Source organism: Micromys minutus (genome assembly GCF_963924665.1).
Source record: "Micromys minutus genome assembly, chromosome: 25".
In the NCBI taxonomy this organism is placed as follows: Eukaryota; Metazoa; Chordata; class Mammalia; order Rodentia; family Muridae; genus Micromys; species Micromys minutus.
Genome location: NC_137960.1, coordinates 10,670,251 through 10,742,339, shown reverse-complemented (window position 1 = coordinate 10,742,339; position 72,089 = coordinate 10,670,251). Strand labels below are relative to the sequence as shown.

Genomic DNA, 72,089 nt, shown 5'->3' with positions numbered 1-72,089 from the left:
GATTTCCCACTGGAGCTGATAAAGACATTTTGGAAACGTTGGCCTTGTTGTACAATACAGTGGCTGAAGCCAGTGCTAGTTGGTCATGTACCTCATTACCGTAGAGAATGAGGCAGGTACAGGGCACACTTGGGAGGCTGGGGTAAGAGAATCACTGTGAGTTTGACACCAACCTGTGCACATACGTAGTTCTGGAACAGCTTGAAGTACAAGAGGGGGAAAAAGTGTGTAAAAATCTGTAACTTTGTTTTATGTGTCTATATTTTTAACCACAATGTAAGCATTGATTAAACACTTTAGGTGCATATTGGATATGCAATTATATGTGTGTTCTGTGTTCTTCACGAAGGACTTGCTCTGTGTCTTAGGCTGGCCTAGAACGTGTATTTCTCCCACCTCTGCCTTGCAAGAGCTGCAGGTATAGGTTTGTGCCACCTGACCAAGCTTTGAATTTTACCTCGGTCTAAAGACTTTCTTCATAAACCTAGGACTTCTGGTCCCTTTCTCAAAAGCAATTACCTTTTCCATGCCTTGTAGAAATGGATGCATACCAAGTGCCTCTTAGGATTTTTAATACCAGCTGTACAGAGGTGGCACAGGCCTTGACACTCAGCACTCGGGCGTAAGATGAGGGTTAAGAGGCAGAGGCAAGTGGATCTCTGAATTCAAGGCAAGCCTGGTCTACAGAATGAATTTCAGGATGGTCAAATCTACACAGAGAATTCCTGTCTCAAAAAACAAAAACAACAACAACAAAAAAAAACCAAATAAAACAATATACCATATCTTTTAATTTTAATACAAAGAGAAGTGATCCCCTATTCTTTCCTCTTTTTCTAAACAGCATGCCTCCTAGATGATGTGTGAAGGCACGTGTACAATTATTACATCTTTCCTTTCACCTTATCTAGAATCCACACACAAACCTCGGGGTTTCTTTAATGAGTCCCTGTATTAGTGAACAAGTTGATTGTTTCTAGTCTTTAACCAGAAAACCGTGCTTCAGTAAACACCCATCCACGTATGAACTTGAACCCTTGTGTGAGCCTTTCATGTATGGGATGAACTCACAGTTCCATGGTACAAGGTCCAGAGTTGGGGTGTCTCAAATGTTAGTGTTGTTGAACTCCCTTCCTTAGAATCTAGACCAATTTTTACTCCTACCAAGAATTTATTCAGTCACTTAAAGGTTTGTTAAATTACATTTCTGTGTATTTACTTTGGGGGTGGGATGTGGATTTGACTGTGCCAGGCCCATGTGTGGAAATCAGAGAGCAATTTTTTTGGGAGTTGTTTCTGTCACATGGACCTCTGAAATTGAACTCAGGTGGTCACATTTAGCAACAGGCGCCTCTACCTGCCAAAGCATCATGCAGTCCCTTAACTTTTTTTAAAATTTAATCAAGCTACAATTTGAGTAATAGGCTTAATTGACCCTGGGATTATAATAATTCAGAAGGGATGACAACTACAAAGACAAAATCCATCTTCTAATGAAACTTACATCATTGTGGAGATGAGAAAATAAAAAAATGGGACATTTATAAAGCAGAGAGAGGAATACCAGGCAGGGATCGATTGATTAGAAATGATTTTTAAGACATGAATTGGCTGCTGTGTTTGTCCACATTGGTCTTGAACTCTGGGCTCAGGTATTTTTCTGCAATCTGCCTCCTGCATAGCTGGGTTTACACATTACATCACCCCGTGCCTGGACTGGGTCAACGTTAAACGAAATGGCAGGGTTTTCCTCTCAGATAAATATCTCGAATAATAGACATGGACTATGCAACTGAATGCAGCTCTTAAAAGCAGAAACACAAATGGCTAGCCAGGGGCTGGAGAGATGGCTCAGCGGCTAAGAGCACTGACTGTTCTTCCAGAGGACGTGGGTTCAGTTCCCAGCAACCACTCTAGAGTATCGGAGGCAGTCTTTTGGCCTCCAAAGGTGCCTGCATACATATTGGTGCACATAAGCTCAGGCAGGCACACACCCACATACTCACAAATGTTTAAAACAATCTTTAAAAAACACAATGTTAAACTGTAAAGCGTTCACCATCACAAGCCACTGGTGAAACATAAATCAAAACAACTTTGGGATTCTGTTTCATCCCAGTCAGAATGACTGTCATCAAGGAAAGAAAGGGAGGCCAGACGGGGCGGTGCACACCTTTAATCTCAGCAGAGAAGGCAGGGGCAGGTGCATCTCTTATGCTTGAGGACTTCCTGGGCTATAGAGTTCTAAGACTATATAGAAAAACCCTGTCTCAAAAAAAAAAAAAAAAAAAAAAAAAAAAAAAAAAAAAAAAGAAAGAAAAGAAAAAAAAGAAAGGAAGAAAGGAAGAAAGGAAGAAAGGAAAGAAAAAAAGAAATGCCAGTAAGGGTATAGGGAGCCCCTAACCATTGTTGTTGGTGTGCTGTTGTTGGTGTGCTGTTGTTGGTGTGCTGTTGTTGGTGTGCATCTCACTGTATCCAGTGTATGGTGGTTTCTCAAGAAATACACACACACACACACACACACACACACACACGCACACACATGGGCTAGAGAGATGGGTCTGCCTTAGGAACACCTAGAGCTCTTACAGAAGACCTTCTGTCACGGTGACTGACAGCCTCCTGTAGCTACAGTTTCTGGGCATCCAGCATCATCATCTGGCCTCCATGGGTCCCTGCCTGTACATGCACACATGCTCATTCAGGCTAATACTCAGAGAAGCACATGAAAATAAACAAACGCATCGTTTCAAAGGCTAACGACAAAACTAGTATATGATCCAGAAACAGCATTCCTGGGCACATCACCAAAGGACTTTATATTCTCCTACAGAGGTAACTGTATGAAGTATCCATGTAGGCTGCTGCTTTATTCACAATAGTCAGGAAATGGAATTAACCTAGATATCCATCGACTGATGAATGTATATTGAAACTGTGGTCTGTGTACCAATGGAATTTTATAACTCCGTTAGGAAAACTGAAATTGTGTAATTGCTAACGTGGGTAGAACTGGAAATGATAATGCTGGGTGAGGCAATCCAGGCCCTGAGAGACAATTGATGTGTATTCTCTCTGGTGTGTAGATCGATCCTAGCGTTGGGGTTTTTGGTTTGTGTGTTTAACTTAGGGTATCTACAGGCCTCAGGAAGCTAGGAAGGGCCTGTGAGAGGAGGGAAGGGAAGACGTCTTAAAGGAGAAGGAGATAGTAGAATACTTGTGATATGCAAATAGGGAGTGATATTGGGATATAGAGGTTAAGCAGAGATGGGGAAGGTGCATGAGGAAGAATAGGGGTATGGTAAATTAACCAAAACTGAAAGCATATGAAAATCCCAGAATAGAGTGAAAACCTTACTAGTTTGTAAGCTAACTACAAATTACAAATTATAATTATTATTACTTATTTTATCTATTGAATACATATTTGTTTTGGGCTATATTTTTCATTATATATTTTATTAATTATTTTATTAGTGTATACAGTATATAATAATTGCATAGCATATAGCATATTAAAACATTAATGTTATATATTTTATTATATATTCTATATATCTTTATCTTTTAATTACTTTATTAATAGCACATATTATATAATATGAGATTACATATTAATCTTATATGTTTTAATACATTACATGTTTTATTATATACCATGTAATTATTTGTTGATTCATATGTATTTATATTTAATAATAATAGTTGATAATATTATACTACTTAAGGGGTCTGAATGGATCTACCCTGCATAAACATACAGTGTTTCTTCCAGATGACATAGGGTGTTAAGTGGAAATTAGTGATAGGCATGGCATGTGTTGGATATCACACTACCAGTTTTTGGTCGAGGATGCTCCAGAGAGACACAGAAAACCGCCCTTGGTTGCCCATTAGAATCAAATAATGAGACTCTGTTGCCAAAGACACCATGCACTCTGGTTGCAAGATTAAGAGAAATCAAGCTGGAGCAGGACTGGAAGTTCTCTGCTAACTGGTTTTTACAGGGCCAGAAGATGCTGTATGTTACATTGCTAGGAGAAGAAGCCATTAATAGTCTTACCCAGCTGTGAGGTTTGCATGCTGAAATACCAACCTGTGGGCAAGGTGGACCAATTAATGCCCAAGTGGTAGGAAGGATTGTTACGGAGATAACTAACCACTCTCTGCTTCGATCTGAGGCTTTCTCCACACACTGGGCCAGAAGCTTATGGCTGGGAAGGTCTTAGGCCCTATGGATAACTGACTACACTCGTTCTGCTAAGGAACAGTTGGCAAACACTCTTAAATATTTATATTTGTGCCCATCAAGGCTGCTGTCAATCTTGGCCAGGCTTCCCCCTCAACCCCACAGAGTTCTGTTGTTAACACATGGAGACACAACTGGTCAAAGACCTGAAAAGAAATGACTGCTGAGGGCTCAGCCCTAAATGTGACATCTATGTCAAGGCCCTCGAGGTTCAGGAAACACTGTGCTAAGAATGTCAGAGCCAAAGAATGTGGAAGGAAGGGCTGTGAGACTGTCCTTGGGACACAGCACAGTTGTTGCTTCACAGACTCCCTGCAGCCATGGTCCTTTACATAAAGCCTACAAAGTCAATGGTCGTGGTGCATGCTGGGTGGATATGTTGACGAGGGAGAGGAGGCAGGAAGATCAGGAGTTTGAAGTTAGCCTGAGCTCAGGCTGGGCTGGCAAAACGGCTCAGTGGGTAAAGATGTGTGCTTCCTGTCAATTCTGATGACCTGAGTTTTATTCACCCTACCCCAACCGACATGGCAGAGGAGAGAACTGACTCCAGCCAGTTGTCTTCAGACTTCCATATTTGTTTCATGGCAGGTGCATACCAAACATTATAAACCAAATTAGACTAGTACAAGATCAAGCCAACCAATGTTCCGACATGAATGGGAGGGGAACTCTTGAGGTCCCCACCCTTAGCCGAGGATTTACAGCTAATGTCTGCTGGGGGAGTATGATATCTTCTTGGGGATGTTGTGTTCTGTGGTAGGTTATCTGTGCTCTACTAAATGGTCCTACACCAACCATTGCACACACAAACATATAAACAACACTTCATTGGGTTCACTGGGCATGAAGGTCAGAATGAGAAAGAGAAGCTTGAGGTGGGTATCATCAAGATATATTGAATACATATATGAAATTATCAAAGAATTTTTTAAAACCCACAAAATTCTAGGTTTCCATTTCCTTACATGTAAAATCAGACAGTAACGGTGCACACATCAGAGGAGACTGTGGAAAGAATCCAGCGAGATTACGTAATTTGTTATAAACAGCCTTATACGGGGCAACACTGTGGCCCAGGGAAGAACACTTTAGCCAGAAGGGAGAAGGATCCAGGGGAAATAACTATAGAGCAACCAGAACCTGGACCCCCTGAACCTGTGTGTCATGCCTTCATGAATACTCCAAGGGACCAAAAGCGCCAAGTTCTCAACAAGCCCACAAAACGCAGAGAAGAGGAGGAAACTTCTAGAAGCAGGCTGCCTGACTCAGGCTGAGCCTGCTGGGGCTCACAAGACATCCACTTCCAGGATGGTGCTCTCAGCCAAAGGCAACAAGCTTGCTGGCTGCTGCTGGCCCATCTGCTTCGTTGAGACTCTCCCAGAGCCTGGACTCCCATTGACTTCGTGCCAAGGAAACACTTGGAGCGAAGATAAGCAGCTCTTGAGTCGCAGCTGTAGAAATACACAGACCCGGAGGAGCACGCGCATCTGGTTGCCTGGGTGAGACTCTCGAGTGGGCCGAGGGTATGGCAGAGTTTGCCTCTCGACTCTCCTTATGTCCTTGTCTCACCCGGCGGCACCTCCTGGTCTGTCCACAGTGAGATCCCTACCTCTTCTCTCTTTCTGCTCCCCAGAGCTTCGTCCTTGCCTAGGTTCGAACCCTTCCTCAATAAGATACCCCGTCTTTCCAGTCCTCATAACTCCATCTTGGGAATTAGGTGTGTCATGGGTTAAAGGTGTGAGTGTGGAATGGCGTTCAGAAGTGCATATTCTGGGTTTGCCCTCTGTTAATAAATGCTTATATCGATTACAAAAAGATTATATATTATTTAGGATTAGATTGGGCACATTCAGAGTGGTATAGCTATACACAATTATGTGTGCACACGGACACACACACACAAACACACAAACCCCAGCCACGGGATCAAAGGCAGACATTGAAAGTGTACAATGTACAACAGCCAACCAAATTCTCCAAAGTAGAAAACAACTGAATAGCAAAACAAAAACAAAAACAAACAAACAAAAACAAACAAAAAAAAACAAAACTGTCCCAGATCAAAATAGAAACAACTCAGTGGAAAGTGGAAAAGATTTCTTTAAAAAAAGGTACAAATGACAAACAGGTATGTAAAACATTCTGAGCATCAATAATCAGCAGGATGCCAATCAAAGAATGTGTATCACTTTAACCCATTCAGAATGCCTCTTACCAAAAACGATTAAGATTGAAATAAACAATACTTTTAAAAAGATGGTTCAGGATTAGAAGTGCTAGTGGAGACGTGGAGGGAAAAAAAAAAAAGAACTTTTACACATCAGTAATGGGACTGGTGATTTATGCAGCCATTCATTAGAACACAATTAGTGTGTGACCTAGCAAGCATATATCCCAAGGAAATGAAATCATTATCAAGACACTTTATTCACAACTTTATTCTTATGCTTAGTGTAAAATTTAAAAAAAAGAAAAGAAAACTTGATCATTGAGCAACTTGTGGATGGATAGGATAAAGAAAACACTTTTTTTACATACCGAATGGAATACTATGAAGTCATAAAAGGACAGAACCCTCCCATCTGTGACACATAATAGAATGGTAGGTCAGTATGTTAGTGAAATACACCAACCACAGAGAGACAAATGGTTTGTGGTTTCAACCATATGAAATGTTAAAAAGAAAAATGGTTGCCTGTCTTTGGTAGAACAGCAAAGACAAATAGTATGTGGTTTCAACCATATGAAATGTTTAAAAAAAGAAAAGAAAAGAAAAATGGCTACCTATCCTTGGTAGAATAGGGTGGGCTGCCTAGAACAGCAGGCAGAGACAGGAGCCTAGCATGGCAGCCCTCTGAGAGGTTCAGCTGACAGACAGATACCCACAGACCAACTGAGTGCAGGTTGGGGACCCCTGTGGAAGAGTTAGGGGAAGGATCGAAGGTCCTCGAGGTGATGGCAACCCCACAGGAAGGCTAACGGTGTCATCTAACCTAGACCCCTGGGAGCTTCCAGACACTGAGCCCCTAACCAAAGAACATAAATGGACTGATCCAAGCCTTTCCCCGACACATGTGTGGCAGAGGGCTGCCACATCTGGTCTCAGTGTGAGAGACTGTGCCTAATCCTGTAGAGACTCAATGCACCAGGGCAAGGGGATAAGGGGAGCACCCTCTCAGAGACAAAGGGAGGCAGGATGGGGTGGGGAGAGGAACTCTTCGAGCGGGAACAGGAAGTGGGGGACAACATTTGGGATGAAATTAATTAGTTAATTTTTAGAAAGTGTGGAATGGCAAAATGGTAATCAGGGCTACTACATCACAGCCAGATAAGAGAAATAAGTGAGGGGCTGGAGAGATGGCTCAGTGGTTAAGAGCACTGACTGTTGTTCCAGAGGTCTTTAGTTCAATTCCCAGCAATCACATGGTCGCTCACAACCATCTGAAATGGAGTCTGACAACCCTCATCTGGTGTGTCTGAAGACACTGACAGTGTACAGTGTACTTACATAAAACAATACGTCTTTAAGAAAAATGATCAGCTTTTGTAGAGTCAGGAGCATAGGTAATAGATTGATAATGTGATAATAGGTGTTTTAGTAAATAATAAAGATGTGGTAACCTTTTAACCCAAGCTAGTGCCAGCACCATTAGGGCCACGTGGCACGTACGGACCCGGCTGCTACTCTGCCACAGTTTGCACACCCTCTCCACAAGGTCCTCTAGGCAGGTTCTTACCACCCCTGGCACACACACATCTTGTTCTGTTGGCCCTGAGAAGGTAACAGAGCCAGATCTGCACGCTCCAGCTGCCTCTCAGCCATTGCTTTCACACATGGTCTTCCACAGCCCAGTAAAATCATGACTCAACAATCAATAATTTATCAATCAGATTTATATGTTAAATTCTCAATCCACAATAGATTCACTGCCAGTTACCAAAGATATAAACCACCCACCTAGGCAAGATAAACTCGATCTAGTTTACCTTGGTCTGAACCACCCTCCACCCTCTCCATCTTGGTTCCCCTTCCTCCTCTCTCCTGCCTTATAAAAACTTTGTCCCTGCCCTACTCTCTACCATTCAATCATGTATCACCTTAACCTAACTAGTGCCAGCCCTCACCTGCATATAAACATCAACCTAAAAATAGGTACTAATATACTTTAAAATTCTATTAAAAAGGATTTCAAATATTTTCATAATGAGGAAATAATGTTAGTGTTGCCCTGATTTGAACAGTATGTGTGTGTGTGTGTTAAGCTATCACATTTTACTTCATAAGTGTCATATGTACATGTTTTATATGCCCATCAATAAAATAAAAATATATACATGTCTTTATTTACACGTACAAAATTTTTCTTTAGAGAAAAACTGCTATAATGAGGAATGACTAGGGTAAGTGGTATCTGGTGTCTAGCAAGGGCATATGTTTTGAAGCTTATTGTTACATTGAATAACTGTGCAGGGAGAAATCCAGACCACCACTGCTCTTTAAGAAGGATCATAAGAAGTAAAATATTCTTTGGTCTAGATTAATACTTCAGTCATTGGTATATCACAGTACAGGGTGAGTTACAAGAATCCTTTGTGTCTTAGTCAGGGTTTCCCTTGTAGTAATGGAACTCCATGGCCAAAGCAAGTTGTGGAGGAGAGGGTTTATTGGGCTTACACTTCCACATTGTAGTCCCTCCCTGAAGGTAGCCAGGATAGGAACCCAAATAGGGAAGGAACCTGAAGGCTGGAGTTGATGCAGAGGCCATGCAGGAGCCCTGTTTACTGGCTTGTTTCCCATGGCTTGCTCAGCCTGCTTTCTTATAAAACACAAGACCACATGACCATGGTGGCCCCACCCACAATGGGATGGGCCCTCCCCAATCAATCACTAAGAAAACGTTCTACACACATTATTAGGAGTCTGATCTTATGGAGGCATTTTCCCAATTGAGACTCCTTTCTCCTCAATAACTGTAGCTTATGTCAATTTGACATTAAACTAGTCAGCACACTTTGTAAGTCTTGATAGAAATAACATAAGAACTATTCATATTGTGCAATGGTTGGTTTTATTTGTCAACTTGACACAGTCTAGAATCTCAAGAGAGTCTCAGTGAGGAACAGTCTAGATGAGGTTAGCCTGTGGAATTGTCTGTAGAAGAGGGTCTTGACTAGGCTAATCAAAATGGGAAGACTTAGCCATTGTGGGCAGTACTATTCCCCATGCAAGGGATTTGAAACTATGAGAGTGGAGAAAACCAGCTGAACCTTAGCATTCAAATTTTAGCTCTCTACTTCTTCACTATAGATGTGATGTGGCCAGATGTCTTGAGCTCCTGAGATTGCCTGCAAGGATGGAGGGTAACCTGGGACTATAACCCAGAATAAATTTTCCCTCCCTGTAGTGGCTGGTTTCATGTGTCAGCTTGACACAAGTTGGAATTATCACAGAGAAAGGAACCTTCCTTGAGAAAATGCCTCCATGAGAACCAGCTGTAAGGCATTTTCTCAATTAGTGATCAAGGGTGGGAGGGTCCATTGTGGGCGGTGCCATCCCTGGGCTGGTGGTTCTGAGTTCTATAAGAAAGTAAGCTGAGCAAGCCAGGGGAAGCAAGTACGCAACATCCTCCCATGGCCTCTGCATCAGCGCCTGCCTCCAAGTTCCTGCCCTGTGTGAGTCCCAGTCAGGACTTCTTTGGTGATGAACAGCAGTGTGGAAGTGTAAGCAGAATAAACCCTTTCCTTCCCATCTTGCTTGTTGGTTATGATGTTTGTGCAGGAATAGAAACCCTGACTATGACACTCCCCTAAGTTTCTTAGGTTATATTATTACAGCAGCAAGAAAAGAGACTAGGATTGACTTTTAAAAGGATATCTATTCTCTTAAAGACAGGGTCCATCTGAGATGCTCAGGTTACCTGGAATGCGCTGAATCCCGGGTAGATCTTGAAATTATGATCATCCTGGTACAGTTTCCTGACTACCCCAGAAATAGATATTTTAAGCTCAAATTTGTAAAAAGTGATCTAAGAGGATTCAAATGATGCTAGAATTATAGACAAATAACATAGGTTTTTTTTTTTTTTTTTTTTTTTTGTTTTTATTTTTTCCACTTTAGCTTTGGTAGTGGAAGTTACCTTAGCAGATGAAACTTAGGGTATGGTAAAAATTGAGAAAACATTAACATTTTTAGGGATGTCATTACATATATGCTGTCTTTTGAGGCTGGTGTGTGCATATTTGCATGTGTGAGCGTGCTTATTCCTGGAAATTGAACCCACAGCTTGGAGCATGCCAGACAAGCCCTCTGACACTAATGTACACTTCTAGGTTGGTATTCATTCCTCCCCATTCCCCAAAAACAGAGTCTCCCCATACAGCCCAGGCTGTACTAGTCCTGCCTCAGCCAACCAAACTCTGGGCTGCCACACCTGTAGCCATCCATATTCCTTTCCTACACCCACCAAAAGGAAGGCAGAGAGCAGTCTAAGGACAGACACATGAGATTCATAATTCTGAAATAATCATTGCTACATCCCTGTCAATCACTCAAATAGATGTCCCCATGGTCCTTGCAATTGACAACAGGCTCCCACAGGCTTGAGTCTTGCTGTCATCGGTTTAACAGAAGCCCACTGTAGACACTTAGCATTTGAGCTGGAAAAATCTCCCGAGCCTGTTTAAAGTCCTGTCTCTGCCCGGATAACAATATGTCAGGCCTCTGGGGTCAGCAGCGTATCCTAGTAGATAAACACCAACGACAGGATGGCACTGTCTTCACGGAGTTCTCAGTGACTTTCCACTGAACTATGGGAATGTTTTTCCGTTGACTCTGACCTGATTGTAACCCAGAGGTCCTGACCACACCATCTCTTAAGATTCCGTTCGTTCCTGTCCCAAAAGGAGAACCCAGCAAACCCTTCTCCGCTAATCTCATTTACCTTCGGTGTCTTAGAGTGACACGAAGGCACCGGGTTTTTTGCCGTACCTAGTGCCAAGTGGCCATTAGAGAAATGTATTTATAATGGTTTCTCTTTCTCTGGTGTTCACTGCATTGAGCATTTAGAAAAATAGGTCCTTTTTATCGATTCCTTAACCACCCCTGCCCCCAAGCAGGGCATATTCTCCATCTTCATCCCTAGGATCCAGATGAGGAAACCAAGTTCCAGAGCAACTGGAACAGCTTGTTGGTGGCCAGGTATGCGGTGAGGAAACAGAACCCAAGCATTTTGAGCCTGTGCTTCCAAGTGCCAGGTTATGTACTGTATGCAAACACAGAGACGAATATTCCAAACTCAAAGGCACCATAGGTATCACAGATTGCCCTCAGATTTTGCAGCTGAGCAAACAGAGCCAATGAAAAGACAAGAATTGTCCCTATTGACAGAACCAGGATCCCAAGGGGTTCTTCACACAGGGCTCAATGTCCTCTCTCCAGTGTTAGAATGCCTTTGCTTTCTAGAGAATATTCTAGAAAATATTGAGTTTTAGTGTCTGTGGTTTTTTGGTTGGTTCGTTGGTTGGTTGGTTGGATGATTGGTTTTGAGTCTTGTTTTGTTTTTGTGTGCCTTCTACTCTTTAAAGATGTTCTATCTGAGTAAACATAAAATTGTTTCTATTGATTTCCTACAATCTATTGGCTTTCCAATTCTCTTCCCATTTAAAATATAGAATTTATTTTAGGAGTCTGTTTGTGGCTGGCGATACTTAAGGGCTCAGTTTGCAGGGTGTTTGCCCACCATACACAGCACAAACAGGGCCTAGTGGAGCCTGCGATTCTAACATTTAAGCAATGGAGGCAGAGGGGTCAGAAGTTCAAAGTTGTCCTTTGCTACATAATGAGTTTGAGGCTAGCCTGAGATTTCATGAAACCCTATGTTGAATATTTAATTTTTTTTTTGAGGCAGGGTTTTTCCTGTGTAGCCCTGGCTGTCCTAAAACTAGCTCTGTAGACCAGGTTAGCCTCAAACTCAGTAATTTGCCTGCCTCTGCCTCCCAGTGCTAGGATCATAGTCATAAGCCACCACAGCCAACAATGCTTGTTATGTAAGTGATGAACTTGCAGGGACATCTTTCCAAATCCAGAGTTTACATTAGGGTTCCCTCTTCGTTTTATATAGTTGATGTGTACAGGAATGCAGGCCTGAACTTGTGTGTGTGTCGTTCTTATATCATGGGGGATAGTTTTACCTCTCTAAGAATCCTATCTCTACTTCCTGTTTATCCTTTCCTCTCCCCTAAAATCCCTGCTTCCCACAGATCTGTCTGCCTATAGTGGGGTTCACAGCAGTGTCACCTTTTTTGATTGGCTTCCTCACAACTTACTGCGCATTTAAGGTTCCCCCTTGTCTATTCATGGATGGATAGCTCATTTCTCGCCAGGATGGGATAGTCTACACAATGCACTCATTTACTCATTTGCCTCGGTAAGGGCATCCTGATTGCTCTTAGGCTTTGGCATTTGTAAACAATGTTGCCATAAACCCGCTCCTCTGGGTCAACACTAAGGATCACAATGACTGCACCACATCTCAAGAGCAGATTAGTTTCACAAAAGAATTGCCAAATGGTCTTCCAAGGTCTGGGGGGGGGGGTGTCCTATGATTCACCTCCTACTCAGCATCTCACGTTTGGGTTTTAGTGGTCTGCAAGGCATGCAAGTGGTACATAGTTACTGTTTGGTTTCCGGTTCCCGGCTGACACACAACACCTACCTCCCATCCACCTGCACTGGGGAGGTATTCTTCAATGACTGCTTCTGGATTTACTTGTGGGCTCACTTATTTGTTCTTGGGATTCTCAATATTACTCTGACTGGAGTGAAACTTCTAGGTTAAAATGTTTCTTCTGCTTTGGCCTCTTGAGAAACTGGAACTACAGGTGTATGCCACCACGCTGCTTTACTTTGTCAACTCTTTCTGATATAATATTCTTTCTTTACTAATCTTTAAGAAATTAAGGTATTTTGATTATATCCACCAGACTCTCCCGGAGACACACTCTACCCCCCCTTCTCCCTCCCTCCCAACTTTATGTCCTCTTTTATAAAAAAAAAAAAATAGGAAGGTTTTCTGCTCCTTTTTAGGGGCTTTAAAATATGACGCAGGGATGAAGAGATGGCTTAGCAGTTAACAGTCCATACAGGGATAAGTTCAGTTCCCAGAGTCTGCCTCAAGTGGCCCACAATCACTGGGAACTCCATCTCTAGAGGATCTGATACCCTCTTCTAGAGACTGGGTGCACACTTCTGTGTGAGTGTGCAAATGCACACACTGGTTGATCTTCTGAGAACCCGGGTTTGACTCTTAGTACTCACGTGGCAGCTCACAACTGTGTGTAACTGTAGGTCCAGGGGATTCCTCTTCTGACCTCCTTTGGGCACTAGGTAAATGCATGGCACACAGACATACATGCAGGCTAAACACACATGAAATAAAAGTAAATCTTTGGGCTGGAGAGATGGCTCAGTGGTTAAGAGCATTGACTGCTCTTCCAGAGGTCCTGAGTTCAATTCCCAGCAACCACATGGTGGCTCACAACCTTCTGTAATAGGGTCTGATGCCCTCTTCTGGTGTGTCTAAGACAGCAACAGTGTACTCATAAATAAAATAAATAAAAGCAAATCTCTTAAAAACTGTTTAAAGGCCCACTCTGATGACAAACTTGTTTTCTTTTTTCCTTTTTTTTTTTTTTTTTTTGTCTTGCTGTTTATTAATTCTCTGGAAGCTTAAGAAGTTTGAAAAATAGCATAAATATTTTTTTACCAACTCCCCCACCTCGAAGCCCATTTATCAAACACCAACTCCCAGCTGTGTTTCTAATCATTAACCAGCAAGTAAGTATTTCCTGATGTCTTCATGACGCCCACTCGTACTTTCCCTGGGAGGAGATGACCAGGCTTGGGATACCCACTCAGTGCCGCCGCTGCTTCCATTTCCTAGCCTTGCTGTGTGCAGCTTCCCTTTTACATTCCACCTGTTGTCAAGGACCAGGTCCCCATTCTTCCCAGGACTTTCCCCACAGTGACACAATCTTACTGGCATTTCTTCTCCCTCCCATACCTAGATCAACAAATTATTCTTTCTCTGCCTTCCTTCCTCCCCTCCTCCTCTCTTTTTCCTCCCCTCCCCCTCCCTCTCTATCCCCCTCTTCCCCTCTCCCTCCTCCCCTCCCTCATTTCTCCCCTTCCTCCCTCTCTCCCTTTGATTATTTTTCAGACTCAGTCTCACACCATAACCCTGGCTTGGTACTTACAGTACAGCCCAGACTGGCCTCCTCCTACCTCACCCTCCTGAGTTCTGGGTTCCAGATGTGAGCCACGATCCAGGCTTTCCCCGTCTTATGTGCTGCGTTAGGTGTGGGCAATAGGCTGGGAACAGGTACGTGGGATGGAAAGTGTTTGGCCACAACAGTCAAATAAATCTTAGTTATCCATTCTGAGCCTCAGGTGAAGTCCCGTTGGTGATTATAAGAAAGAGCTAACTATAGCCTAGAAAGCAGTACATGCCTCGTTGCCCCTTCTCCATTTTCTTGCAGTGCTGATCACAAATATGGCCCAGAGACCTTCATTTTAAAAAATTATTTATTTTATATATGTGAGTACACTGTGGCTGTCTTTAGACACAGTAGAAGAGGGCATCAGATCTCATTGCAGATGGTTGTGAGCCACCATGTGGTTGCTGGGAGTTGAACTCAGGCCCTCTGGAAGAGCAGGCAGTGCTCTTCACCGCTGAGCCATCTCTTCAGCCCAAGAGACCTTCATTTTAAAAAGCTAATTCTCATCTTCCATAACGACCCAGACTTTGTCCCTCCGGCAATGACCAGCTTAGTGAGAAACCATTCCCACTGCAGATCCTTTCAAAGGGTACAGCCCACCAGTTACCGCATTCCAGCTCCAGAATATGTTGGCCAGTTCCAACACGCCCTCAGGTGCTAAATATAGCATGTAACGGGAAAGCACCCTCACCTCAGTGCTAACCAGCAGCTGGCACACAGACCGCGGCGCCGGATTGGTCCTGTGTCTAACCTTTCTCACTGTTTGTCCTCGACTGTGGAGCCATCAAACAACTGGCTCTGAGTCATCCAGCTACTTACAAGGTCCTGCATTAAGCATCACTGGCACAGGTTAAATTCTTCCTGCTTTCCGAATGCTAAAATTTTAATCAAAGAAACAGGCCAACAAGCCTTTGTGGGCAGGGTAGGATGGTATAGGAATCTAATTGGAGGACCTTTCACGAGGCAACATATTCTACCACGGAACTTTATCTCAAGCCCTTTGTTCTTATTTTTATTTTCCAGGTTTCTCAAGTTGGGTTTGAATTTACTTCGTAGCCCAGGCTGGCCTTGATCAGCCTCTATAGCAGTTGGAATTATAAGCATATGCCATCAAGCCAGACTTCACATGATCATCTCACTGATAGTCATTTAAAAAACGAATCAATATGTCAAATATCATGACAAGGTAGGGGTGTTGTCATAGGAAAATCAGTTTGAAAAGGCTTTGCTAGTCTGTGGCCACACCTCTCTGAACACACCTGATCTTGTCTGAAAAGACTGCTGGAAGGTAAATAAGCAGAAATAGGAGGAAGCTTCTAGCTAACGTAGACAGGATACAGTGCAGTAGGTCAGCCATGATGGAGGAGGGGACTGAAGAAGGGGCAGAACTCAAGATGTTTCATAAACCAGAAGATGTCTGAAGAAAGAAAAAAATAGTTCAGATTTAAATCTGGAAACTCAAAGAAGTATTGATGGAAAAAAACACAAATTTATCATAAGATACTCTTGTATAACAATTTCCTCTGAGCTGGCATTTGACACCCTGAAGGGAAGCTGATTAAAAATCAAGAAGTAAACAACTCAGAAGCTTTAGGAAATCCCTGAAACTTACCAGATGTACTAGACCCCCCTCTCCCCTATTTTATATAAGAAAGATGGATTACTGAAACTCCCAGACCCATACAGCTCCCTAGAAACCAGACATGCCCTGAGCTGCCTGGAGGAGACACTTTCCAACCTGTTGAGCTGCCTGCAAGTTGGGCAGTGTGCTCCAGGTTTTAAGTTTTTGTGAGCTGTGAACCCATGCCAGGGTAAGCACTCAATAACACAGTTGTCTTTAAGACTTTTCTTCTCCTGTAAGTAACCCCTCACCCATACTTGTACATAGAGTTCCAATAAACTTATGGGTTCACCGAATTGGATTTAGGTGACATGCTTATTACGTATGGTCTTTGGTTCCCTCTCTGAGATGAGCTGATATTTCTTCCCCAAAATACTGCCACACAGCAGGTATGTTGATATCAAAACTCTGTTCCAGGAGAATATAATAGGCCTCTATATATTAAAATCCAAAATAAAACTTTAAAAATTCTTCTCAGCTAAGATTGAGTTGTATATAAAGAAAGTGCATGGGCTCTGAAGATGGTTGGATCTATAAGATATCCGCTACACAACTGACGAGAGCCTCAGTTTGGGTTCTAAACATCCATGTGAAGGCCAGGCAAGGGTCTTGTTCATGTGTAACCTCAGCATTGTGGGAGGGTTCCAGGCAGATGCCTGGAACTCACCACCTAGCCAGCTAAGACAAATTGATGAACTCTAGGTTCAGTGAAAGACCTTGTCTGAAGACATGTGGAGAATAATAAAGCAAGACAGTTGATGTCTGCATTTAACATCCACGTGTACATATACATATACACTTACACATACAGCACACACACACTTACACATACATATATACATACATACGCACATGCATACACACATACATATACATACACATAAATGACACATATACATACATACACACATACATATACATACACTTGTATTACACCCCCTATGGACATGGACATAAACCATACACAAAGAAGGAACTTAAAAATGATCATACAAAATCAATAGCTTTCCTGTATTCCAGTACTAAACACACCAAGAAAGAAATCAGGAGAACATTTTGTTTACAATAGCAAAACAAAAAGCCCTTGAGATAAGTCTAGCCAAGGAAGTAAAGGGCTTTAGATCTTTTATATGGGAAGTCTAATATACTGCCTTAGTTGGGGTTTCATTGCTGTAAAGAGGCACTATGACCAAGGCAACCCTTATAAGGATGACATTTTACTGGGGTTGGCTTACAGGTTTAGAGGTTCAGTTCATTATCATCAAGGCAGGAAACATGGCAGCATCCAGGCAGACATAGTGTTGGAGGAGCTCAGGGTTTTACACCTTGATCCAAAGGCAGGCATAAGAGAAAGGAGGCTCTCTCTTCTGCACTGGGTACAGCTTGAACACCAGGTACCCTCAGAGCCTGCTCACACAGAGACACCCTTCCTCCAACAAGGCCACGCCTGCTGATAGTACCACCCACCGTGGACCAAGCATATTCAAACCACCACAAAAACCAACGAAAGATACTGAAGACCCTTGATGGTAACAAACTCTCCCATGCCCATGGATTAGAAAAGTTAATATTTTCTAAGTGGCTACATCACCAAGCAATCTAAGTATTCAGTGCAATCCCCATCAAAATTCCAATGACTTTCTTAACAGAGATAGAAGGGGAGAAAAACCTTAAAGTATACATACGTAGGAGCATAAAACACCCAAATAGCTAAAGCAGGTCCTGAGCAAAAAGAATAGTGTTAGAAGATCTGTCAGAACCATAGTAACAAAACCAGCATGGTGCTGACAGAGAAACAGCCAGAGTGGCCAGTAACCCCAAGATACCATGTTTCATAGAGATGTATGCAAGGGGTTAACATAAAAGTACTGCCAACATGACTGCTCTATTATTGGGGGAGGTTTTTACTAGACACACAGACCAGTAGAGTGTAATTAGAGGCAACTAGAAGAATCCAGAGTTCTAGACTAGTTCTAGAAGGAGAAAGGAGAATAGTGGCATTGGGTCCAAAGAGAGGGTAGGATCTGAGAAGGGCCAGGGTCTTTGGAATGTGCAACCACTACTTGGGAATAGGAGACTGAAGAAACCCGGAGGCTACATGGGCTTTGATATGCAACCTCAAATATATATCAACAGAGCCATGTGTCCCTTCTGCCAGATGGAATCTGGTCTCACAAATTCTGGAGGAATGCTGGCTTTTATCTGCCAGAAATCATTCTATAAGCCATGTTGATTGAGCTGAGCCTAGACTCAAGTTTGGACAGAGTCAATAGACCTGCCCTCGTGTGTGTGTGTGTGTGTGTGTGTGTGTGTGTGTGTGTGTAGCAGGGGCATGGAGTACCCTTTGGGCCTTATAAGAGATACTTGCCCATAAATATTTCCTGCAGCACTATTCATGATAGGTGAGTTATAGAACCAATCTAGGTGTCCACTAACTAAAGGATGATTTTTTTTTTAAATGTGTTGTAATGATGCAATGGAAAATTTTCATCCAAAATAAGACTGATAGGTATTATGTCATTTGCAGGAAAATAGATATGACTGGAGATAATCACATTAAGCAAATTGAGTCAGTCTCAGAAAGACAAACATTGCACATTTTCTCTCCTTTGTAGGGCCTGGATTTTTTTTTTTTTTTTTTTACTCTACACTTCGACCAATTATGAGCCCTGATATTCATAGTCATCTATTGCAAAAAGAAGCCACTCTATACTTTTTGCTCATTGTAACTAGTAAGACCTTAATGCAGAGTATCAAACCTTAAAAAAAAAAAAAAGCCAAGCACTGACAAAAATGTATTTGTATACATTTATGCAAAAATGTTTAAAATTTCTTTTCTTTTATCTTTGTTTTTTAAAATAAAGTTAAAAAAAAAAAAGAAGCCACTCTAATGAGGGCTGAGAACTACACCAATCTATGGGCAGAAAGGTAAGTGTTTAGGGGACAGTTTAATGCTATGCCCCCTTAGGGAAATAGTAGAAGAAGGGCTTATAACCTATCCAGCCTTGGGTTCTTGGTCCAGTTAACAATACTAGGCATTGGTTCCATCTTGTAGAATAGGTCATAAATACTAACAGAAAGAGATTGATAACTCCCAGAACGCTTATGACATTATTATGCTCCATTGGGCATAGCTTGCTGGGGCTGTTGTTGTTGTAGCTCGCAGGGTTTCCAGCTCAGTGGTCTTGAGTGTTAATTATCCCTCCATGTGCCTCCTTCTTTACCCTGCACCCTCATTCTCCCCATCCCACTTAACCCTTTCTGCTCCACTCTTCCTATCCCTGCTTCGTGCTACCTGTGTTTTGCTAGCTAACTTCTTTTGAGCTCCAAAGTTTTTAAGCAGATATATAAAATCACATAGGACATGAAAGAAGAATTAGCTACAGGAACAAATGAGACTAGCAGGAATTGGGGAGAGGTGAAAGGGGGAAAAGATGGGAGTAGAACGAAGAGGGAAATATACTCTAAGTACACTATTTAGGGTATGAAAATGTGTTTATGTAGCCCGGTACCATGTACAATGAACATACAACAATCACCACACTCAAACAAACTCAAGAGGCTGGATATGATGGAACATCTTAGTACTCAGGAACCTGAGACAGGAGAGTTGCTAATTTTAGGCAAGTCTGGGCTGAAGAACAAGACCCTGTAACCCTTGAAGTAAGCATGCAAGTAGGCACTATCATCTTATACTAAAGAAATAGCAAGTAGTCACGCTGAGCCAGCCTGCAGTCCTGGCTACTAAGGGGCACACTGAACAAAGAGAAGAGGAGGTGAGGAGAGAGGAAGGAGGGACTGGGAGGAGGGGAGGGAGGGCATGATGGTTGGAATAAGCTTGTACAAGGAAGTGTGTAGCCCTGTTGGAGGAAGTGTGTCACTGTAGAGGTGGGCTTTGAGACCCTCCTCCTAGCTGTCTAAAAGTCAGTCTTCTCCTGTTTGCCTTTGGAACAAGATGTAGAACTCTCAGCAACTCTAGCACCATGTCTGCCTGGATGCTGCCATGCTTCCTCTTTTGATGTAATGGACTGAACCTCTGAACCTGTAAGCCAGCTCCAACTAAATGTTGTCCTTTATAAGAGTTGTCTTGGTCATGGTATCTCTTCACAGCAATAGAAACCCAAATTAAGATGGAAGGGAAGCTCCAACTGAGATGTAAAGTAAATATTAATAAAACAAAGCAACAACAAAACTCAAAACCAAGAGGACAAACACATCTAGAGAGGATTCCACAAGTTCCATAATTTGCTTAATAATAAAACTAACACATAAGTAAGTTGGAACTTACATACTTATGACTTTAAGCCAGGTGTAGTGGGACAGACTTTTTCAGCTCTGGTGGTGGAAGAAGGAGGATCAAGAGTTCAAGGTCAGCCTTAGTTGAGGTTCAACTTGCACTACATGAGACCCATATTCCTTCTGATGGAATAAAAATCTATTTTTAATATCTTGTAAAGTGATTAGTTAAATATTCTTTATACATATAACTTTAAAAATCCTATTTTATGTGTATAGGTGTTTTGCTTATATGTATATAGCTGCATCATGTGTGTGCCTAGTGATACTGAAGGGAAGACAAGATCACTGGAGCCCCATCTGGTTGTAAAGCACCATGTGGGTGCTGGGAACCAAACCCAGGTCCTCTGGAAGAATAGCAAGTACTCTTAATGACTGAACCATTTCTTGAGCATCCCATATAACTTCAATATTTAGTTTCATTTATTCTCCATAATTTTTCCTTCATTAATACAAAGAAATGAATCCAGGCATGAAATTTTGTCATAGATTTTGAGAAATCAAGCCTGCTTCATAGAAATAGAAAATCAGAAATAAAAGTGTTTGTAGATCATCAGGTTTGACTCCCTCTGATAATATTATAATACTGTGCTGATTAAATTTTATCAACTTGACCCAAAATAGAGTCACCTGGGAAGAAGAAGCCTCAGTTGAGAAATTTCCCACATCATATTGGCCTGTAGGCATATATAGAGAGCATTTTTTGAAATTAATGACTAGCATGGGTAGGTGTAAGCCACATTGGGCAGGTGGCACCCCTGGGATGGTGGTACTGGATACTGGGTGGTATGAGAAAGCAGGCTAAGCAAGCCATGAGGAGCAATCTAGTAAGCAGTACCCATCCATAGCCTGTGTTTCATTCAGTTCATACTTCAAAATTTCTGTCTTAAGTTTCTGCCTTGGCTTCCTTCCATCATGGACTGTGACCTGTAAGCCAAATAAACTCTTTCCTTTCCAAGTTCATCAATGTTTTCACACTGTCAATGTTTAAGTATTATGGTGGTTTGAATATGCTTGGAGAGCAGACTATTAGGAGGTTTGGCCTTGTTGGAGGAAGTGTGTCACTGTGGGAGTGGGCTTTGAGATCTTCCTCCTAGCCATGTGGGAGACAGTCTTCTCCTGTCTGCCTTTGGATCAAGATGTAGAACTTTCAGCTCCTCCAGCCCCATGTCTTCCTGGATACTGCCATGCTCCCTCCTTGGCAATAATAGACTGAACCTCTGAACTGTAAGCCAGCCCCAATTAAATATTGTTCTCTATACGAGTTGCCTTGGTCATAGTGTCTATTCACAGCAATGGAAACCCTCACTGAGACAAGTATGTCATAATGTAGGTCAAAAGTCAATAGTATTTCCTTCCCCTCATACAAAGTGTGGGGAATAAAGGCTTGTATTTGCCACCAGGGACTTTGTTCACTCACTGATACTTGGAACACGGTAGGCTTTACTTTTTCTCCTCTTGAATTCTACTCATCCACCACCTGAGCACTCCACACATTTACATATAACTGACTCGTACACTGTATTGGCAGAGTTGGAAGCCTGCAGACTCAAGTTACCAAAGAGAGTTCTGCTAATCCTGCCAAATACTTCAATCAATGCACACTTACACGAAAGAATCATCTTTCATTTTGTAAGCTCTTTTCCCTCTCTCCCCTCCTTCCCTCTCCACCTCCCTCCCTCCATCCCTACCTGGTCTAAACACCTCAATATTCCTTCCTTTGTTTGCATAATTTAGATGTGGGCCTTACTTATTCTTTTGGTGTTTATGAATTGATGCAGTCATCTTCTCTGAGGAATATAGTAGCAAAGTCTCTAGAACAGCGTGGGTCTCCTTTTGTGCATTATTCCCCAGCACCCTCTGTCTGCCTGTGATCTAGGTGGAGTGGGCGCTTTACAGTGGTTGCCTTCTGCGTCAGCCTGGCCTTCCCTTCTTGGACCAGCCTTCCCATGTTTACTAAACATCCTTCTGGCTCACAATTGTTCTCCTACATCTGGACCTTTATGACACTTTGGGTAATGCTATTTCATAACACCAAGAACACTGATATCATTAATAAGCACTAACCATGTCAACATGTCTATAATTCTTATCCCCTATGAGAGCTGTCAGTTATAGACCTAGGCGACACTCTCTAGTCCTCTCTAAGCCTGACACTCTGGGTCTTTCACTGCTCCCGGCACATAGGAGGAGCTCAAGAAGTACAAAGTATTATTATCACAATTAAGGGAACAAGCATCATATGTGGTATTGATATTTGGCCTGGGTGCCTGATTCACAAGGCATGTATTTATAGACATAACCAAGAAATCAAACAAATTCTAAATGGCTGTGAGACAAACAGGACAGCCTGCTACAGGCCGACGAAACTAATGCCATTGGGTCTATGCAGCCGCAGTACATAATGAACAGAAACTGGTACCATCGACAGACCGATGAGTTCTTTTTGGCTGTGGAGGCCGATTTCGGAGGAGAGCACGGCTTTAGATGCAGGCCAAAAATTTACAACCCCCTTAAATCAGAGGAACTGGGAATCATGAAGGGACTCCTGGGCCCGGGGCTGTAGCTTTTTCTAGAACACGTAAAGCCCTGGGATGAATCCTGAATATTGCACTGCTACCACAATCACTAGACGAGGCTCTGGTGCTGATGAGTTTGTAGGGAGAATTGAGGCTTGGAGTTGTAGTACTCACACAGACCTGAAGGTGAGGCTCGAGGGCCCTGAGATTAAACAGTGGCTCCTAGGAAGTAGTCTGAGCTATAAACTCTAGCAAGAGATAACAGGGCCAATGACCAGAGTGACACCAAACATCTGGACTCCAGTCTTTGCCAATTGTCAGTCTCAAAGGAGGCTGTTCACTAGCAGAAGGAGACTCGTGTATACAGAAATGAGACAAATTACAGTGAGTGAGCGTAGAGAGAGGTTGGGTGTTTCAAACATAGACAATGCCTATTTGAGGCAGGGATGGCCACAACATTAGGATCTGAAGTAAGACTAGGAGCTAAGGGGGCAAGATGGGCCTCTTGCTGAAGGTTGGGCTGAATTTGTCAGTGGTGGAGCTGGTATTAGGAGTCTGGTTAGTCATTACAATAATCTGGCATACAGTCTTACAGTCTTTCAGCATATGGTGTGACAGGCTTCGGGGTGGTGGCTTCTGCGGACGGTGAAGCACAGAGTGTAAGTTTGGCTCCTAATACCTTCTCACCACTTGGTCATCCACATTTCTTGACTCCTGTGCCTCAGAGAGCAGCTGCCTATCTTCTGTTGTTTTGTGAACTGTTTGTAGTTATTTGAAGTAGATTCTCCATCAGGGATTTGTGTTTGTTTGTTTTGTGGTTTGGGTCACAGTACCATTCGTAACATCATGGCTTTTCTAGGCCAAGGAAGTGTCTCATCATCGGATTTCTTCTACAATACTCCCACCAAGTGGCCATCGGGACTGTGTCTTCACCTAATGACTGAGAAAGAAGCCATTTCCTGTTAGTATCCTATCTAAAACTCATCTCCTCCCCAACCATCCCCCCACCCTCACTCCCAAAGACAGAGTTTCCCCATAGCCTTGGCTGCCCTGGTACTCACTACGTAAACACAACTGGCCTCAAGCTCACATAGATCTACCTGCCTCTGCCTCCCAAGTGCTGGGGCGTACGCTACCACTGCCCAGCCCTAACTCTTCTTTTGACACAGTCTTCTGGAGATAATTGTGCTAGTTTCTATCCATTGACTTAACTCCTCTCCTTGGGGCTAGAACCTTTTATGTATTACTCCTTTTTTTTTAAATTTACCTATTTTATAAAATTACTATCATCAATTAATTAGTATACGTGTTGCCAAAGCACAATCAACCATCATCTACTGCAGCAACAAAATTAGTTAAAAGTATGTTGGTTTTTTTTTTCAAAGTCAGATCTTGTCACCAAACCAAAGAATGTTACCATATTTATTCAGTCCGTACCTTCACCATAGGCACCCAACCAACTCTGCTCTCTAAAATGTCTCATCCACCCATTTGGGTACAGCCCGGATTTAAATTCAATTCAAGTAACTCACAGTTCATTCTCGGTTTTAAAGGAAACATTATGTCAGTAGAGAGAACTCTCCGGCCATCCGCTTTCAAATAACAGTGTGTCTAACTCTCCTCTCTCGTTTCTGCTTTACTTTCTGTCATGGCTCTTGTTGCTGCTGGGCATGGCAGTGTAGATGTTACCACTCGTATACTCTGATTCCCTGCTCTTACCTGTAACCCAGTGACACTTCTCACAGGTGACTTGTCCCTGTTCCCTACCATGCTCCAGCCGGAAGACAATCTTATTACTCCTTCTTTAGAAATCAAGGTCAAGTGGTACATCCTTTCCCATTTCATTTACTTTGTCTTGCTATATAAATGTCCCCCTAGTTTTCAACCCTTGTTGAAATTCCCATCAACAACTTTTTGCTTTTTGCTTTCCTTTTTATCTATGTAAGACTGTGTGTGTGTGTGTGTGTGTGTGTATCTTACCTAGGGATAGACATGTTTTCTGTCAGCATAGCCCAGAATAAGACAATCACCTCTTTCTGTGTTCTAGAGACTATAATACAATCTCAGACTAAATTAACTTTCTTAAGAGTCATAGCCTTCACTTCTGTTAAGCTTATATCTAAATGGATTTCTCTAACTGTCATATAGTAGTATATTTTTTAAAGATTTATTTTATGAGTACACTGGAGCTATCTTCAGACACACCAGAAGAGGGAATGTGATTCCATTATAGATGTTTGTGAGCCACCATGTGGTTGCTGGGAATTGAACTCAGGACCTCTGGAAGAGCAGTCAGTGCTCTTAACCACTGAGCCATCCCTCCAGCCCATATATAGCAGCATTAAACCAGTTACATACTTATGCAGCAGTTTGGTGAAGGGGGTGGATGGATTAGCTTACTTACTATATTAATACTCTTGAATTTGAGATCTGAGTGTTCAGCATAAGGGTTTGGGTCCCGGATGAGGCACATGTATCAGTCTTCTAAGCCACATTGTAGACAACTGAATGGTGAATCAACCACAGGCTGGCTTTCAGTTTGGGCTGCTCAAGCCGTGTGTTATTTCATGGTCTCAAGCTGTAGCCTTCTTCAAATCGATCCATCTTTCAAGTGTCTTGTTTTGTTACTTGGAAGACTTGGCATAAAGATTATAAATGATTGGGTTTTAAAGCCATTATCACCCCTGTCATGTTCAAGACAGTATGTTTATTAGCACCTGTGGACAGATTCCATCCAGATACCGCTTTATTGGTTAAAAATGGCAGATTATTACACTGTGTGGGTTATGGAATGCCATTAAACACAATGTGCTTGGTTCTTTCAAATCTAAGAAAGTACTCTTATTTTTTTCCAGGAAGAAACAAAGATAAAGAAACACAGTGACTTGTCTACAGTTACAGAACAAGAAGGGGTTTTAGGGGGCCAACCCCTCAGATACTGTATGGCCCTTCTACCCATTTCTTTTCCCAATAAAATAAGAATCAGTTTTTGATGTGAGACACTAGTATCCAAAGGTCTCCTCTAAGCTGTTGATAAAATATTGCTGTTGCTAATCACATACCCCCCTAAACTCAGAATCGTAGACTTTATGATTATACTAACGCTTTAAACTTAGAAATTCATGAGATACCAAATAGCACCCCCAGCCATATAGAAGTTAGACCTAATAGCAAGTCCTGGTTAAAACCTGTTCGTGGACCCAGTCCAGTGCTCTTTCTCTTCAACTGCTTCTCAAAATGCAAACATATTTTAGATCGTCATTTCTCAGACCACAAGCAGACAGCTGTGTTACCTAGAGCAAGACGATGGGGGGAGGGACGGGGACAGGTCAGAGGCAAATTCCCTATAACTGAGAAGCACTGTGGTTAAAGAGCCTTCCAAACTCATAATCTAAGTAAATTTGACCCAGGAGGCCAGTCAGAGAGAGATGATCCGTGTGTGCTTCTAAGTAAAGAGTCATATGAAACAGCGCAAGGGTGTAGGCACCCCAATATTGGTCATTGAAGCTACTCAAGGACCCAGACCTGTTCAGTACTCGGTATCCAGGTACACATATGGCAAAGAACTTGCTGAAGGGAAACGATTCCAAGCCTTCCAGAGCTGAGGGTGGTGTGTTGCTAGAGCAGAACAAATAAAGCCATTGAGTTAATATATGTACTAAGGAACCAGCCGGTGATGAGCATTTCCACGTCCTGATACGGTGTCAACCTGACTCCACAGTAATCCCCAGAGCATCAGCTACATGCAAAGCTCTGTAGATCCAAAGCCATGTTACATCTCTAGCCATAAGAAACACGGAAAACACAGCTATCCACTGTGCATAGTGCTGAGGTAGCACAGAACTTGAAAGAAAAACAAAACAAAACAAAACAAAAAACCCTGAAGGATTCAGGGAGATTTTACTGTAGAGAAGACTCTGGACTCTAGGTTTGAATATGGGTTGTTTGGGTGAATAAAGGCAGATATCTGGAAAGCTCATGCCACTGGACATAATTTGACAATAATGGGGTCCCCAGAAAGCCCACATAGGACAACAGTAATGACAGTAATAAGTCCTATCAAGGAAATGACTTTCATCCTAATGCAAGAAATATGGGTTTGAGACAAGCCAAGCCAGGAACAGGGACATGCATAGTTGTGTAGAAACTGGATGACCCTAAATTTTTTTCTCAGCATGACTACAACATGAAATAGTGACTCCTATAATTTCAGCTCCAGTTGATGTCTGTGTTAGACTTGGGAATCTGATAAATACCACGGCATAAGATGAGCCAAATGGGAGAGCCTGACGCCATCTCCTGTCTAACGGATTGGTCTGGAACAGAGGTCAAGAGCAAATTAAAGCAAGGGGGAAAACTGTGTGAGCTGGTCCAAACACTACAGGAGACAGTCTGGGCAAAGCCAGGAGCCACTGGCATATGTAAAGTGCACACGATCATTAGTTGGTTAACTTGACACACTCTAGAGCCATCAAGGAAAAGAGTCTTAGTGAAGAATTTTCTCCATTGGGTTGGTCTGTCTGTTGGCATCACCTGCGAGGGGTCTTTTTAAATTCGGTTGCAGTGCAAAGGCCTATACTGAATGTGAGTGGCAGCATTTCCGGGCGGGGACCCAGACTGGATAAAAGAGTACGAGAGAGGTTCTCAAGAGCATCCATTGTTTCAGTAATCTGATTGCCAAACGTAGGGAAATGGGGTAGGCTCCATACTGTCATGTAGGATCGTGAGGCAGAGCTGACCACCTTGCTCCTACAGAAAGAGAGGGGTGTCCATGCCTTCCTCCCTTTTATACAGCCTACACCCCAGGCCTGGAAATCATACTGTCTTCCTTTGAGGGTGAGCCTCCTTCCACCCCAAAGTAACCTAATCTAGATAATCCCTTATAGGTGTGCCTAGAGGCTTGTCTCCGAGGTAACCCTAGAGCCTGTTGAATTCACCATCATTATGACAATCTGTGGTGGTTTGAATGAAACCAGTCCCTACAGGTCCATGGGGAATGGAGGCGTGGTCTTGTTGGAGTGGGTGTGGCCTTGTTGGCATGGGAGTGGCCTAGTTGGGTGGGCGTGGCCTTGTTGGAGGAAGAGCATCCCTAGGGATAGGCTTTGAGGTTTCAGATGCTTAAGTCAGGCCCAGCGTCCTGAATTAAATGTCAACCTCTCAGCTACCCCTGCAGTACCATGTCTGCCTGCATACCACCATGCTTCTTACCTTGACGATGATGGACTGAACCTCGGAACTGTAAGTCCGCCCCAATTAAATGTTTTCCTTTGTTAGAGTGGTTATGGTGTCTCTTCACAGGAGTAGAAACCCAAACTAAGAAGACACCATCATAGCAGGCCAGAGAAAAATTCAAGTTCATCTGAGACATTCTAGTTTCGCCATGAAGCCTCTCCTAGCAGACTTTCAGAGATATTCTTTTCCTTTCCAAGCTGAAAATGACTGACCCCCTTTTGCCAATCAATCCAGGGTTATTTTCTGTGGTTCGGGGAAATGCCATTCAAATGAGGTTTTCATGGGGTTTATGCTCACGTATGAAGGAAATAGAACACCGGATAGAATTCTTGGTTCAGTTAATCCCCTAAAGAGAAGAGCTTCAGTTGAGGTATCCATAATTGTTGCTACAGAAATGGTCAGAGGACATGTTCTGTGATACATGTTTCAGAAGGAACCGCTATCATAAATCGGGGATATCCTAGGATGCGTATCCTAAAAATCCTGTTTCTACTCAAAGACAGAGAAACCAAGCCTTTCCTATTCTGTCTCGTTACCCTTCCGAGAATTTGTTTTTTTCTTCTTCCCCTCCTTAATCTTTAAAGGTGATGGGCCAAAGTTAGACTGTTCTGTAGTTGCTTGATGCAGTCAGGAGACTGTCCAGATGGCTCCTAGTGAGACATAAAAATCTCACTAAGTGCTACATATGGGCCCAATTCTCCCTCAGTGTACCAGAGAAAAGCAGGAACGATTTAGATAGGGGAAACCTGAGCAGTTCCCCTATGAAAGTGGTCATGGGGGTGGTTTGTCTGAAATTGTGAATGGCTTGGCTTGGTTGCTGAGACCAAGCCCTGCCTTACTCTAACTTGCACCATATTGTACAAAACAGTGATGTTCGTTATAAGGTGGTTGATTCATTGTGTTAGATGGTGGCTCTCAACCTGTGGGTCGCAACCCCTTTGGGGGTCGCATATCGGATGTCCTGCATATCAGATACTTACATTAGAATCCCTAACAGTAGCAAAATTACAGTTATGAAGTAACAAAAAAATACTTTTATGGCCAGCCGGTCACCACAACATGAGGAACTGTATTAAAAGGTCAAAGCATTAGAAAGGTTGGGAAACATTGATATAGGAAATTTTGTTTGACAGGCAGTTTTTTTTTTTTTTTTTTTTTTTTTTTTTTTACTCCATTTTGAGGAAGAAGGCTGGGTGGGGCCCTTGTCTGCACCAAGGAACTGTACCATCTGTTAGGAAGCCCCATACCAGCAGATGACCTGTTGTTGGGGACTAGAAAGGAAGCCACCCTGTAAGTTTACTGGGACATTAAAACTAAATAAACTAAAATTAAGATAAAAGGTTTATTAGGGAATTAAATACTGGAGGGGAGGGCACATGAAATTCTTACCAGGGAAACCACACTCGAAGAATTTATTGCATACACCAGATCTAGGAGAAGATACAAGTTTATTATCTGGCCCCCTTAAAGAGTCGGACGGTTAACCAACTTATCACTGATACCTGCATGTCTGAGGCAGGGGCCCACGACTCCTCACAGACTCCATTAGCCTCCCCTGCTATTAATACAGCTTACTTGACAGCCTGCCCATCCACCTGTTGGACCATCTGGACCTGGACCCACCCCACTGTTTCCTGCTTTTGACTCATTTCCTGCTCTGGACCCAGCTTGACCTTTCACCCTGCAGCTGAATTGGGCAGCTTTGTTCTCTCACTTTGACTCCCCCCCCCCCCCCCAGCAGCTCAGGCTGGGTCATTTATCTTATCAGTACAGACTGGTTCTCAGCCCACTTCTGAAGCCACTGAGCGTGCGTGAGGGGACGGGGAGGGATGTGGTTATTGTGTGGTACCACTATGGGAGTCAGTACTTGTAATAAAAGTCGGAACAAAGAGCTGGCATTTGCTTCTGCCCAGGTATGGAAAAAGTAGACCGATCACTGTGGCAAATTGCTGTCATGGAAACTGCTACACTCTGTGAACTGATTGTTGCTCACTAAACCCCGACACTGTGGAAACAGACGAATGTGTTTGTCTGTCTCTGGCAGACACTGGTCTTACGCAGCCTTCAGTGGCTATCCATCCTGATGCTGTGAAATCTTGCCGAGTTCCCTTTTCCTCAGAACTTTCCAGTGTCTCTGAGTGATACCTGCCTAAATGAGGCTGAGACAGGGAAGGACGAGGTAATGGAATAGCTGTCGTGAAAGCGGAGGGACTAGTCTTTGGAGAAGATGGAGCAGCAGCAAGAATGGGGAAGGTCGGCACAGACTGGCTCACCTGTCTCTGTCTGACACCTACTCTAGTGGCTGTCCTGGAGGCTTATGGGTAGATGAGTCCGATCCTCTCCCCTTTATCCACCCTCCCTCACGGATTAGCTCTTCCTTGCAAGATCCTCTAGTTCACACCCTCTGACTGTCAGTTGTTTATGGCCCCTTTCCTTTCCCCTCATCTGCAGCCTGATACCCCCACTGCCACCCCCACTCACCCCCGGGTCTCCGTGCTGCTGCCTGGACTAGCTCTTACACACTGCTCTCTAAATGTACATAATGACCCACGGTCTGTCTGTAGCTGCTTTTCATCCCATTCAAGTTAGCTTCCTGTTCTTCTGTGGGGGAGGAACCACCAAACCAAACAACAACAACAAAAACAACTCAAGGGGGGGGGAGAGGTTTATTACATCTCAGTTTTAGAGGTTTCCAATCGTCAAGTCTGAACTGGTTGCTTTAGGTCTCAGACAAGCCTGAGTGTCTCGTTCCCTCTGGGCTAAATGTAGGTTCTACCCACGTGATGGCTATTCTTGGTTGTCAAGAATACATCTTGACTACATCTGGAATTAACCAAGACCGAATGGCTAGACACACCTGTGAGTATTGGCTTTAATTCTTCTTTGAAGGTCTGGTAGAATTTGGGAATGACGCTACCTGGCCCTTGGTTTTCTTGTTTGGTTGTTTGGTTGCTGGTTGTTTGGTTGGTTTGGAGACTTAATTACTGTTTCCATTTCACGAGGTGTTATGAGTTTGTTTAAATAGATGATTTGATCTCCATTTAAATGCGGTAGGTCATACGTACCAAGAAATTCATCCATTTCTTTGATGCTTTTCCACTTAGGTGGAGCAGGGATTTTTAAAGAATGTCCTTACTGTTAGATGGGAGCGGCATACTCTTGGACTGATCACGCCAAGCTAGCACAGTTCTCACGGAAGAGGCCTTTATTGACAGAGGTCCTCCTAAAGGGGGAGAAGCTAGGAAGAGAGAGCTAGGGGTCTGGTCTGTGTTTTTTATCCAGGCGGATGTGGGTAATGCAGGTGACAGGCAGGTGACACCAGCAACGCAGCAGGGGGTGTGCACGGCTGGATACCAAGGCAACAGGTGCAGGGGGTCATGACCTAGTGATGACATCGTCATCGCTGGGTTCAGAAGCTGGCTGTAAACAACTTCTGGTTGTCCATGAAAGGCTCTGATGCTAACGTTTACAATTCTCTGAACGTTCTCTCGTAACGACCCCCTTTTGATTTCTAATCTTCCTTATTTCAGTCCTTTCTCCTTCCAGTGACTACGACGAAGGATTTGCCACTCTTTCTGATTTTCTTCGGGGAAACACCTCTTTGCTTCCTTGATTCTTCTATCTGTTGTTTCTACTTTGTTGATTTCAGCCTCTGTCTTGATTATTTCTTGGTGTCTGCTGGTTTGGGGTGTCCCTTCTTCTACTAGAGCTTCCCGGTGTATCAGTACGCTGTTAGTATGAGATCACGCGGGCACACATTTTTCAGTGTGTCAGTCTGTTCTGCTTCTGTAAGTTTGTGTCTTTTCTGCTGTTGTTGATTCTCCAACTTTAACCCGCGGTGGTTGCAGAGGGTGCACGTTGCTATTTCAAATCTTTTATGTATGTTGAGAGTTGCTTTGTGCCTTAGGATGTGGTCACCTTTGGAGACAGTTCTATGAGCTGCTGAGAAGAAAGTTTGGTGTTTGGGTGAAGTGATCTTTAGATGTCTACAGGGTCCATTTGATTTATGATGTCTTTTAACTCCAGCATTTCTCCGTTTAGTTTTTTTTTTTTTTTTTTTTGGTCTGGATGACCTGCCTGTTGGAGAAGGTCCCACAGTCAGTGTGTGAGGGTCAACATGTAAATATTGCTGTAACGGTGGTTATGAACTTGGGTGCCTTTGAGTTTGGTACATTGTTGTTAAATTTTGGAGTGTCCTCTTGATGGATTTTTTTCCCCTTTCATGAGTATGTAGTTTCCGTCTCTGTCTCTTTTGATTAGTTTTGGTTTATACTCCATCTTGTCAGATGTTAAAATGGCTACATCTGCTTGTTTATTGGGTCCAATTGCTGGAATACCTTTTTCTATCCTTTTTAACCCTAAACTGATTGATGTCTATCCTTAATGGTAAGCTGTGTGTTTTGGATGCAGCAGAAAGATGGGTCCTGTTTTCTAATCCAGCCTGTTAAGTCTGTGTCTTTTTACAGAATAGAGACCATTAATATTGAGAGTCACAAATGAGCAGCATTTACTGATTCCTGCTATAGTCTTGTTATGGTGTGTTGGGGGGAAGGGGGTTGTACCCCTTTTGAATAACTACTCTGGGATTGTTAATTACTTGTGTCTTTTTGGGGGTGATTAACCTCCTCAGACTAGAGTTTTCCTTTGAATGCCTTCTGTAGAGCCAGGTTGGCAGACAGCTCTTGCTTACATTTGGTTTTATCATGGGATGTCTTTCTTTCTCCATCAATCAGGATGGATAGTTTCACTGGTTATAGTAGCCTAGGCTGGCATCTGTGGTCTCTTAGAATTTGTGGAACAGGAGCGAAACCTTTCTAGTTTTAGAGTCTCCGTTGAAGGGTCAGGTTTGCGTTGTTTTTGTGTTGTTTTTCCATTGGGGCATTTAATATTCTTTTTTTTTTTTTTTGTGCACTCAGTATTTTCATTATTATGTGTCATGGGGGATTTCTTTTCTAACCCTACTTGGTGTTTTCTGTATTCCATGTGCATCAATAGAGCATCTCCTCCTATACACTGATGTATTTATTTATTTTAACTACACTATCACTGTCTTCGGACACACCAGAAGACAGCATCAGATCCCATTACAGATGGTTGTGAGCCACCATGTGGTTCTGGGATTTGAACTCAGGACCTCTGGAAGAGCAGTCAGTGCTTTTAACCATTGAACCATCCCTCCAGCCCCACTATAGTTTTGTTAAAAATCTTTTCTGTGCCTGCAGCCTGGATTTCTTCTTCTTCTGTCCCCACTATTCACATGTTTGGGCCCAGGATTCCTGGATGGTTTTGTGCCTGGGTTTTTTTTCCTTTAGGTTTGACATTTTCGTTGGCTGAGGTATCTGTTTCTTCTACTCTCCGATTCTCTCTTCCAAGCCCTGTGCTCTCCAGCGAAGCTTACCTCTGAGGTTTTGTTAGACATCTTACATTTTTCCTTTTCCCGTTCTATTTCAGTTTGTGTTCTCTTTGGTGACTTCCCCTTGTTAAATTCTGCTTTCAAGTTATGAATTGTTTTCGCTACTTCACACAACTGTGTCTTCACCGACTTCACTAGAGGATTTATTCCTCTCCTCTTCCAGGTTCTGGGACACATCCCTAATTGCTATTGTGAAGTCCTTGTCTTGTGTTTCTACTGTGTTGCATTTCTCAGGGCCTTCTGCAATCAGCTTACTGTCATCTGGTGGAGGCATATGTAATGGTTTGGCCTGTCTGTTTGTGTTGCTGCTTTGGGATCTGTAGTTATAATGTTAGAGGTATTTCTCGGTGTCATTGGGTCTCATCTTTGTTGGGTGAGAGTTCTGCTCTTTGGTTGCTGCTGCCTTCTCTGGATCATAGGCGAACTTGGTGGAGAGTCCTTTTGTGGGAAGGTAGGTGGCAGTAGAAATGGAGATAACCAAGGAGAAATGCCCTAGAGGGTCTGTGGGAAAAAGGTAGCGGGACTGAGTTCATACCTAGAGGGAGACCCAGAAAGTGGAGGTGTGTGGGGAGGAGAGACTCCTGAAGGCAGTAGGAGAAGGAAGTCTGAAGAGACAGAGATGCTAAGGAGGACCCTGTGTCACACCAAGAGGTGAAGTTCTCAGTGAGTAGAGTTGGAGTAGAGTAGCAGCTACAAGCCAGAGCTTGTTTTCTTGGTGATGGACATTCTGCCTGGGGTGAGATGAAAGCTCAAAGCAGTTTTAATCCCTTTCCCCCACCACTACTGAGGATATGGAATGCTTTTTCAGTGTTTTCTCTCCATTCGTGTCCATTCATTTTCTTTGCCCATCTATTGAATTTAGTTTTCTTTGCCCATTTTGTTTTGATGTTTAATCTCTGCACTTCTTTTTTTTTTTTTAAGATTTACTATATATAGGTACTCAGTAGCTGTCTTCAGACACACCAGAAGTGAGCATCAGATCTCACGACAGATGGTTGTGAGCCACCATGTGGTTGCTGGGATTTGAACTCGAGACCTCTGGAAGGGCAGTCAGTGCTCTAAACCGCTGAGCCACCTCTCCAGCCCAGTCTCTGCACTTCTTATGTATGCTGGATAGCAGGTCCCTGTGTAATATATATCCAATGAAAATCGTCTTCCATTCTGCAGTTTGTCTCCACCCTCCAGTGGTTATTTTCTCTGCTGTGCACAAGCTTTTAAGTTTCATCTGATTTCACTTGCCGGTTCTGGGGCTCTGCTTCCTGAAGTAGTGAGATGTCTTTTCTCTTTATTTGTTTGTTTGTGTTTTCATTAAGTTCTTGGCTATACTTGCAGGCTTTACATGGTTTTTCTTCTAGAACTTTCAAGATTTCAGGCATTTCAATAAAGCTTGGTACTTTTGAAATTGACGTTTGTGTAGGGTGAGAGATCGAGTTTGGTTTTTTTTTTTTTTTTTTTGCTCCTATACATACAGACATTCAGTTTTCTTTGTACTGTTTAAAGAGGATGCCTACCACTAATGTATATTTTCAACATCTTTATAAAACTTTAAATATCTGTAACGGTGTGGATTTCTTTTAGTACCACTCAGCTTTTGGTCACTATGGCTCTGTAGTATAATTTGAGGTCAGGTACTGCTAGCAGCAGTAATGCTTTCTCTGTTTGGGATTGCTTTGTGCTTTTACATAAATTTTTTAGCTAGGTTTTTTTTTCCTAATCCTGTGAAAAATGGCACTGAAATGTGTCTGACAGTATTGTATATGTGTGCACGTGTGTGACACCTATGAAGATACAGAGGCCAGAGAAGGATATCAGGTGCTTGACACTATTGTTCTCCACCTGACGTCCACACGTATGATGTGGCATGCACGTATGTCCTCAAACATACAAGCACACACAAATAAGAACAAATAATAGGCATATTAATAGACTGTCGGGAGACAATTTGTGGGAGTTGGTTCTCACCTTCCACAGCATAGGTGCTGGGGATAGAACCCCCAGTTGTCAGCTGGATTGTCAGGCTTGGTGACAAATGCCTTTACCACTAAACCATCTCACCGGCTCGGTCATGAGAACTTTGATAGAGACATTAATGAATCTTTAAATTACTTTCAGCAACATAGCCATTTCAAAATATTAATTCTGCCAATCTCTATACGAAAGATACTTTTCTATCTTTCAGAACCTTCTTTGATTTCTTTCTTCAATGCTTTGAGGTTTTAATGAAGTATTTCACCTTCTTGGTGAAGTTTATTTGTAGGTATTTCCTTTGTTTATTTGGTGGGATAGCTTTTTGGTTTTACTAGCATGTGGATGTTGAGCAACGTTGAAGCAAGTAGTATATAAAGGGCATGAGTAGTTTGTTGATCAAGAAACACAACTGTGTTTTGTGGAGTGTGTGTTTGACTGCCTGGACCCTCAGATAACAGAAACTCCATGTCAGATAAGCAGGTTCTATAGATTGAGTACATGTGACATCTTCCATAAAGATAGGTTCTATAAACTGAGAACAACAACGCTCATGCTAGGGATTAGGATGGATCCGGTGTGATCTCGATCATACAGGTAACACAAAGGTCACCAGGATATTAACCACCTTCACTCCCAGGCTTCCGGGTAGAAACAAGTTATACAATTCTCTACTGAAGAGACAATCCCAGATGTTTAACATTCCTGATGTTCCTGATGCTTCTCTGTGAACACAAGGACCTCTGTGCCTCCTATAGCTTTTTATTAAACTAATATAATTCCGGGCATCCTGAAGTTGACTTAACAATAACAGCCCTAGTAAAGCTGAGGCAGGAGGATTGCCAGTTTGAAGCCAACCTGTCCTACATAGCAAGTTCTAATCCAATTCCAGTGAGATTGCCTCTAAAATCCATCAAACAGAACAATGTAAACAAGTCATTTCTACTTAGTATTTTTACTGAGTCATTTAACCTTGTAAAGTTTTTAGGTTCATGTCTTTTAAAATTCAAGATCTCACTCATTTCTCAGACATCTTTGATAGCTACATTGACTTACACACACACACATACACACACACACACACACACACACACACACACACACATATAATCATTTTCAGATTTTAGTCATTTACTAGTTTTCCTAAAATCTTTTTCTGTCTTTCAATTTGTCAACCTAATCATTTCCTCCATAACCTAAGCAATCTTTAGTCCTACATTTGTACTTCTGAATCCTGGTTAAAACAAGGAAACTAAATCTAAACCAAGACTATTGAGAAGGGTATAAAGGCGAAGGTCGGGTGAAGGTGAACCATCTTATTAGAAGCTTAAGTTCCTGTTTTTTAAGACGTAATCAACAGGGACAGGAGAGATGTTCTTACAGAGGACCAGAATTCAATTCTCAGCATCCACATGGCAGCTGACAACTGCCTGTAATTCTTTCTCTTCTGGCTACTAAAAGTACTGAGTGCATGTGTTACGTTGTTGCAAGATATTTGATCACATTTTGAACCCCAAGACTGTAATATTTACTAAAAAAATATTTACTTAAAAAAAAAAAAAAAACCTGTTTTTGTGGTGTGGCTTCATGTCAAGGCGATACGTGACTGAATAGTAGAGAGTGGGCGGGAACAAAAGTTTTGGTAAAGTGGAAGAGGAGGAGAGAGCAGAAGATTCAGGATGGAGGTATCAAAGGAGGATGGTTCAGATCAAAGTGAATTAGGTCAGTTTTATCTTGTTTAGGAGGGCAGTTTATATCATTATTAATTGGCAGTGAATTTATTGTTTAGATGTATTGTGGGTTGAGAATTTAACATATAAATCTGTTTGATAAGTTATTGATTGTTGAGTCATGTTTTAACCTGGCTGTGGAGGATTTGTGTGAAATCAATGACTGATAGGCAGCTGGAACCAGCAGTTCCAGCTCTGTTGCCCACAAGAGGTGAGAGCACGCAGGGTCTGTGGAACGAGATGTGTGGGTACCAGGCTTGGTAACTAACCATACTGGGGAATTGCACTTGGCTCTGCACTGGAGCAGCTCCCCAGAGAGCTCCTTCGGAGTAAGACTCTGTAGACAGCAACAGAACCTATTTTTATTTTTACAGAAATAACTTAGTCCTGAGCATTTACCTTTAATCCCTCTGGCTGGAAAATAGACGTGCTCTTTAACACCAGACAGTGAAGATAAAGTTAGTTGGTAGAAGGAAGCATCCATGTTTGAAAGTTTTGTCTAATTGAGTGGCAGACAATGTAATGAATCAGAGAAAGATTTGACAAAATAGGGTATGCCAAACTCTGATGAGAAGAGAGAGGTAAGGAAAGAACTTGAAGAAACACTGTGGAGAGGAAGGAGGAAGTTTTACTGGGACAGTTGTACAGAAACGGGTTAGAGAGAGAGAGATGGGGGGGGGAACAAGCTAGTCACAGGTAAAGAGAGAAGGAGCTGGAGAAGGAGCCAGAAGATTAGAATAAATTGCCAAAGTTAGTTTGAGGCCAAGCAAAACAATTCAGGAGAAGCAGAGAGAAGGCAGAATAAATCAATCAGCTTGGAGAGGAGTTTGAGCCAGAACAGCTGAGTTGAACCAGCCAGCCAGAGTTCAGAAAGAATAAGAAAGGGTGAGCTTATTCAGCAGTAAGTCTCAAAGGCTGAAAACCTTCTAGGCCTAGATAAGATTGGACAGAGACTAGAAGCTTCCAGGACTAGGCCTAGGTTAGTCTAGGTTAGCCTAGGTTAGCCTAGGTTGGCAGACTAAGGCAGTAAGCATCGGAGATGACAATTAGAACAGAAGAATAAAATCTATAACACATGCCATGCATCCAGGCAAAGTATCCATATGCATAAAATAAAAACCAACAAAAGAAATAATGAGACAGAACAGGGAAGAGCTACCTGCTGGATTACTCTTACTAACCTGCGTTTTGTTTGTTTGTTGAGAATGTATCTCTATGTAACCCAGGCTAGCCTCCAAATGTCAAGCATCTCACCTCTGCCTGCTATTTGTAAGGGTTACAAGGCTGGACAACTACCGCTCCATCAGGCTTGAACTTGTTTTCTAATCAGATGTAACCCTTCACTCAGTAGGGTAAGGAATATTTTCCGTACATATCCAACCTGGGAAAGCCTCCTTTGACCTTTCTAAAGTTTTCCTTTCATATTTTAATTAATTGCAGGTTTCATTCGTTTTACAAAGAGTATGTGCTTAAGCCCCTCCCAGTTAGCAATCAGGTTCCCTAAGGGTGAGCCCTGTGGAGTACCAGGAGGTTTCTCATGACTCTAAGCAGTGGTTCTCAACCTATGTGTTCTGACCCCACTTGGGGGTCGAATGACCCTTTCACAGGGTATCAAATATTTACAGTACAATTCATAGCAATAGCAAAGTTACAGTTATGAAGTAGCAACGGAAATAATTCTACAGCTGGGGATCACCACAACATAAGGAACTGTATCAAAGGGTTCAGAAGCATCAGGAAGGTCGTCATCTATGGGACTAAATGCAGTTTCTACATTATCCAGAACACAAAGATTTCTAACCATTCACTACAAAGTCACACTCTTGGGTGAGTAGGGAAATGACAGGCAACTCCAACACACTCAGATGGAGTCCACGGGTGTTTAGTCATCGTCTGTCATTGTTTTTCAGACATCTTTTTCTCCAACTTCAAACCATATTTTGTTTCACTAAGTAGTTGTCAAGGACAGATATGTAAATCTGTTTCTCTGTAAGCAGTCTTAGTCATCTGCGGGGGGCAAGGCATTGGCTGTGACAGACCGTGGGGAACTTACTGGAGACCTCTACCAAGATAAAGCAGGAATCTCCACTTCACGGCAGAAGTCTCGCAATGAGGCAAAGTCGGAGTTTAAGACAGATGAGGCTTTAACATTTGCCGCTCTTCCAGAGGACCTGAGTCTGGGTCTCAGCATCCATGTTTGGTAGCTCAGAAAGGCCTGTGACTCCAGATCCATGGGTTCTAGACTCTGAGGGTGCATACATGTGATATTCATGAACACATAAACACACCTACACATACATTTTTTAGAAAATGAATTTTTTTTCCAAAAAATAAAAGGTGATTTTTAAGCCCCATGGTGGGGCAGGCAGAGATTCACATGGCACATGTGCACAATACACACATACACACACACACACATACATACACACACACAAATATACACACACATACACACATACACATACATACACATACACATACACAAACATACACACACATACACACACATACATACACACACATACACACACATATACACACATACACACACATACACACACACACACACACACATACACACACATACTGGCCCAGGACACCCAAAACATTTCGTCTCAAGAAAGAGTATGTTTTCCAAGTGTGGTAGGGAACATCTTTAATCCCAACACTTAGAGAGAAAAGCAGGTGAATCTGTGCATTTAGGGTCAGTCTGGTATTTACTGGGAGTTCCAGTCCAGTTTGTAAAAAGGAAAGGAGAAGGAAGGGAGGGAGGGAGAGAGGGAGGAGAGGATACAACTAGGTGTCTTTACAATAGCCATATGTTCAATCTTCCTGGCTTCTAAAGCTACATTGTTTAAAAGGTAGATATCTATGTAAAGTTGGTTCTAGGACCCCTAGGGATCCCAAATCCAGAAAGCATGGGTCCCCTCTTTAACATAGTGTAGTATTTGCAGAGAAGCTATACTATCTATCTACTTTAAACAGTCTCTAGATTATTTACAACACCTAACTATATCAAATGCAGCACAAGCTAAAGCCATCTGAGAGGAGGGAACCTCAATTTAAAAATGCCTCCATGAGGAGGGGCTATGGGGAAGCCTGTAGGACATTTTCTTAATTAACAGTTGATGGAGGAGGGTCAAGCCCACTGTGGGTGGGGCCACCCCTGGGCTGGTAGCTCTCCTCCATGGCCTCTGCATGAGAAGGGAGTCCTGTCTCTAGGTTCCTGTCCTCATGGCTTTTGGTAACTGTTTATATGGAACTGTGAGTGAAATAAACCCTTTCCTTCCCAGGTTGCTTTTGGTAATGGTGCTTCCCTACATCAATAGTAACCCTAAGAGTAAGATTAAGGTAAATGCTATATAAGCAACTGACACATTGTATTATTATTTGAATAATGTGGAGGGGGGGAATCTTTTCAAAATGGGCACAACTTGGTGGAAACTTTCTGATCAAGGTTGGTTGACTATGCAGTGGTGGGGCCTACGCATGGAGTGCCAACCGTCTCTGTCTTTATCTCTACTGTCTTTGTCTTATGCTTTGTGAGTCTCCCACACAAATCGCTCAGTTTCTAGAAAAGGGAGACACTAGAAACTGTCAGATAACATCAAAGCGGTGTTATAAATATCTTAAGCCACACCTTCTAGCTCCGGGGCCTGAGGCAAGGAGGCGAGCGTTCTGCCACTGAGCTCAACTCCAGCAGGGTTGTCTGTCTAGTAGTCCCCGGATTCCAATTTCACAGATAAAGGGACAGATGGCCCTGAGTGGCAGGACAGCTCCCCGGGCCACAGAACTAAATCAGGGTCTGGGAGTATTCCCCTGACGCTCCAGTTCCCAAGTAAGTGTATGGCATCTGTGGGTTACAGGGAACAGCAAAGGGGCCTTTTTCCACTATGAGCTGGCGAAGCGTCCATGTGGGCATGCGTACTGCAAAAGGCAGAGATCAGGAAGTAGCATCAGTGTACAGAGAATACCTTGCTCGGGATTCTGCAGTACTGACTCCAGAGAAACCAGGCTTGCTTCACCTGACTCATGTGATCTGTGGCTCAAAGGAAGCCTAAGGCCTGGCGTTGCCATAGTGCTAGGACTCTGGACTGGCCCCAGAAATACTCAGATGCCAAAGTATTGCTTCTTGCCCATCAGAAGCCCCGCGTAGTAGTGGGCGGGCGCGGCTTGCTGCCCTGTTCTGCTGACCAAGTCTTAAGTTTTAAGTTACTTCAGCCCATCTAAGGGAAGAGGGAGGAAGAAGGCACATGGGCTAGGGAAAGCCTCCAGGTATGACCCACACTGATCCAGTCTGGTCACAGATGGAGAGCCAATGGAAAGGGTCTGCCAGGAATGTCCTGAGCATAGATTGGCTGTCCTCAGCAGAGGGTGTTGTTTGCATGTGAACCCTCCTCACAGAGCACCAAACCCAGCGCTTCTGGAGAACTGCCAAGCTGCTGCCTCCTTCTCATACTGGGGGCAGAGGGCAGGCCATTCGCTTGGGACATCAGACCCTGCAACTAGCCTCTGGCCATGGCGGGACCTGAGTGGCAGTCCCTGGAGCAGAGCCTGGAAAAGCATCTTCCGCCGGACGATTTGGTCCAGGTGAAACGAATTCTCTACGGCAAGCAGACTAGGTCAGAAACCCAGAGGCTGAGTTTGGGACATTTGGAGTCGCCCCTAAGTGGGCTGGAGGAACAAGGGGAGGGTTTCTCCACCACGAATGGCTCTGTGGGGGCAGTGACAAAGAACCCTGTAGGCTCGCAGAGGCCACATATCAGGAGCGATGGAGGTTTTTAGGGGCTGACTCTTACAAACCGTATTTCCATCGCCCCCAGAGTCCCCCCTTTATCCCACCTGCCCCCACCACCGTCCACCTTGTGTGAAACAAAACAGGACCGAAAATGAATTTGTCTCTTAATGCTGTCTCCAAGACTCTTCCAACACCCCTCCCCTCCCTAAGCTACTAGCTTTGACTCAGATCCCAGCTTCCTCCCTGGGGGTCTGTTCAGTGCCTGCAACTAGAGCCCCCTGAACCATCCTTCCTAGCAGCTTGGAGGCAGAGGAATGCCGGATCAAACTAAGGAAGCTTCCAGACTTTCCAGACAAGAGAACTGGTAGCTCAAGTTTTCCCACTCTGGGCAAGATCACCAGATTTTTCTTTTCTTTTTCCTTTTCTTTTCTTTTCTTTTCTTTCTTTCTTTTTAAAAGTTGGGCATCTGGTGTATATATAACAGAGCTGGAGAAAAATATCCCCTCCTGGTCTTAATTTTTCTGGAGTGATCAGAAAGTTGTCTTTCAATGGGCTGGTCCTTGCCCTTTGCTCAAAGCCTGTAAGGGGCTTTCTAGGCTATTCGAACAAAATGTGAACTCTGACCTTGCGAAATCTCTGTCCAGCTCTTGCTTATGTTGGCTGCTGAGGGATTCTCCAATCTAGCTTGTTTGTTCTCAGACTATGTCTCTCTGGACCACGTGCCAGTGACCTTGTGTTAGGTCCTTGACCAGCCAAAAAAATAACTGATTAAATCAGTGGTTCCTGGCGATCTCAGGGTTCCCTGCAGAAAGGCTTGATCCACTAAATCTACCACAGCAAGTGGATGGTAGGACAACTTCACTGGCATTTTGTCCCCCCACCCCAACCCTCTCTATAATCTGTGAGGGGCTAAATGGCCCTAAAATGCTCTCACTTTCTACTGTACTTACAAGCTCAGCCAGTCATGCTGGTGGTTGACGTAGCTCAGTGGGCTGCTGGGCATGCCAAAGGCCTGGGTTTCCACAACCCTATGCAAAACCCCCAAACAACAGCAACAACACATTAGTCACATGAAAAGTATTAGAATTGAAGATAAAACAAAACAACAACAACAAAAAAATGAAGCAAAGGTTATCTTAGCCCAACTTCTAGGGACGGAAATTGTTCTTTTTTTTTTTTTTTTAAGGGTGAAGTGAGCACGTTATCTTGGAATTGAATGATTTTGTTGGCATCAGAGGTAAAATCAAGGGACATTATGAAGAAGTGACTGATACACATTCTAGGTAGGGCTGAGGTCAGATCAGGGGACCTACGGAGTAAGAGGGATTATATCTGCATTTAGAAAATCACAGGGCAGGGAAGAACTGAAACAGAGGGGTTAATGCTTACCAGGGCTAACCTGTGCTAACCTGGGACCGCCAGGCACTAACCCTGGGGTTTGGGTCCAAGTGCCTTTGCCTATTTTCCATTCTTTTCTTAGGTTCTGTTCCCTGATGAACTTTTTTATGTTTTATCTCTTAAGGTGTGAACTTTTGTGCATGCTTAATTCTTACGACTGGGTGAGATTTGGCTGTGAATAGAATTTTCAACTGAAGATAGGAAATTATTCTGTCTTTAAACTACTTTAAAAGCTCCTCTGGCTTAAACTCCTGTTTATTCTTTAGAGGCCAGCTTGTGCTTGCTCCAGATTTCTTGTTGTGCCCAATATATACGGACAACATTTATTAAATATTTGCTAAGCGAGAGAGCTACGTGTGTGTTGCCTGCCTACACCAGACAGATGAGACCCACAGAGAACAGAACCAAGAAGCGCTCATTAAACTCATTAATCCTTTAAACATTTGTTGCTCACTTTTTTGTTTTGTTTTTTGAGACAAGGTTTCTCTGTGCCCCCTGGCTGTCCTGGAACTTTCCCAGCAGACCAGGCTGGCCTCAAACTTACAGAGATCACCTGCCTCTGCCTCCCAAGTACTGGGATTAAAGGCTTTTGCCACTCCCCCACCCCTAGCCTGTTCACTTGTTTTTGCTTAGGACATTATTTTTTTTAAAGGATGTATGTATATGACTACACTGTCCTTGACACACCAGAAGAGGACATCGGATCCCATTACAGATGGATGTGAGCCACCATGTGGTTGCTGGGAGTTGAACTCATGACCTTTGGAAGAGCAGCCAGTGCTCTTAACCACTGAACCATCTCTCCAGCCCCTCCTTAGGGCATTAGAGGGACTATTTGTAGAACATGATTCCTTCCCTGTGTTATTATTATTATTATTATTATTATTATTATTATTATTATTATTATTATTATTATTATTATTATTTATTGTGGTACTGAGACCCAAACTCAGGGTCTCCTGCATGTTAGGCACAGCAATATAAGGTACCACGGTTATGTACCACAGTTATATATAATGTACTAGGCTGTCATGACAATTAGGATGTCACAGGGTGATGGGAACTTCTCAGGTCCACCATAGTCAGAGGGGACTGATGTAACCTATGCAGTCCCTCAATAATAGAAAAGTCACTGTGTCCACATGCCTCTAGGTTATCCTATGATACAGGCAGAACGAAGAGAGAATTCAGAAAGCCACCATTACATCGGTAACCTCTTTGGAAGGACACAGACAACATTAAGAGGGCCCTCTTTGAGGTTTGGAAGTAAAGCTTTAAGAAGACGTGTTTTTCATTATCTTCCCCCTGTGCTGTGATTTCTCATCCCACAGACCTGTTTCCTTTGTAAGAGTGCTCCAGTTTGGTAATTTAAAGGACTCATGGCAAAGAGACACCAGAGGAAGAGAGATGAAGTTGCCAGCCCCAGGGGTGTGCCTGAGGAAGCAGAATCCTAGAGCTCTTAGGATAGGTCTGTCTCCATCCTAGTGAGGAGGGGGACCCGGGACTGTGTTTTGGAGCCAGGATGAGAAGCACCAAGGATTCCTCCTTGAAGCTGGAGGTGAAAGGGGAGTTCTTCACAGCAAGAGTGAGAGGCGGAAGGGCTGAAATCAAGTATGGCAGCAGTTCCTAACCTGGGGATGCTGAGCCCCCCACATCAGATCTCCTGCGTATCAGACATTTGCATTATGATTCACACGAGTAGCAAAATTACAATTATGTGGCAGCAATGAAATGATTTTGTGGTCGGGGGTCAGCGCAACACCAGGGACTGTATTAAAGGGTCACAGCATCAGAAAAGTTGAGAACCGCGGAATTACAGAGACAGATAACTGTGCGTCGTGAGACTCCTGAGTAAATTTGAGGCTCATTTTCTGAGGTCTGTCTTTTCCTGGGCTATGGCTCCATTAAGTGCCCAACGCTTTCTTTTTGTCTTGCTGTTGCTTTTGTTGTTTTGTGATAGTTTTCTTTAAGCACTGATATCAGCAAGTGGGTTGCTTTTCAAGAAAATGTATTTTCTTATGGCTCTGAAGATTCAGAGACATTGGTAGGTTCAGAGTCTGGTGAGGTCCCCTCCTGGACTTCTAAATGGTGAGTTCTTTGTAGATCTGCAGTCCGGAGACAAGCCACATTCTCCAGGACTTTAAAGGGGTGCTAATGACATTTGTAGGGGTCACAGCTAGTCACACTCTATGCTCTCTTAGAAGTTAGGATTTCGGTCTTTTCAAATGATGGTGGGGGACCCCCTTATTCATCTGCAGTGTCTCAGACTCCTCTAAACCAAAGCCTTGCCTGCCTGGAGCAAGTGAGGAGTTGAACGGGAGCAGCATAGGGAAGGAGGATTTACAACTTGGCAGAACAGGTCAGCAGAGAGCTCTTACAGGTGCGAACCATAAAAAGGGAAGCAGAAAAACAGATCAGATCAGGGAGATGCAAAGCCACACAGCCAAAAGGCAGGTGGCCCGGAGGATGGAGCTGCCTAGCCCAACTCCTCTCAGGCTCAAGAGACTGAGTGTCTATGGAGAGCTGGGAATCCTGGAGGGTGCAGTCTCAGGGCAGGCTGGGGTGAGGGCAGCACTGGACCCAGATGGAATCCAGGGAGGAAGGGGAGATTAGAACAAGGGGTGGTCCTGAATGACAGCAGACAGCTCTGCGGTGTGATAGAGATGCCCACCAGCCGGACTTGCTGTGCCTGCCGTCTTCCTGGACTGAGTCCACAGGACGCTCTGGAAGGGCAGCCTGGCTCAGAGCCTTTGGGAAACCAAGGCACAAATCCTTTCTTGTTTTGTTTGCTGTTGTTGTCAGTTTGCTTGCTTTTTTCTCTCTCTCTCTCTCTCTCTCTCTCTCTCTCTGTCGCATCCAGAAGTCCTAAGTGTGTAGCTCCTGGGAAGATGTGGGACTGTTTCCACCAAGAAAGATTTCCTAGGAACTAGACCTGCAAGAGCCCAAACCCCCACGGTGGGACGACTCTGAGGCACCACCACGAGGGGAGGCCAGGTGTGGGCCCTGCAGCTATTTCTCATCTGCCAGAGGAAAGGGAGCTTTCACTGCTTGAAAAGCAGGCTGATTGTCAGGGGCGGAACCCAGCTCCCAGCTGTCAGGGAAGCTCCTGGCAGGGGGTGGAGACAGGGGGCTTGGACTGACAGGCCTGTGATTTTGAAAGAAAAGTCTTTAAGAGAGTGACTTAAAGTAGGAGAGAAATATTATTATTAGGTAATGCCTGTCAGGTTATTTTTTTTTGATGTGTTCTTGGTGTTTCATAATCATTTTGCCTTTAGATGGTAAGCCCTTCCTGGTCCTGGGCATGAACTATGCCCCTTGGGTTTCACCCAGCCCTGAACAGGCAAAGGGCATCAGGAGGTATTTGCTGCCTGACTCCCTGACCCTTGGTCTCTGTGGTAGAAAGTAAATAATCGTCTAGCAGTTAGCGATGAACCATAAATGTGGGCAAACATTTACACCTGTACCCTTTCAAACTGACCCAGGACCCCCAGCGCCCACTCAGCACCCATCATGGACCTATAGGAGAGAACAAAGCTCTGGGCTACCTGAAACTCAGCTTCCTGAGGGATAAATGAGTACAGCGTGGCACTTTTTCTGGCACTTTTTCTAGCGGTTCCTGGGCACCATCCAACCTGTCTCCTAAGCCCCCCACCCCCACCCCAACCCTTCTCTGGCAGTATAACTTGCCCAAACCCTAGGATTCACTCAGCCCTCTGATTTTGGTTCAAAAACATTTTTAGAGCCAATTCCTTCCTGTCTGTGCTAACCATTGGAACTTCAGTGTTTGCCTTGTCTCTCTGCAACTCCAAACCCCAGCCTGTCGATTGGGAATACTGTCTCCCTTTGCCAAACCCAGTCAGACCTCCTCCGTGGGAAATCTCCCAGCTCACACCCTCAGTGAAATGTCCATTCCTGTGCCAACCTTACAGGGTCTCTGGGGCCTGTACTAGAAGCTTTCCAAAATAAGATATCCTACAACTCTTTTTAATCTGACAACTACAGAGCGAGGGGGGGGGGTGTTTTTCTTTTCAGTGTCGGATCTGACGCAGGCTCCACACATGGTCTGATCCCCCAGTGGCGTGGGGTTCAGTCTTCTTCTTCTCTGATGCCTTTTCAGGAATCTCGATCTGCCCAGAGAAGCTTTAGAAGCTGCCTCGGAAAGAAACTTTGAACTGAAAGGATACGCCTTCGGGGCAGCCAAGGAGCAGCAGAGATGCCCCCAGATTGTGCGCGTGGGGCTCGTTCAGAACAGAATCCCGCTCCCCACTTCTGCCCCCGTGGCAGAACAGGTGCAGTCTTTTCTTTTTTAATTATTATTATTATTTTAACGATACACATATAAATGGGGCTCTGGCTTGTCCCGTTGCGCGGTCACTGGCTAGCTGAACTGAGGATCGGTAACCCAGGTACCTGAAGGGCATCCGGGTCATTCGCGTCTGCCCTTTATCTTCCTACCGATCTTGTCCCCAGATCTTCTCTCTCAGTCCCAGTTTGTCCTCCCACCCACCCTTCAGGTTCTTCTGTCACTCCTGATCTGAAATGCCATTTACCAACCGAGAAAGTGCGCCTTTGGTAGCACAAGCTCTCTCTCTGGTTTCCTGCCAGCGCACACTGACCAGTGTCCTGCCTGCTTCTTTCTGCTTATCGGAAAGTCAGGAGCTCACTACCCCCCGAGTGTTTGCCAGTGTTTGCTACGAGTTATACATTCAGGTTATGAGAACACGGTCGACCTCCCTTTATCATATAAGTAATCGACATGGTAACATTTTACAGTTCTCTAAAAGGCCGTGTCACAGATGCAGGTGGTTTACTTATAGAGCTTTTCACCGCTATATTAAAAACAGAAAACAAAACAGTTTTCCTGGAACTTTGAAGACATCGTCTACTGAGGTAACCTCAGCACACTTGATAATTCTTTTTTTTTAAGAATTATTTATTTAATGTATGTAAGTACACTATAGCTGTTTTCAGACACACCAGAAGAGGGCATCTGATACCTTTACAGATGGTTGTGAGCCACCATGTGGTTGCTGGGAGTTGAACTCAGGACCTCTGGAAGAGCAGCCAGTGCTCTTAACCACTGAGCCACCTCTCCAGCCCCTACACTTAATCATTCTTAAGCGTTTTGCGGGAAACCTGGTGACTATTAAAAAAAAAAAAAAAACAATAAACCCCCCCCCCCCACTTTTTTTAACAAGTGGTCAGGTGGGAGTTTTGCTGTTCCATCTGCACTGGGGTGGATTCTTTTAAGTCGCCTCTAGGACACTAGTAGTGAACATGTTTCTAATGCTTGCTTTTTCAAATTGCCAGGTCTCCGCCCTCCACAAACGCATAGAGGCCATCGCTGAGGTGGCGGCCATGTGTGGAGTCAATATCATCTGCTTCCAGGAAGCGTGGAGTGAGTCTCCGTCCTAATTCTTTTGAGTTTAAACCCGCTGTGCATTCTCTTGCAAGAGTATCTGCTGCCTGGTTTTTTTTGTTTTTTTTCTTTTGGTTTTTGGTTTTCATTTTCTTTCTTCTATCACTCTTTTGTTGTTGTTTCCTTTGTTTTCGAGACAGGGATTCTCTGTGTAGCCCTGGTTGTCCTGGAACTCCCAGGCTGGCCTTGAACTCACAGAGATCTGCCAGCCTCAGCCTCCCCAGTGCTGAGATTAAAGGCGCGCACTGCTGCTACCTCGGTCACTGCAGCCACCAACGGGCATCAAAATGTTTAAAAGGCCATAGCTGTCTGAGTACCTTTGACCAGCCTGGAACTTGTAACAAGTTCCCCTGCCTCTGCCTCTCAAGTACTGAGATTACAAACACCTGCCAGATGACTGACCTTGACAGTGTATCTGACAACACCAGAAACCAAGGAACCCGTGTTCCCCTGTTCACCTCTCCCTGCCTCTACTGTGTGGACCCAGGAGAGAATAGCAGTAGCCAGGCGTAAGCCTTGTCTCTCTTAGCACTGGGCCTTACTCATGCTGAGTACTCCCTTCCCTACTGAGCGTCACCTACGCCCTTCTCTGGCTGCCCTCCTTGGAGAAAACTGGGTTTTCTATTGTACATGTTGTTGGTACCTTTATGTCAGATTATTTGTTATATTTTTTTTGTATACATTGTTGATGTTTATCAACCTTTATGTCAGATTATTTGTTATTTTTTTTGTATACATTGTTGATGTTTTCTGTTGTATATACTGTTGGTACCTTAGACCTTTTCATCATATTGTGTTTTAACTGTCAGGAAGACAAAATGAGACCGAGGTCTATTACCAAAAATAAGAATAAGAGTTCTCTGCCTGGTAGTGGTGGGGGCACTCGCCTTTAATCCCAGCACTTGGGAGACAGGCAGGCAGATCTCTGTGAGTTCGAGGCCAGCCTGGTCTACAGAGCAAGTTGCAGGATAGCCAGGGCTACACAAAGAAACCCTGTTTCAAACACACACACACACACACACACACACACACACACACACACACACAAAGTAAGTGTTTTCCAAGGGACAATGCTTTGAATACTCGGTGGGTTCTTTCTGAATTTCCTTTTTTTTTTTTTTCCTTCCTCTGTAGCTGCTCCTTAATCTTCAGCTTTTCAGACATTTATTTGTGATGTATATGCACATACATCCTATGGAGGTCAGAGGACATCCTGTAGGAATCTGCTCTGTCCCTTCCTTCCTCATGTGGGACCTGCAGGTTGAACTTAGGCTGCCGGGCAAACTCCTTTGTCGGTGATCTTTCAATTTTTAGTTCTCTGCATCCTCATCATAACAAACATAACTGCCCTCTGTTGGCATTAGGATAGCCCCTTCCCCCAGCGATGGCTCCACCCACAGGTGGCAGGAACCTGACACATCCATTGCCATGGAAACAGCCAAAGCATTCACAGAAGACATCAGTTCAAAAGCCCACCTCCACCTGGGAGCAAATGACATCACTACCCCTCCTTCTCCTCCCTCTCTTTTTCTCTTCTCTTCCCTTGACCCTGCCCCGTCCCCATTCTATTAAACCTCTCCACGTGGAACCGTGTTCATTTGGTGTGGTTTGTCCCCGCATGGGCCAAGAAATCTAATTAACAACACCCTCCTCACCTGCACACCTTCCCCAGCCTATTCCCATTCAGCCTCTGCCATTTGTTCCCATGTGGTTGCTGGGATTTGAACTCAGGACCTCTGGAAGAGCATCCAGTGCTCTTTACTGCTGAGCCATCTCTCCAGCCCCCTGTTGAGTGCTTTTTGACAACCCAGTTATTACCTTTGATTTGTTTGCTTATACTCTGGAAGGATGTAGGTCTTTGGGTTTTGCTAGTATCACTACAGTTTTGTGAGGGTGTTCCATTGTGTGTACCTTACACTAGATGCTTGCAGGAGTCTTTCAGTACAGCCACTTGGGTCTCCCTATGCTTTCCTGTATCCTCTTATTCTTTTCGAAAAATCACATTTGGAGTTTTATTTTGCTTGTTGGAACGGGGTCTCTCTTTGTAGCCCTAGATGTCCTGAAACTTTGTAGAACAGGCCGGGCCTCAGACTCACAAAGGTCCACTTGCCTCTGCCTCCCCAGTGCTGGAATTAAAGGCGTGGCCTTTATTCTAGAATGGGGCTACGCTTCTTCCCATGAAAGAAAGAGTTGAGATGGAGCAGAAGTGTTTTGGTTTTGTGGACAGGTCTGTATAAAGCAGAAACAAAGGCAGAAGGGCCCCCCGACCCCCCCCGCACCCCCATACCCCCCCTCAGAACAAAGGCTGAGCAGCACCAGGCTCCTTCTGCATACTTTATTTGGAGAGGCTAGAAGCAGAGGGAATGATACTGAAACTGGTCTCTGAGGGAAACTGGCGGCCATCTCTTTCCAAAACAAGGTGCAAAGCAACAAAGTTGCTATGTGGTACCCAACTTTAGTATGGGTGATGCCATTTTGAGGGTTAACCTGATCTGTTAGGCCTAGACCCAGAATGACAATTGCCAAAATTACAATTTCCTCCAGTTAACATTTCTCCACCCCATCCGTATCCTCATTTCCTGATACTCCATTAGGGTCTGTTTCTAGCCTAGTTCCAGAATTTTCTCTTTTGTTTTTTTTTTTTTTTTTTTTTAATTTTTCAGAACTTTCTCTTTTCCTTCTACTTTTCTGTTTTGTTTTTACTCTTCACACTGTACACCTTATGTTTCTTCTTGCCCCACTTTCTCTCCCTTAATGTAGACCTGCGTTCGAGGGCTTACTAAGAACCCCATGATGAGTCAGTACTAGGCTGTCTTGAAGTCTTCCCTGCCCAAGAACCAAGTCCCGTTACTCTTAAATTTAGCCTCAGGCAGGTTCACAGCTAAAACATCCGGTTGTTGACCATGCTCTCCTCCAAAAACCTCCTGAGCTGAGCCTACGTCCATATTGCTCTCAGCTTTGTCTTCCAAGCTCCTGCTAAGGTAGCTCATTGAAAGTTCTCAATCTTTTTTTTTTTTTTTTTTTTGTCCAAAAATCCAAATCCTTCCATATTCCTTAAAAAAAAAAAAAAAAAGGCATCTGTGGGTAATTCCTCTAGGCTCTGCACAACAGTTACCTAGCAACAACTTGCCTACCCACCTCCCAGGTGTTAGATAAGAAGGATTGCTTGCTCTCTCTCTCTCCCTCCCTCCCTCCTTTTTTCCTTCCCCCTCCCTCCTTCTTTCCTCTCTCCCTTCATCCTTCTCTCCTCTCTTTCTTCCTCCCTTCTCTCCTCTCTCCCTCCATCCCTCTCTCTTGCTCTTCCTCTCTTGTTCTCTCTTTCTTTTTCTCTCTCTCTCACTCACTAACTCATTCTCGCTCTCTCTCCCCTCCCCATATGTTCCCAGCCACCAGCCTCTTTCTGTCTCTCTCTTCTCTTCCTGTCCTTCTCTCCTCCCTTTCTTTTTCTGCCTCTATCCCCAAGGTCCCCACTCCCCTCCCTGGCTCCCTTCCCCCAATAAACTTCCTTTTGTACTGGGCCTGTAACTGGTCCCTTGGCAGTGATTCCTCAGGAGAAATGCCTTGGCCCACCTGCTGAGGTGCTCCCTCCCCTCCTACTGAATTATTCCCCAGCAGCCCATTCTTAGTACCAACTGCTATACTAATTTTTCCCATCCCTATAATAAGCATCATGACCAGGAGCAACTTTGGGAAGAAAGGATTTATTACATCTTATAAGTTAGAGTCCTGGAGGAAATCAGGGCAGGAACCTAGAGACAGGAATGGGAGCAGAGACCATGAAGGAATCCTTACTGGCTTGCTCAGCCTTTCCTATACAGTTCATAACCACCTTCCCAGGCTCTGTATACTCTCCTGTGGGCTGGGTCCTCCCATATCAATCATTAATCAAGGTGATGCCTCCAGACTTGCCCACAGGCAATCTGCTGGAGGCATTCACTCAGTTAAGGTTCCTCTTGCCAGATAACTCTGGCTTGTGTCAGTTGACAAAGACAATAACTGAACCCTGAAGTTTAAGTTTGCTGGATTTCTCTGGCCAATAAGCTTTAGGGATCTGCTTGTCTCCATCCCTAACTCTCTAGCACACCCTGTTTGTTTATTATGTGGATCCTAGGAATCCAAACTCAGGTTCTCATGCTTGCATGATATGCACTTTACCCATGAACCACCACTTTACCCATGACCCACCACTTTACCCATGAGTATCACTTTACCCATGAACCACCACTTTACCCATGAACCACCACTTTACCCATGAGCATCACTTTACCCATGAGCCATCACTTTACCCGTGAATATCACTTTACCCATGAGCCATCACTTTACCCATGAACTACCACTTTACCCATGAGCATCACTTTGCCCATGAGCCATCACTTTACCCATGAACCACCACTTTACCCATGAGCCATCACTTTACCCATGAACCATCACTTTACCCATGAACATCACTTTACCCATGAACCACCACTTTACCCATGAACATCACTTTACCCATGAACTACCACTTTACCCATGAACCACCACTTTACCCATGAACCACCACTTTACCCATGAACTACCACTTTACCCATGAGCATCACTTTACTCATGAGCCATCACTTTACCCATGAACATCACTTTACCCATGAACCACCACTTTACCCATGAGCTTCACTTTACCCATGAACCATCACTTTACCCATGAACATCACTTTACCCATGAACCACCACTTTACCCATGAACATCACTTTACCCATGAACTACCACTTTACCCATGAACCACCACTTTACCCATGAACCACCACTTTACCCATGAACTACCACTTTACCCATGAGCATCACTTTACTCATGAGCCATCACTTTACCCATGAACATCACTTTACCCATGAACCACCACTTTACCCATGAGCTTCACTTTACCCATGAACCATCACTTTACCCATGAGCCATCTCTCCAGCCCTCATTCCTTCCTTTCTGTTGTCATATTCTGAATTTATAGGAGTTCCTTTACTCTGGAAGTCCTTGCTCCATCATACCTTGGTCTTGTCTTGTGTTTGCACTCTCTTCTCTCAGCTCCAAGGATACTAACATTAAGTAACAATTTGTCCCCTTGCATGCTCCTTACTAACCCTAAACCACCCTCTCTTTCATACATCAGCCTCTGTTTTAAAGATTGGGGATTAAAGAATTGATACTCACCAGCAAGTGCCTTGGAGAGGCTCATTTTCTGAGTGTTGTTTAGGATGCTCTGACCTAGGTGATTCCAGTGTTCCTTATCTCATTATTTCTGTCAGACTGGTCAGATTCTCTAGAAAAAGAACTACCCTCCTGTCAAGACCAGAAAGAGGACAAAGATCATGGTGACCATTATGGAATTCTTCCTTATTCTTGCTTGTCTGCAGCTTCCATTAGACTATAAGCTCCGTGAGGCCATTGCTTTTTTTTTTTTCTTTTTAATTTGCCCCCCCACCTCCCTTATCTATAATGGCTGCTGTAATTGATGTACAGAAATCACGGAGACATCAGGTAGATGAGTCAACCGATTCTGATTAGTTTTCTGGGACTCCTGATCAGCCATCAGAACCTACAGCGCAAGCGCTCTCTCCTTCGTGAGACCCTGCAGACCCCACTCCCACCCAAGGCAGTTTTGGCACACTGTTTGGCTAGATAGCATGGCCGTCTGTGCTGATTCAAATGAGGAATTTCCTCCATAGGCTCAGAGATTTGAGCACTGGGTCCTCAGTTGTTGGTGCTATTTGGGGAGGCAAGGGAACAGCTTTGGAATAGCAACGAAAAGATCCAACCTTAATGGAGAAAGTGGGTCACAGAAAGGCAGCATTGAACTATCACAGCCTAGCCCCACTTCCTCCCTCCTCCTCTTCCTCCTCCTTTCTTCCTCCTTCTCTTCTTTTCTTCTTTCCTTGCCCTCCCCCCATGCTTTCTATGTGTAGTTGAGATCAGAGATGTGATTTCCAAGCTTCCTGCTCTTCCTGCCTGCTGCCACGCCTCCCCGCCCTGCTGCCACACCTCCCCGCCCTGCTGCCACGCCTCCCTGCTCTTTTAGACCCTCCCTCTGGAACTGTAAGCTGAGATAAACTCCCCCGCACACTGCTTTTGGTTATGATATTTTTTGTCACAGCAACAGCAAGTCGTCTAGTACACAGTCTGAGACCGCAAGCTATCTCTTTCCCTTTACTTTTTTTTTTTTTTTTTTTTTTTTTTTTTTTTGACACAGTTTCTCTGGGTAACCCAGGCTGGCCTCAAACTCAAACTTACCCTGAGTCCTGGGATTCCAGGTGTACAGTCACCGTGCCTTTCTCTAGGCCAGCAGTTCCTAAGAACAGAGTAGTGGCTTCATCATGAGGCTGACTCAGTGCTAGGTCTGAGAGTGTGGAACCCCTTCCCCCTCTAGTTGAAAAGAGTTACTGGGATTTTGCAGTCCCTGGCTTCCTCTGATCTCCATGCTACATCTTCTTTTGGCAAATTTATTTGTGTTGGGATATTTATGTGCACAGGAAAAGAAGCCTTTCAAAGGGAAACAGAAATTTGGAACCCTTAACAACTTGAAATGAAATCAGCATGGGAAATGCTGTCCTCTGGGGACACTTATGTCACTTCTTATAATCTGGAAGCTGAGAATTAATGGTCATTAGGGGTTGTTTTTGTTATTAGCATCTCTTCTGGCTGGGTTCCTTAAAATAGTTTTCTCGTCTGGACCGAAAAGACTTTAGGGAGCCTTGAGCCTGGAACCAAGACTTCCTGCACTTTGTTGGCAACATCTGCCTGCTCTGGGTGGTGGATAACAGGGACATTGGTGTCACGCTAACCCTTAGGACCAGGCTTACTCAGACCAGGACAGATGGGGGAGGGTTGAGGGGAGGGTGGGGAATCACAATGGTTTTGCAAGGTGTGAGAGTCATGGTGGCTGTTGTCCTGATCTCTAAATAGGCCCCATGCTGATGCTAGGTAAACACAGCCAGGTCACATCATGATGTGCTTCTTGAAAGTAGATCTGTTTGGAACCAGAAGAGCCCTAGCAAAAACATCTGTTAACATCTGTTCAGCTAGTCAATCCATCACAGAAGGAGATGGGTTCATGTAAGACAGGGAGCTAGAGACTGCCGAGTGGGTCCGGCAACATATGCATACCTCAAGATAAAACAAATAACAGTAACAATACACCAGTGGGCCCCGGAGAAAACAATCCAGGTGATGGGCAGGGAGTGTGAGTATCGAAGAGAAGAGGAAGAATCCAGAATTCCCAGGAAATATGCAGCAGGCCATGTTTATCTCTACAGCACTAAGACAGAATCTAGCTAAGCCTTGAGTATGCTAGAGAGATGCCCAGCCAGTGAGCTGCTTCTGGGACAAGGAAGACATGTTTCATCATGGTGAGGTATCCGTTTTCTTAGCACAGTGGTAGATATGGAGATACTGTTTCTACTACAGTATTTTACATTTGCACAGGGTAGTATAAGAACGTTATACATAGCTGAGAGTCCCAGGATCCGCTCTGACCCATTGTCTTAGGATTCCTGTTGCCGTGAAGAGACACCACAACCGCAGCAACTCGTATAAAGGAAAAACCTTTCATTGGGGCTGGCTTACAGTTCGGAGGTTTAGTCCGTTACCATCATGGCGGGAAGCACGCAGGCAGATGTGATGCTGGAGAGGTAGCGGAGAGTTCTACATCTTGATCCACAGGCGGCAGAAGTGAACTGTGAACCTGGGCTTAAGCCTCGGAGACTTCATAGCCTGTCCCCACAGTGACAGACTTCCTCCAACAAGGCCATATCTATTTTAAAAAGAACATACTTTCTATTGGTGCCAATCCCTGTGGGCCAAGCATTCAGACACCATCTATGGGGACCATTCCTATCAAAGCACCACAGCCAGTATAGAAAAGTGCTGTCGAGAGCACCGTATATATGGAGATGACACACATTCTTTACTGTTCCTATATATGTATCCAGTGTTGGGAAGAAAGCAATACAAGCTGGTTTAGGGTCATGACTCAATGGTAGAGCAAGCGTGTGTCTAACATGCATAAGGCTCTGGGTTTAAGCCTTAACAGTAAAATATAGAACTCTGCTGGTATAAACAACGCTAGAATGGTTAGTTTGGCCACAGACCCATAGCTTGAATTCAGTACCACATACATGCACACATGCGTGCACACATAATGGATTAAAACCAACCAAAACACAGCTTAATAATAATAATAATAATAATAATAATAATAATAATAATAATAATAATAATAATAATTCTACTGAATTAAGTCCCTGGCAGGATCTAGAGATCCTGAAAATGATTCCTTTATCTTTGGGCATGCCCCTCCAGCCCAGTAGCTTCCCAACTTTTATAGGATTATTGAACAACCTATTTCTGAAAAAAAAAAAAAAAAAAAAAAAAAAAAACCTCCCTGTCCCCAGAGAAAAAAAGATCCTGGTGGTGACTTGCTCTGGGCTGAGGATACCCACTAGGAGTCACATGATTCACTCCTAACCCACTCACCCCCCTCTCTCTCAACAGATATGCCCTTTGCTTTTTGTACACGGGAGAAACTTCCTTGGACGGAATTTGCTGAGTCGGCAGAGGATGGGCTCACCACCAGGTTCTGCCAGAAGGTGACATTAACTGTGCTCCCGGGGCGGTGGCTGGCAAACCCACGCAGGTTGCAAAGCACAGCCACGGCTGTCTGATGTGCCTCTTCAGTGTGGAAAATATTTACCAGATAAGATTTTGATAGGGCTCAGACACTTTCCTTATTATCAGGTTTACTTTTGTAGTTACGTTTGTAGTTTCACAGCTACAAGGGCCCTTCCTGGCTTTACTGGTGACAAGCTAGAGCCTGTGGAGGGATGGTTTGAAGTGACTTTATACAAAATCTGGCCAATGGCAAAGCTACCACTCTGGGATGAGGGCCATTTATCTTCTCTAGACCTTTGCCCTTCCCACTTGCCGTAATTGAGCGAAAGTTTCAACACACAGTCTGTCTCACGGTGTAGGGAATGGGTTTTATTTTTCCTAACTAAAACCTTGTTATATATGAGATCTGATCCCAATGATATAAACTGTCCAGAATACTCAAATCTCTGGGGACAGGACAAAAAAGAAAGAAAGAAAGAAAGGAAAGAAGGAAGGAAGGGAGAAAGGAAGGAAAAAAGGAAGGAAGGAAGGAAGGAAGGAAAGTCAGGACAAGAGAGTTAGAAAAGAAGAGAAGCATTTGCTAGTGGGTGAGGAGATTCCTTTGCAGGTGATAAGAATGTATCAAAATTAGCTGGTTGTAACGATTGCACAACTCTGGAAACAAATACTGAACAGCAGCAACATATGCATCACCTTAAAGGGATGATTCTGGGTGGGCAGTGGTGGTTTATGCCTTTTTATCCCAGCACTTGGGAGGCAGAGGCAAGCAGATCTCTGTGAGTTCGAGGACGGCCTGGTATACAAAGTTCCAGGACAGCCAAGGGCTACACAGAGAAACCCTGACTTAAAAAAGCAAAAAAATAAAACAACAAAAAGCAAGCAAAAAAGAGTGGTTCTATTCCTTGTGAGTTATATTTTAGTAAAGCTGTTATCAGAAAAACCCATACTAGTCAAGAAATTATGAATGGTAATGTGTATTCTCAGCTCTAACAGCTTTCTGTTTTCATTCAGAATTTGTATTATGCTTAAGGGTTTCTGGGAAAGAGTCGTAATCATAGTGATTCTTTTTTTAAAAAGATTTATTTATTTATTATAAATAAACACACTGTAGCTGTCTTCAGACACACCAGAAGAGGGCATCAGATCTCATTACAGATGGTTATGAGCCACCATGTGGTTGCTGGGAATTGAACTCAGGACCTCTGGAAGAGCAGTCAGTACTCTTCACCGCTGAGCTGTCTCTCTAGCCCCACGACTCTTATCAGCACAAAATTGTGACTCTAAGCATCTGTTTTGTCAAGCTATGGTGGGGGGGGGGGAGTGAGGGGGAACTCATCGAGTTTTGATTGATTCATTGCTGTGGTCAAAGGGAGGGACTGGATGAAGACTGTTTCCCTCGGTAAGCCTAGATTAGAGCTGAGGGAGAGTGTAATTAGAGCTGGTGCCAAAGAACACTTGTCAACATCAAGAGGGACCAGGAGCCCTCATTAAGGTAATGATGGCTTAGGTAGTACTGAGGATATGTGACCATCTGAAGTTACACATCTGTCCACAGGTTCTGCTATTCATATTGGAGACAGAAAAGAATTTAGTGCCTGCCATGGTTTTATTGTGTTCTCCAAGGCCGAATGGTTAGAAAATTAATTTGCAGTATGTGTATTGGGAGGAAGTGTATTATAAAGGTAGGTGGGTCACGAAGATTTAGCTCTTGTGCATGGATTTGTACCAGTATCTCCAGAGTGGTACTTTCCCTCCCTCCCCCCCTTTAATAAAAGCAAGTCCAGTCCCTTCTTACTCTCTTGCCCTCCACCAGGACAGTTTGGCACAGTGACCCAGTAGTTTCTGGCTGCTGCATGTTTGACCTTGGATGAGAACATCCAAGGAGAATCTCTGTTCTCTATGAGTTACCCAATCTCTATTATTCTGTTGTAAGGGCACAAAACAGACTAAATGGCAAAGTATCTTAGTATAGCTGAGAAGGATAATGAGAATTCATTAAGAATCTTTTTGAGACAGGGTCTTACTGGTTTAGTAGCCTGGAACTCTCTAAATATGTCTGTCTCCCAATCTAGTCTCAAACTCACTATTTTCCCACCCCACCCTGCCAAGTCCTAGAAGTACAGGTATGACTCGATTTTACTTATTTTTTTTAAAAATATCTCTCATGTATTCTTTGACAATTTAATACATGAGTACAATCTATCTTGACCCTATGTACCCCCAAACTGCTCTCGTTCTACAGGGCACACCCCAACATGGCCCCTCCAGCCTTTGTGTCCTCCCCTTGGTTTTGATAATTCAAGATTGCAACTCTTTTTTTTTTTCAAATCCTGTAAAGAATGTCAAACTTGCCATCAGCCATGCTTTTGCCTGTACAGTTCAACTCCATGAAACATGTCCTCACAGCTGTGCCAGAGACTGTTGAAACCTTGCATTGGGTTTCCGAAACACTGTATCTATTAGAGATTTTCCTGTTACCTCTCCCTTCCTGCCTCTGAAAAGCAAATTCTACTTTCTGCTTCTGTGTATTTCATCACGCTAGGATTCCTTTACAGGTGAAAACCATGTGTTTCCTTTTAACGAAGTGGCATCATTAGTATAGCGCCCTCAGGGTCCATTAGCCTTGTGGCATATGATAGGAATTCCTGGCGTGGCCTGGTGGGTAATTGTCTTCATACACCACATTTTGTTCAGTCCTTCATCTGCTGATGGACAGAGAAGCTGCGTCTACTTCTTGGTTCTCAGTGATAACAAGCAGTATGTCTCTAACCATGGGTTCATCATTCCATAGACCTGTCTCACTGAGGGCCTGCTTCTTCGGTCTTTGAGGTGTGTGTGTCCGAGTGGTATTGTGTATAGCTCTCTGTTTAACATAAAGAAGCATACATGTAATTTCTGAGAGTGCCTGTATCATGTTATATTCTTATCCTAGCACTGATGTATCTCTGTCTTTCTCTGTCTGTCTCTGTCTCTTTCTGTCTGTCTCCCTCTCCTCCTCCCTCTCCCTCTCCCCTTCCCTCCCTGTCCTTCCTCTCCACTCCCTCTCCCACTCCCTCTCCCCTTCCCTCTCCTACTCCCTTTCCTTCTCTCCCTCTCCCCATCCCTCCTTTCCTCCCTCCCTCTCCCTCTCCCCCTCCCTCTCTCTCCTCCACCCCTCCATGGGTAGTCCTGGCCGGCCTAGAACTCACTGTGTACATCAGTCTAGCCTCATGAATGCTAGAATTAAAGATGTACACCATCATATCTGGCTACTGATTGTTCTTATGTAAACAGCTGTAGTCATCAAGACAACACTGGCATTAAGTGCTTTTAAAAAAATAATTGCTCAGGGCTGGAGAGACGGGTCAGTGGTTAAAGCACTGACTGCTCTTCCAGAGGTCCTGCGTTTAATTTCCAGCTACCACATGGTGGCTCACAACCATCTGTAATGGGATCTGATGCCCTCTTCTGGTGTGTCTGTGCATATATATATATAATTTATATACTCATTTAAATAAAATAAATCTTTAAAAGAAGTAACTGCTTTAACTGGAAGTAGCTGGAAACTAAGTCTACATATTTAGGAACATCATTAAATTCTTCTCCAATTTAAAAAAGTAAGAGTAACAGTTTACCTGAGAGAGGAACTTAATGGTTTCCACTTCCCCAGCTGGCAAAGAAGCACAACATGGTGGTGGTATCTCCAATCCTGGAGCGTGACCGAGATCATGGGGGCATTCTGTGGAACACAGCTGTGGTGATCTCCAACTCGGGACTGGTCATGGGCAAGACCAGAAAGAATCACATCCCCAGAGTGGGTGACTTCAATGAGGTAAGTCCCAACCCAGGCTTGGTGGGCTTTCCTCCAGGAGAAGTTCTTTACTGTACGCTATGAGTGTGATGCTACAGGCAGTGGTGGCGTAGCCTTCAGAGGGGCTGACAGCATTGGTTTGTATCACACAGACAGATGACATATTTGAGTCACAAAACCTTCTAATGGCATGGGGTTGAGAGATGCTTTGTACGTGTGAGGTAACTTGGCTTCCTGCAAAAATTGGTGCATAAGCTAACATGCCAATAGACCGGACACAAATGTGAAATTGCTCCCGTGAGCCCTTGTGAAGGGGCTTATGAAGGGACTCAGCTCCTAGGCAACTATGATACAATCCTAGTTTTAGTAGATGGCAGTCTTTGTGACTTCCGCGGTAGCTAAGTGGGCTCATGTTCAGGTAGGTGTCTTTGATAGTGTTTGTTTGTGAGCAGTGGTGGTTACACAGGACTTCTTAGACTCACTGGAGATGGGAATTCTGGGAAAGGAGCTGTTCTGTTGGTAAATGCCAGTTCACAAATGGCAGGATACCAATGGAGGGCGGTTGAAGGAGAGGAAATGAACTCTATCATATCGTATCTGAATTTGACTTTTCATGAGGACTGATGGTTCAGAATGTGCTGTTCCTGATCCTCAGCTCCCCACACCTCATCGTGTTTGGGGGGTTTAGGCTGCTCTCGGGCTGGTCAACAAGGTGAGACACCATTCACAGGGCTACGGGGAGACGGAAGAGCTACTGTTTCTAAGTAGCAGCAGCTGGAGGTGGGGTGGACAGACACGCTTCTTACCTGTTTGCCCCGGGGTTAATCATTAGCTCCTTGCTGACATCTCTGGTCTGAGGACAGCAGGATCTGCTCAGGGTCCACTATGGGTACATATCCTGGTTGCTATCTAACTCAGCCAATTTTGAAATTCATGAGAGAAAGCCAAGATCTGTTTGCCACCCACCTTGCCCTCTACCCCTCCTCTCAACTTATGCATCCTCATCAAGACCCAGAAGTGGTAGCCTTGAAGATCTAGCAGGGAAGAATGGATGGGTAAATAAGGTTCCCGTTTGCTGGTCCTGCCAGCGATTTAATCTGAAGCAGGATGTTCAAGCTATGGGGAGAGTATGTGTCCTACTCTCTGATTTGGTCTTAGTCAGTTGGTCAAGTCCCGGATCAATTCAAATGACATTCAGTTTCCAAAAAGGAGTTGCTCTAGGTGAGTCTGGGTCTTTTTCACCTCTAGCATTCTGCATAAGGATGCATGGTTGGTAAGGACCTCCTCCTAACATTGACCTAACCGAAACCTTTCCTCATGTCGTGATTGAAACCTTACCATAGGTTATTCTGGAAATCATGTGACACAGCACAAACCAGGTTGTGGGTTAAATACCTAGGCCCTTGTGCTTTCCCCTCAGGAGTTGCTTTGTCATTACGTCTGGGTTTTGTGTGCACTCTAACACACCAAAATTCTAGAGTTTAATAGAGTCACACCCAAACGTTAATTTTAGGTTATAGGTGATATTTGTATCTCCTGCTGAGTCTGAGGAAAGCAGAAGTGTTTCCACTCCAGGGCCACCAACACAGAACCCTTTGTTTGTGATTTTTCAGTCCACTTACTACATGGAGGGAAACCTGGGCCACCCCGTGTTCCAGACCCAGTTTGGCAGGATTGCGGTGAACATTTGCTATGGGCGGCACCACCCCCTCAACTGGCTCATGTACAGCGTCAATGGAGCTGAAATCATCTTCAACCCTTCAGCCACCATTGGAGAACTCAGGTCTCTTGGTGGGAACGATATGGGGGTCTTTCTGGGGCTCATCCACTGCCTTGGGCCCAGAGTCAATCTGTGGGATTCTGGCATGGATTTGGTAAACTGAAGGAAGCAGGCGCCATCGCCAGGACGTCTAGATTACAGCTCTGCGATTTAATGTTGTTGTACCATTTTTTTAATGAAAAAAAAAAAAGCTCAACGTGACCATTATAACATCTGACCTCCCTCAACAGCCAGTCTAGCATTGGCAGCAACCTTTGCTGGGATTCTGAACACGGGGACAAAAATGATACCCATTGGCATGATGGTCAGAATCCCGCTGGCTTCCTAGTGGCTGACCAGCAGGGACTTCTAGACAGGGTTCTTCAGAGTCTTGAGTCTTAATTCTGCCATAGAAGGGCAGTCCTCCAAAGGAGTGGAGCAGAAGTAGCCCCACCCAGAGGAACAGAGGATAGTGCAGGAAACATTTTATCCAATGAAAAGTTTCCCTTTTATACTATGTAACAGGAAGTGTCTGAGATCAACCTCATCTCTAATACTGGTAAAACTGCTTTGTTGACATGTTGCTGGGGGCCTAGGCAGGTGAGCACTTGGGCAGGACTTGCAGGGCAGAGGGTCAGCTGAGATATCCAACATTGTCACATCACTTCTCCCTTCCACGTTGACTAAGCACTTGGGAGATTTGCAAGTCTGTCTGTCAGTTTTCTCATTGCTGTGGATACATTGCTAATGAGACTCAAAAGGGGAATTTATTTTGGCTCACAGTTTGAAGGTATGAGCCTTCATGGTAGGGAAGGAGGAAGGTGTGAAGTGGCCGGTTGGTCATATCGAATCTGCAGTCAGGAAGCAAGGAGAGATAGGTGTTGGTGCTTTTCTCATGTCCCCAGTTTTTATTTTGTCTCTCAGTTGGATGCTGAACTGGCTTGGGGTTTAAGATGAGTCTTTCTTTGTCTTTTAAACATCTATAGAGATGCTCTCAGAGACTCAACCAGAGACGGTCTCAGAGATAGTTCTAAATCATTGTCAAGCTAATAATGAGGAGTAACCACCACCATAAGCTCACTCATTGTACCCGACACGTGAACACGTGACTTTTAACTCCTAACATTTCACTGTTGGTCCTCAGGCCTCATGCACGGTCCTCAGGTCTCATAATGCACGGTCTTCCATTGTCTTAACAGTTCTGACATTATTCAGAAATCTGGTCTCTTTGAGACCCAAGGAAATCTGTGAACCTCTTGGGCTGGGGTGTGGGGATATCAATTCTAACATACAATGACATAAAAGAAATGTTCCTACTTTAAAAGGGTACATAGCAAGGAAAGATCAGACCAAGCAAAACTGAGATCCAGCAGGAAAAACACCAAGTCTCGAAGCTCCATGTCTGGCTTCTGAGGCTCTTGATGGCATCACTTGGGCTCCTAAAGTCTTGAATAGCCCCACGCCTTTGTTTCTACTACAGGGACACCAAGTATCCACCCTCTTGGTCTAGCGCATTTCCATGCCTGCAGACTACTTCAGTTGATGTTCCACAGTCCCTACATTTCCACTGTCCCGGAGTCTCCATCGCAACTTAGGCTTCATAGCTTCATTCATTGGCCCTGAAAGAGCCCATTTCAAGGAATCCAACCCTGCTACACACTGCATGGCTTCAGTGGCTTTCTGGAATCTTGATGTAGGAAGGCACCGTGACCCTGTAACTCTTGCGTTTGCATACCTGAAAAGCTAGTACCATGGCCAGATTCTATTGCTAGCTTGAGATGTATTCTGCCCCTCTTTCTACTTCAGCGCACAGTGGCCTCTGTGTGCCTGGTGGCTGAATCCGGAGAAACATTCCCTGAGGTAGTGGTTTTCCAGCATAGAACCCTTTCGAGTGTGTTCTCAATTCAGCCCCTTTTCTTTCAAACAAATTTGATTTTTACAAGCTGGATTCTGCCCCCAAGACACCCATCTCCTTCCTTCCACCCCTCTCTCTTTTACTGCAAATGTTACTAAGAATCGTTGCCAGAGCTGTGCTGTCTTGGAATCTCCTTTGTCCAGACAAATCAGTCTTTGCTTCTGAATTCAGCTTCATTCAAGGTTCCAGCTAACATATATTGGCATAACGTATATGCAGCCACATTCTCTGCCAGGTTCTAAAATGAATGGTGTCTACCTTACTTCCTGGGAGAGTCTTTATTCTCACTGGGGGAAACTTCTTCAACGGAGTCTTAAAGCACCTAAATTGATACCAGCATCCAGGTCTTTTAAACTCTGACCAAAGTAACCCATTAACTCCCCTTACAGCATTCGTTGGCATCGCTGGTCCACACCTCTAAACGTCAGTGTTCTCTCCAATTGCCTATGGACCATATAGCCAGGTTTCTCCAAGCGAAGACCAGCACTTTCAATATCGATGTTCTGAACAGTTAACTATTCTTGTAACTGGTGACCACAAGTCAGACAAGAAGTAACTCCAAGGAAGCAGGGCTTATTTAGAAGGCACAGGGTTTGGGGAATCAGCCCATCAAGGCAGATAAATCATTAACAGTAAGAATGTGAGAGCTGTGTCTGGAGGAGAAGGCGGGGTGAGATTAACGCTGTTGCTCAATTAACTCTCTCCTTCCCCCTCCTTTTAATTCAGTCTAGTACTCCAGCTCAGGGGCACGGTGCTGCCCACATTTGAGGATAAAGGTGAGACACTCCTCAAGTCTCTCTAGGAATACCCTCATGTACATTCTCAGAAGTGGGTCTCCTACATGATTCCAAATTATTACAAATTTTAAAAGCTCTAGGAATTTACATGCCAACATCTCAGCCTGGAACTGACATCCTCCAATGCACGAGGATGGGTAAAGCAGAAAATGCTGGCTTCTGTTCCGTGGCTATGATGTCTAAGTTCTGTCCCAATAGGGTTGGGGTCATGGGAAAAGCTCTACACTCTCAATGGATTTTTATTCAGTTTCTTGTAAATGTCAGAGGCAACTTTTCATTCACTTTCGATTTGAAGCACAAGGCTCCTGTCTTGAGTAACAGACCTCTGCTGTCAGAATTTTCACAGCGGGCTCCTGAGAGACCTAGAGTGTAATTCTCCAGTGACTCGTGAAGTGCGTTTGTAGGAGGTGTGGTCTGGGTCTAGAAGAGGTGCTATGGGGTAGAAGGAAAAAGATCAGACTATGATTTCCCCTCAGGGTTTCCACTCAGAAAGGCCTCATGGTGCTTTGAATGCAAGCAACTGCCCCTTGAAAGGTAAGGTAATCCTTAGTCAGCCATCCACTAGGTCTCAGTGGAACTTTGAGACTACCTCATGGAGTATTCTCTTCCACCGCTGTGGGTAAGACTTAGAGAGGAAATGAAAAGATGGCTTAGAGCATAAAGGTTCTGGAAGCCAAGCCTGACAGCCTGAGTTCATCCTCAGGACCCACAGGGTCTGTAAGTTGTTCTTTCATCCCCAAAGGCATACACAGAGATAGATAGATAGATAGATAGATAGATAGATAGATAGATAGATAGATAGATAGATAGATTGGGTGGGTGGGTGGGTGGATGGATAGATTGATTGATAGATAGATTAGATAGGTAAAATATAATTTAAAAAATTTAGAATACACTTAAGGAACTTCATCTTCCCCTCAGACTTCCCTAGAGGAACCTGAAGTTTACTTTCCTGGGCATATGGGTGTGAACTGGCTTCTAGAAAAACACAGAGAGCTACGTCATGTTTTGTATGCCAAGGATCTAAGCAAACAGAAGCAATCCAATGTAATACGCCCACAACATCTTATGTCCTCAGTAGCCTTATTGAAAATGATTGTCTTTTCCTTCCTTGGCCAAGAATTGCCCAACCTTCCAACTGTGGTGTGGTAAGCATGAAAAGCTATGGTGGTCTCTGGGAGAACAGAGTGCTTCATGGGATGATGCTTCTAGAATTGGAGCCTAAGGAAGTGACGTCATAGAGGGCAGGGCTGTGTGTGAGATGTTTGTGATGGTATTCATGATGCAGAAGCTGTCAGCCACGGAAGTGTCAAGCTTAAATAAATCTCAACCTATTTCTTCTATGGGTTAGGACAGTAAAATGAGTCATCCGGAGGTAATGTAGTGTGGTGATAAACATCTATGAGCAGCGGGAAGATGCGAAATAGGCCCCTGCTATGTGTGGTCAAACTCTGTGACTTGAGGGCGGGGTGGGGGTGGCGCTATGGGCAAGGAGAGTCATAGAGGATGGAAAAATAAAAACACTGAGTTCATTGGCTGGTGGGGATTCTGAGAAATTTTCTTTAATATATGTTAAGCTAGTATATGAGGTTTCATTTTTTAAAGTGCAGTGTTATGTAAACCTCCGTGTTAGCTCTTGTTACGATCTCCAAGCCCATCCCCCACAAGCCATGCACTAGCCCCCTAAATCCTAGCTCCTCTCTGACACTTGCCAGCCTTCAATCCCATGACAGTTATAAACTACCACCGTGTGAAACTTCTCCATGAGCAGCCAAGACGCATCATCTCTTTTGGCTGGTGTTTTGAAGGAGAAACGTGAGATGGAGTTTTGGTACAGGGCGGTCTGACCCTCCGTGGTCTATGGCCACATGGATTCTTTCCCTAGCTGGCTTTCCCTAGGAAGCTGCTCCTGATAAAGTAAGGTGTGGACAAGCTGGTCAGCTTGTCAATCTTTTGTTTTCTGTCTTAGCTAGCTCAGGAGGGACTGGTCCTCCGGGTATAACCTGGGCTGGTTTCGAACTCAGAAACCTCTTGCCTCAGCTTTCCAGGTGCTAGACTGGCACCATGCCCAGTTATGCTTGCAGCCTGGCTGCATCTTAGAGCCGAGCATCCTCAGAGTGGCTGGGAAGTCTACAGCCTGCTTCGTTCTTGCCTTCTCACAGTGAGTCCCTGTGGCCGATCGAAGCCAGAAACGCAGCCATTGCTAATCACTGCTTCACCTGTGCCCTCAACCGTGTGGGTCAGGTACGTGTCTGAGGTATTTCTTAAGGGAAGGGGCCACTGGCTGCTGGCCTCTGAGGGGACACATCACCTGTCTTCTTGCTCCTTCTACGTACATGCCACAAACTTTAGGGTCCCAAGACAGAAAATGGCTTGATCTGGTAGTTTTCTTCTTGTTTGTTGCTTTTATTTTATTTTATTTTTGGCCTCTCTTTCCTTTTCTCTCTCCTCCTCTCCTCTCATCTTGGCTCTCCCCTTCCCTCCCCTCCCCTCTATTCTCCTCCCTTTCTCTCTCCTCGGCTCTCTTCTTCAAGGTGGGGTGTTATTTCCACAGGCAGGCTGACCTCACATACCACTGCCCAGCTACGAGAATTGTGGGTACCTAATGTCTCCCTGCTCCAGGATTTTAAACCCAAATACAAAATCTAGGTCTTGTGCCTTGCCTGTCACATTCGTTGGTGGCTTCTCAAGGCTCATCACCGGCCTGTTGAACAAACCCTTGCTGATCGCCACTGAGTGCAGACCTCAGCCTCTCTTCAACTGTTTTCTGCTTGGGCTTCTTGCTGTGCTTGGTCTGGCTGAGTGATCTGGAATGACTATCCTGGTGCTGCCACCTAGAGGTTCATCTCAGTCTTGCACTTAATTCACAGGAACACTACCCCAACGAGTTTACCTCTGGAGATGGAAAGAAAGGTATGTTCCGGTTGGTGGGCCTCATTGTCCCCCGTTCCACCTACTTCCTCTGGCCAGGGTCTGCTCCACAGCCTGTCCCTTCTCCTTGGGCACTAAGGAAGAGAGCACTGACTCTCTTCTGCTTCCTTGCATGTACTGTGGGAGTCTGTGGCTGGGGTGTGGGTTCTTCATGGATGGCCACCTTGTTCCCTAAATTGGCATCAGATGGGGATGGACTGGCCTCTCTGCTTCCCCAGGACTATGTGAAACTGGGACCATGAAGATATGGGGAACCCCTTTTGTGAGCTCTCAAGAAGGGGCAGGAGGACTCACACATGGGTCCCCATTTTACTTCTTCCTTCCCCACCTATCTAGCTGTCCCGATGACGTTCCCAGAGTCAGTACAGATTGTCATAGGTCCTGGGGTATTTGGGTGCTTGTGATCTGAAAGCAGCAAATAACACACACCCCTCTGCTAGAAGCCCTGCACCCTGAGGTCCCACCTCTCTAGCTAAGAACATGAGAGGGGAGAGCTGCTTTGCTCACGGGAGTGTTCCAGGATGCATGAGTCCCCCTCAGAAAGATCCAGGAGGGCAAACAGATCCCACTATCTGAAGTCCTAGATGCCACCTCACACCTCAGAGCTCCCAATCCCATATGTGTCCTGATGACAGACAAATGTAGCAAAGTAGGTTCTGGGTCCGTTGTAGAGAGGCCACCTCGCTCAGCTGTGGTGGCCTTGAGCACTCTGTGGCCTGTCAAGGGTTCAGGCATGCAGAAGAGCATTAAGTCTGTCAGCTCCAGGAAAAGGACGACGGACCATTCAGTTCACGGGGAAGACCCACCGCAGGAAGTGGGACACACGGACCATCCCTAGAGACAGAGACTCTCCTTGGGTTTGGGCAGCTTCTGTTGAAAGTAAAGGGCTAGCCCACCTAAAAGGGTGACATCTAGACATGTTCTCAGGGACAGGGGAGAGTGACTGACGTGAAGGTAAAACTCTGTCTCCCTCCCTTGGACCTTTAGGCCTGAGAGAAGTTGGCAGACACGGGGGGGGGGGGGGTGTTATGAATGCTTTCTCCCGGGTATCCTGCCATATGCCCTGCTTCAGAGCCCACCCTGTTTACAACCTGATGGCTACTTCCCTTTGCTCCGTAAAGCTCACCATGACCTCGGCTACTTCTATGGCTCGAGCTATGTGGCAGCCCCGGACGGCAGCCGGACCCCTGGCCTCTCACGTAATCGGGATGGGCTGCTGGTCACTGAGCTCAACCTCAATCTCTGCCAGCAGATGAATGATTTCTGGACTTTCAAGGTGAGTACCCATGTCCCCCTCCACTGCCCCCAAACCCCGCTTTCCATGTCCCCCTCCATTGCCCCCAAACCCCACTTTCCATGTCCCCCTCCATTGCCCCCAAACCCCGCTTCGGTCTCCATCCAGTCTGCAGCTGCGGGAACTTCAGAGGCCAAGTTTGGTCCAACAGGTAGTTGGGGAAAGGCACCAGCTCCCCCAAGTCTGTAGCTCTTTCCAGAGCAGAGGGCTAAGACTCTGCTGGCTGTGGGGAGGAAGCCCCGGGCGGCACCATGAGCAAACATACGGTCTCGATAAATTCTTCCGTCATTTGATTTAGAGTCTAGGCGTCTTTGCCCGAATTAATCTAAGTTCATTTGTCCAGAGAACACAGCGGGTTGGCTTCTGTAATCTGTCTTTTTCTTTCCAGGCATTTGCACTTGTCACAAGATAAATGTGCCTGTCTAGTTCAGCCTGCGACCGGGCTCCACAGTCTAGGCATTGAAACAATGGTGGGAATCGGGTCACGTGGGGAAAGTGGAGCTCTGCCAGGCTCTGACTCCACCTTTACTCAGTTCCTTTGGTGCAAGCATCTTCTGTCCCCAGGACTTAGGAACAGTCCCAAAAAGCTGCCTGTGGGGTCAGCAGCCTAGGTGTGCCGGTGCCTGGCGCACTGAGATGAGACAGTGGTAACGAAGGCCAGGACCCCTGGAAGGGCTTCTGATTGCAGTGTCTGTTACTCTCAACTTCCAGCCGTCACAAACAGGGAAAACGTATGTCCCACTCTGTAATCAATGGCTTTGCTGTAAGTCACTGGAGGAACCCCGTCGCACGGAGCAGGCAGAGTTGTAGTTCTAAACCTCTGCTCCTGGCTGGTGTACGCCCCTCTTCTCCATCCTGCCCTAAGCCTGACCACACCTCCTGGGCTGAGAGGTGAAGTTCAACTGGGATAGACTGTGCGAACCATCATGCACTCTTGAACGTCACTGGAATCCGTGCTGAGGTCACAACATGGCCATTCTTTGTCTTCATTACTGTTTCAAATAGCCCTGCCAATCAGCATGGTGGATGCATTTCTGTCCCGTGGCTGCCCCCTAGTGGCCAGAGGTGGTGGCGAGTAAAGAATAGATTTTTTTTTTTTTTTTTTTTTTTTTTTTTTTTTTTTTAATCTTTCCAAGCCTCTGTGTTCTGTTTGCAGATGACAGGCCGACTTGAGATGTATGCCCGGGAGCTTGCCGAAGTTGTCAAACCCAACTACAGTCCTAACATTGTGAAGGAAGACCTGGTTCTAGCCCCTAGCTCTGGTTAGGGTTGGAAACAGTGGATAAGTATTAAAATATGTAGAGACGGGGGGGGGGGGGGGGGGTCAATACCCAGGCAGGAGGACGGTAGAGTAGGCAAGTATGTGTGTTCCCTGTTGATGATGAATATGAGAGTTTTCTTCTGGGGACTTGGAAATGTTTTGGGATTCAAAAGATGATTCGTCAGCACTGGAACTTTATTAAATGTAACTGGATGGTGTACTTCAAAAGTGTTTTCTTTTGTGCGGTGCAGAATCTACCCCAGTCTAAGATGCTGTGGGATCCCATTGGGAGGAGCTGGCCCAGAGGAGGATGGGATGCAGTAATACCTGGGAATGGGTAGCTTTGAGAGACTTCCCAGCTTCCCACCCCTGGTCCCATCTGTGTCTATAATGAGATGCTCCGTGGACCAGGCAGACTTTAGGCTGAGCCCCAGTTCTCTGATTCTCCCTGGTGTCAGTTTTGGAGATGGTAAGGGCAGAGGACAGCTGCAGACACCATCACACAACTGTAAGCAGGTGGACCGACTGTTCTTCGGATGAGTGAAGTCGACTTAACTACAGCCAATCCTTCAGGCGGGCACAAACCTAGGTGTCTTAGCATTTTACTGCTGTGATCAGGCACCAGGACCAAGGCAAAATTATAAGGACGATATTTAATTGGGCCTGGCTTACAGGTTCAGAGGGTCCGTCCATTATCATCAAGGCAGAAACATGGCAGCATCAGACAGGTATGGTGCAGGAGGAGCTGAGAGTTCTACATCTTCATCTGAAGGCTGCTAGGAGAATACTGGCTTCCAGGCAGCTAGGGTGAGGGTCTTAAAGCCCACACCGACAGTGACACACCTACTCCAAC

At 44.4% G+C, this 72,089-nt stretch overlaps 1 protein-coding gene across 1 annotated transcript; it reads left to right on the top strand.

Moving 5' to 3' along the window:
• Positions 1–41,764: 41,764 nt before the first annotated feature.
• UPB1 (beta-ureidopropionase 1) lies at positions 41,765–71,242 on the top strand (the record flags this gene model as incomplete). Its single annotated transcript, XM_080938222.1, has 10 exons — positions 41,765–41,922; positions 47,554–47,725; positions 48,747–48,834; positions 57,373–57,467; positions 61,139–61,300; positions 62,893–63,062; positions 67,913–67,994; positions 68,621–68,663; positions 69,803–69,957; positions 71,132–71,242. Exons 1-10 carry the CDS (start codon positions 41,819–41,821, stop codon positions 71,240–71,242), a joined length of 1,182 nt encoding a protein of 393 aa, XP_080794348.1. The 5' UTR covers positions 41,765–41,818.
• Positions 71,243–72,089: the final 847 nt, after the last annotated feature.